This window comes from Zingiber officinale, chromosome 4B (genome assembly GCF_018446385.1).
Source record: "Zingiber officinale cultivar Zhangliang chromosome 4B, Zo_v1.1, whole genome shotgun sequence".
In the NCBI taxonomy this organism is placed as follows: domain Eukaryota; kingdom Viridiplantae; phylum Streptophyta; class Magnoliopsida; order Zingiberales; family Zingiberaceae; genus Zingiber; species Zingiber officinale.
In genome coordinates, this window is record NC_055993.1 from 10,310,308 (window position 1) to 10,369,401 (window position 59,094).

Genomic DNA, 59,094 nt, shown 5'->3' on the forward strand with positions numbered 1-59,094 from the left:
TTTTTTTGACTTTTGGTAAAAATGCTAAATGTTATTTTTTTTTTTAAAATATAGAGGAATAAAACGTTAGGGGATAGAAAACATAGAGAATTAAAAGGTATTTATCATGAAAAATAAGAGGATTTTTTTAAGATTAAAAATAAAAATAGTAGACGGCTTTTGATTTTTAGTGGTTTGTGGAGGAACTGAATTTCGTTTCACGTTTCACGTGGTTTTGTAGGAGCCGCTGTGAAAGAGGACAAGAGACGACGACGAAGGCTCAGTGACTGTAAAAAGGAGGTTCGCATTCCTTGGCACGCAGCGATTACTGTGAGTGAAATGGTGGCACACAACGACGCAGATTTGCTTGTTCTATGTGCGATTCAATGGCCACCACATCCTTCGCCTCCACCTCTGTTGCCATCAATAGCCGCTGTTGCTGTTGTACCACTTGCACACCCATCGGTTTCCTTTGTGTTTCCACTCCGCCGCCCCCGCCGCCCCCTCACCAATTTCTGCTGCAGAGTCTCCTAGACCCGCATACTTGATCCAACAAAAGTGCCGCATCGCTGGATTCAAAGGTCGGTTCCCTAATCCCCTCTATTGTAAGTGGATGATCGATGGATTACTCTTGTTGCAAAGATCAAAACTTTCTCTGTTTTTAATGAGATTTAAGACGCTTTTGGGGTTTTCATCTTTCGTATTTCCTCTTTTTGGTGGCTAATAATTTCTTTCCCCCCTTTTTGTTTGTGTGTGTTTATGTAGTTTTGCCTCTGTGCTGTTGTTGTAACCAGTCGTGGGATTTGTCTTATTTACTAGCTTTACAATCTGTTTCCTAACTAAAGCTATTTGGGAATGCATCTCTATAGCACTGTGGGCTTTTGGTATTGAAATATAACAAATTTGCTACGCAACTGTGGAATTTTGTTTCGAGATGAGTGAGCTTTCTAATTATGCAGCCTCAGACTTCTACCACAATCATGCTGCCTAAAAGTTCATGATCTCTTTCTTTAACTTTTACCAATGGACAAGAACTGTTAGTGCTGTTAAATTTTTTAAACATAAAACATTCTATTTCTACCATCTAACTTCAATTTTAACTGAAATTTCTATATTAACAGACTGGTGAAGCATACCAATCATAGTTTGGGTGCTTATCAAATAAACTATAGAATGGAAAGTGGAACGAGTAAAAGTAAGGTGAAGCGTCATGTGGGTAAATATGAGCTCGGACGCACAATTGGGGAAGGGACATTTGCAAAAGTTAGGTTTGCAAAGAACATTGAGACCGGGGAACCTGTTGCTATCAAGATCCTTGACAAAGAGAAGGTGTTGAAGCACAAGCTAGTAGAACAGGTATCTTCTAAATCATATTCACAATTTGAGATTCAAAATGCTGCATATATATAGTGGATAGGTTTTCATTTTTCTAAAGTTAATACAGCTGAACTGTGCTCGGAGGTGAAATACCAAACAACCAAAATACTAGTAATAAAATCTGCTAATGTAAAGTGCTAAGTTTTTTTTTTAATAAAAAGGATTTTGATTGGGCTGGTTGTGCACCCAATACTTCACTAACTACATGGAGGTATACAAGATGAGTACTCAACCCTTGCTACTTGCCTACACCTAAGATGAGGAAACCGATATTGACACCACTCTGATATTGAAACCATCTACCAACCTTGTCTTTGACTATCACTATACCATGTGCACATGTTACTAGATTTCATCACCAAACAGTTTTGCACAGGAGATTCGCCAATACACACAAGAGACCTCCACATATATAGCACATATTTAGATTTCCAAACAGAAGCTTAAAGTTACTACTAAAATAGCTTCCTAGCTGCCTTAACTGCTCTATATATGTGATCTTTGCACAAGCAGGTACTCTTGCGGACCACAATTCTATCAATTCAGCCCAGAACCAAAGCATCCTTGTCAAATTTGGATTGGTTAAATGGGAAATACTACTGCAACAAGTGAGCCAAACTATATATAGCCATGGATGCACAAAACAGTTATAGATTCTTTGCCTCCTTGTCAAGCACTGAACATCAACTTCCCAGCCCTTCGTCGAAGGAGAACTTTGAAGTCCAATTGAGAAGATTAAGCGAATCAACATCCAGCCCACACCTGCTGTTTATGCAGGAGAAAAACAAATGTGGACCAGTTTCATCCACATGACCTCCACACAGCACACAAGAATAATCTTCTGGTTGAACCCTTTTCTTTTTTAGATTTCACCTTGTGTTTAACTTGTCATGTAGAAGTAACCAAATTATTACCTTACCTGTAATTTGTGAGAAAGATTGCCAAACAAGCTCTGCCATCACCAGGAGCATGAGATAAGTTAATTTCAACGGGAAATTTATATTCATATCCCATCTCGAAATTACCTCTGAATCCATCTGCCGCCTTCAAAAGTGCTAAGTGGTATATCAATCTTTGACGTAATTTAACCTTACTCAAAGTTACCTCATTTTCTTATTGAACATGATAATAAACATGAGAACTTGAACACTGATATCTTCAGCTAACAATTGCAACACCTGTGAATTTAAAGTCTGGCCGACTATAGCTTTTTATTGGCAAGGAAGAATTAAAAATGAATATAGATCCTCAGCTGTTGGTGCAATTTAAGATAGATTAGTCTTATCTAAAACTTGAACCGATTATGTGTGTCTCATGTTTTTTTTATTCTCTACTCATATTTGTATTACTTTAAGACTATACCAATCCCTTTGTCTCCTAGTTATCTTTCTACTAATGTCAAGTTCTGCATATGCAGATTCAGCGGGAAATTTCCACTATGAAGTTAATAAAGCATCCTAATGTTGTTCGAATCTATGAGGTTGTCTTCTAAAGTCTTTCCATAATATCTGTTTTTTTTACTTATGAAGTAACATTATAAAATTATGTCTAAGATATTGTGTCTGCAATTATGCCATATGTATATGGTGTTCACTCTCAATTATGTCTATGGTTCATCCGTACTATTAAAGCTTGAGAGATTTATGGGAGTAGATTAGAAAGGAAGTCAGTACTGTGATTGTGATGTTATCCATGTACACTTCTTTTGTTTTAGTAATTAACATTTACATTTCCTATAAAAACAATCTTGAGAGAGTCCATTTCATCCCAAAATGTTAACTTATGTAGATCTCTTGATATCCACCAACGTTGGTACTATTGGTGCGATGATATTATTATGCCTTTGTTGATTTTCTTCTCTTTTGCATATCTAACACTGCTTAAACAAACGTGAGCTTGTTTTTATATAGATTTGAAAAATGTTTGAACTAGAAATTTATATTAGCATCTATTTTTGAAGTGTCATTACTAATTGATTTGTTAGCTAATGTTTGTTTCTCTAATTCAGGTGATGGGGAGCAAAACAAAAATTTTCATTGTACTTGAATTCGTTACAGGAGGAGAGCTGTTAGATAAAATAGTAAGACAGAACTTTGATACGTTTCTCTCTTTCAAATGGAAATGGAAAAAGCCAAACGAAACCATGATATGTATTTTATCTAAGTAGGCACTAAGGACTGTCTTCTTTGTAAAATACTTACAATGCACATGTACATGCACAGGTGTATATTTATCTGAACAATATCTGCTATATTGTCTTAATTTTTTTATCCGCTAATGTTTCTAAAACCCAACCATGAAGATAAACCATGGTAGGATGAGGGAGAGCGAGGCCCGGAAATATTTCCAACAACTAATTAATGCTGTTGATTATTGTCATAGCAGGGGAGTTTACCACCGTGATCTGAAGGTACATCATATACTGCTTGAGGTATCGTGATTTTATGATAATTCAAATGAACTATTACATTATTTTATCAATACTTTGCAAATTTTCAGCCAGAGAACTTGTTACTTGATGCTTATGGGAACTTGAAAATTTCAGACTTTGGCTTAAGTGCATTATCTCAGCAAGTCAGGGTAATCTAACAGTCATAAGTTAATTTTTTATAACTATTTTCTGATTTTAAATAGATGCAATATTTGAATCATGTAATCATTGTCTGTATATAATAATTGTTTTTTAAAAAATTGGGTGGATGTAAATTGTAAGGGCATACAGATGTTATAATCTATTTCATAGAACATTAATTTGATCCTTCAACTTCACAGAATTGTGAGTATGAAGTGTTAAATCTTGTAAATCCTAAGCCGCATGAATTCTAAAAGCATACAAGAACTTAGATATAGGAAATACAAAACAAGGATCTAGTTTCATCAATCTACGGCATAAAAATAAATACATAACTAAAATTTACGAAGAACATGAATGCAACGGAATTGCCATTATTCTTCATGTAGTACTCTTGAACCCGAAATCCTGCCGAAGAAGAAGGGGACTGGTCTTCCAGAGGAATTAGGTTGACGGCTTCGAAATCTCTTCACCAATGGGAGCAAAGAGAATGGTCAAACTCATATATACTATGAACCCGCATCCGTTATCAACCCATCAATAATAACGGAGCGGCTAGAGGGTTCTACACATCTAAATCCCACATCCATTAATAAAAACCCAATAGCTATTAATTAGATCACCAACGGGTTTGCTTCTTAACGACATAAATCCGCATGTTAACAAATTACATGTGAGTCCACCAAAAAGAAGCTAAAATCCAACAAATGGCTTAAGTGCATTATCTCAGCAAGCCAGGGTAATCTAACAGTTACAAGTTAATTTTTGATAACTATTTTCTGATTTTAAATAGATGCAATATTTGAATCATGTAATCATGGTCTGTATATATTAATTGTTTTTAAAAAATTTGGGCGGATGTAAATTGTAAGGGCATACACATGTTATAATCTATGTCATAGAACATTAATTTGATCCTTCAACTTCATGGAATTGTGAGAGTATGAAGATCTACTGTATGTCTGTATGTACATTCAGAATGGAAATGAGCTATTCTATCAATAAGTGTAAGCCCTCAATCATGAATTCAAAATGATATATTGCTTACCTAAAATGAAGAAACACTCCATTGATCACTAATCAAGTGAAGACTAACATAAAATTATTAATTTTAGTAGATAAATTATTTCACAGTTTTGATGGTATTTAGCATGCATTCTGTATGAATAGGAGTGAAACAATGGCATCGAAGTTTTTTGCATTCTGTCCTTTTGTTAGACAATCAGGGGTCTAGTTTTTGCATGAACTATTTTGTGTTTCATTATTCTTCTTTGGTGAGTTGTATTCATCTGCAATAGGCTACACCTAATATGTTGGTAGATCCTTTTGGATTCAGTTTTTATCCTACTTTTAAATTTGAAGTTGCAATGGTGTTAATTCCAGGGTGATGGCCTGCTTCATACTGCCTGTGGTACTCCAAACTATGTCGCTCCAGAGGTGCAGACAACTTTGACTTTCTTATTTGTTGCTATTGTGCCCTAGTTTTAAGGAGAAATACTGTATATAACCAGTTAAATTCATTAGGTTCTAAATGATAGAGGTTATGATGGAGCAACTGCAGATTTATGGTCTTGTGGGGTCATTCTATTTGTACTGCTAGCAGGGTACTTGCCTTTTGAGGATTCTAATCTTATATCCTTGTACAATAAAGTAAGCTTTTCATTACTGCATTCAAGTATTGTATTCCTTTGCATGGTTGTGGATTCTGATCTTCCTGCAGATTTCTGCTGCTGAATTTACATTCCCAACCTGGTTTTCTTTGGAAGCCAAGATCTTATTGACAAGAATCCTAGATCCAAATCCAATGACAGTAAGTCATCTTTCTCAACCCTGTACTTTAGGTTATAGTGGCTCTTGAGTAAACTAAGCATTCAAAGTATAGGAAGCTATGAAGGATTGCTTATTGTTGAACCTCTTTTGAACTAACAAATTTGTAATACTTTTATATGTTTCTTTAAACAGAACAGACTTTGTCGACTTTTTAGTTAGCTTAGCTGACAACTATTTTTGACAACATTATATGTGGCTTGAATGACAGCGTATAACAGTTTCTGAGATATTGAAGAATGAATGGTTCAAGAAAGGCTATAAACCCCCTGTGTTTGAGGAGACATATGAAGCAAATTTGGATGATGTGCACGCTGTTTTCATGGATTCTGAAGTAAAAAAAAATTGGCAACAGTTCTAGCATAATGTTCATTCTTTCTCAGTCAAAGTCAGATATGACATTTATGTTTTTACAAAATATGGTTGGGTCTTTATTACAGGAACACCATGTAAAAGAAAAAGAAGAGAAACCAACAATGATGAATGCCTTTGAACTGATCTCCATGTCGAAGGGGCTAGATCTTGGCAATTTGTTCGATGCAGAACAGGTTTTGATATGGAATTTGTTTCGTTGGTGTTGCATAACTTTCATTCAACTTATGACTGTGTCCTGTTTTTGTTGTATTTGAAAGCTTAATAAGGCTTATGCTGTTTGATCCAATTTACACTGTATCAAGTTGCCCACATTTACTTGCACTAGACATTTTTATCTCAATTGTAGCTTTGCGTTATTACAGGAATTCAAAAGGGTAACAAGGTTCACATCGACATGCCCAGCCAATGACATTGTCAGTAAGATTGAGGAAGCCGCAAAGCCACTTGGATTTGATGTTCAGAAAAAGAATTACAAGGTCTTATAGTTAGAAATTTGAAATGGCATACTTGTAATCTTCTACATGAACCTTTTAGAACCAGTGTTCATCACTGAAGAAAATGACCTTGAAATATGACCATTCTTTTTATTGTTCAGATGAAGCTGGAAAATGCAAAAGCCGGGAGGAAAGGAAATCTCAAAGTTGCTACTGAGGTACAATTGTCACATGAATATAATTTCTTTTCCCCTCTCTTCCTGAAGAACATTCAAATTCTTTTTGTTAACTGTGTTCCATGGAAATTTAGGTATTTCAAGTGGCTCCATCACTCCATATGGTAGAGGTACGAAAAGCTAAAGGCGACACTCTGGAATTCCACAAGGTATTAAATGAAACCCAAACTACTCATTTGGTTAGCCAAAAAATTATTTTGCCCATATAATTACTCTAATAATATGAATTTTTCACTGCAGTTCTATAAGAATCTGTCTAACAGCCTCAAGGAGGTAGTTTGGATATCTGAGGAGGCAGCACAACAGGAAGAGCAAGATGCTTGAAGCCTCAATAACTCCATATAATTCAGATGAATCTCATTCTAGAGTGCTTGTTATATGAATTTTCTCTATTTTGCTTCTATGTTTGCCCATTTTATTTGACATCGGAGTGAGTTGTGATTCCTTTATTCTGTTTTTTTTTTGGATAAAATCCTTTATTCTGTTAAGCCACTGATCATATTTGTTTGTTTTCTGTTCCAATTTTATCAGATGTCCATGAATCTATAAGGTATTTGCTAAATTGGAACTGTTTTTCTTGTTTGAATCCTGTAATCCTGGTCACAATAAAGGAAGAGGAAAAAAAAAATCATGCAACCTTCTCATTATAGATTTTAATTAATAGTTTAGAATCAGATTTTATGCAGTTTATCATAAAATTTATATCGTTTATGACAAAATTTTTTTTATTAATGATAAATCAATTGCTCATTATGCATTATTAAAATTCCCAAAAATATTAATTATTTTCTTCTTGATTATAATGATAAATGCCATGTTATTAATTTTTAGTTAAATTATATGTAATGAATATTAAATAATTTGATTCGGTAAAATAAATATTAGAGTAATTGTGCCTAGAGTATAAATAAAGGACACATCACTACAAGAAAATTATTTAATCAAAGATTGAATTTTAATATTTTAATTCCGTCGTTAATTAATAATCGATAAATTAAAAAAATATAGCTATCCATAATTTTGATAGATAATCTGCCTTGTAGTGCCATAGGCTTTCTTAGTAAAACAAAAAAGTTCTTGTCATTATTCCTTCTTGATATCTTGCTCCAACTATTCTCCCTCTTCCACATAAGTTGACTAATTAATGGTCCAACAAAATATATGTTACAATTTATATGATTGTTAAAATGCCCATTTATATTTATAAAACGAAAACTTTATTTTAAATATGATTAGTAATTCCTGAACTGGTTTACTATTTGCATATATTTAAATATTGACAAAAAAAACACTATGTTTTAGGTATCATTAATTAAATTTCCTTTGGGATCTAATTTTAAATATAATTCACACATTTATAAGTAATCTGTTGTAGAACTAAAACTACATAGGAAAATAAATTGCACCCCTGCACTTCTCTATCTATTGTTGCACCAGATTTTAAACCAACTGCCTTGGTATATATATATATATATATATATATATATATATATATGCGCGGTGGTAAAAAAGGCATACCAAAGATGAGTCAAAGGTAGGAAATGTAGTTGACGTCAAGACCGTCAAAGGAAGGAAATCAATGGGCCACCGAAGTTGGCCGAGCGGGTGGCAACGGGTCGAGCGGCTCGGAGGCCCATCCGAGCGGATTACTCATCCGAGCAGAACAAAGGACATCAGATGCTCACAACAAACCAAATGAATGCTAGTCCAACTGTATCGCCTGTTCGGCCGGGCAATGGATGACCTATTGAGTCGTACGATCTTGGAGGCTAGCTCGACCGGACCGCCTGTCAGGTCGGGCAATGGACGACCTACTGAACGGAACAACCGTGGAGGAGAACAGATTTGAGCGACCAGGGGGAGTCCTGGCCGAACGGCTCCCCCGCTTAGCTAAACAGTGGGACCCCTCGCTCAGTTCATCGTATCCTTTTGGGAATTAGTGTCGATGACAACAGGGCATAGGTTGTTGGCAAAGTGTACGACGGAAGCTTCTACTGTCATAACAGGGATTTGCACACCCTGTTAAGATATGATGTCAGAGGTACTTTTCTGATATATCTTTTCATAAGACAGTTGGAAAAACGTGTATGTGCTTGAAAAAGCGTGTACGTCCCCTACCGGAGCATTATATAAAGGGGGAGTCCATGCACCGGTGGAGATATGTGATATACGTTATTTGCACTAGAGCTCTGGTTGTTGCTACAATTTCTTGCCGTCTTTCCTATTATTCCGGTGATTGACTTAAGCGTTGAAGGATCAATGTCAGGACTCCTTTTCTAGCCCGACACTGACGTTTTTTATTACAGAGTAGAGCATAACGAAATCTTCACCGAGTCAGCTTGCGTGAATATGTTGCAGCTTTGCTACAGTAAGTTCATCAGTTAGAGTAATCATCTTGCAACAGGAAGAGATAAATTAACTGGTTCAAGGCACCCAGGAATACAACATTCCTATCGAACAGTAGATAATTTTTTTAATAATGACTAACAAATACCAACTTAGCATTCAAAACATGTATAAATTTATGAATGTGAAACCGACATTTCCAGTAACATGTGCCTCTTTAAATAAGGTCTAAATTGAAAATCTAAATGATAGGCATAGTGGTTAGATTTGGTAGACAATTCAATAACGCAGTATATAACAAGTCCATGTTATCTGAAGGGACATGCATCATAAATTATCTTTCCACTATGTCTCATGTGTTTGTTAATGGATAATTTGATCATTTAATCATGAAAATGCTAATAATAATCAGTATTTACTGGCCATTTCCACTTGAGCTAAAAGCACAAATATTTGTTAATAATACAAAGTCTACAACTATTAACAATGCAAGTAAGAAATACATTTGTTATGCTCCTTGATAAATATCATTAAATTACAATGCTTCTTCTCAGAAATGCTTCTTCAAGGTCTTGGGATGATTGATTTTTGATTGGTTGACATAAGTAAAACAATGTCCTAACAGGCATTCAGCACAAGGAGCTAACAACTAACAAGATTCATCCTCATCTAAGAAAAATAAGAATTAAATCTATAGACTCCTACAACATCAAATTGAAAGCATATGCATCTCATTGATTCAAATTTGAAAGCTTACTATTTTCTTACACCAGCATCCCACACAGATTTATGCAAGTGCTAAATCAATAAAAATATTAAAAATTATCAACATAATAAAGGATGAAGGCCATTCTACTTGCTAAATGCCAAAAATCAAGAAAGCATTAAGAATTCGAAACCATCTATTTTATACCATAATAAGAGCCATTCACATTGAAAAAAAGACTCTTCTACTAGTTTACATGAATCTAGCAAAATACAATATAGTTACATGATTAAAGAGGCTACCTTTCCAAGAGAAGTAGCTCCCTCCGCTAACACTTTATGAAACAATTTTAATAGGAGCCCTAACAATAATTGAGAATACAAGGTTGTAAATAAAATTTCATGTTGAAACACACATGAGAAATCTAAATACCTTCAGCTTAACACCAACAAAATTCACTAAATACCTTCAACCTTTCATGTCTCAATTATTTGTAAGTGAAATAACATATACAACCCCAACCTTATCATCCTTGTCCTGACCACATTTTGTTATTGTTATCCCCTTTTTAGCACAATAGCTTTTGAAAGAGAAAGAAAAAGAAAATTGCTTAAAAATAAATTTAACACTCATCCACTTATCAACAACATTTGTACAAGAAAATTTTCTTTTATACTACATATGGGAAATACTTGGATGCCCTATAAGTCCTCAAACCAAGGTGACCCAGGCAGTCGAGTTCGGCCGAACGGAGGAGTACTTAGTCAAGCGGCTATCCCGCTCGATTGAGCGGCTATCCTGCTCGGCCGAGCAGATGGATCACTGACGTATCCTTCGAGGAGATAGCGTCGCTGATACAAGACTTGGTCAATGAACAGATTGTACGTCGGAAGCTTCTACTGTCTTGTCAGGGATATGCATGCCCTGTTAAGGTATGGTGTCAGAAGCACTTTCCTGACATGTCCTTTCATAGGACAAATTGGAGAACATACCCATGATCAATTGTAGAACATGCTCGCGTCACGAGAGAAGTGTGCACATTGCATACCAGGGTACTATATAAAGGGGTCCATACACCAACGGAGGTACACATTATTCACTATTCACAAAGGTAGATCCGCTACCTTAGCGACCCCCTAGTGCCGACCCCACGGATATGGAGGGAGGTTCATGCAGGTACACAGGCCATAGGCGCATGGCGGGGTAAACCCCAGGTCGTCAGTTCATGAGAATCGACCCCTGGCCATTACGCCAGAGATACCATGCGCCCACCGTCTGCGCTACGCCCTGGGGGCACATTATTCACTATTCACGCCTGTGTCTATTGTTGCTCCACTTTTTTCCTCTTTCCGGTGACTGACTTTAAGCGTTGGAGGGGTAACGTCGGGACCCCTTCCCTGGCCTGACACTGACATTTCTCGTGTTACAGAGCGGGGAGAGTCTACATCCAATCAACGCGACAACTACATCCCCAGCTTGCCATCTCCACGATTTTTGGACAAGATCAAATATCAAAACATGTGGTTCTGATACCAATGAAAACTAAAGTCGAGAATATCAAATCACAAAATTAGTTTTTTGCGATTCCAATAATCTCTACTTCACAAGATCATGGTGGTTCTACTTATTTAACACGAATAATTAATCACAACACACAAAGAATTAGAGATTATCCTTGAAACCTCCAAACCTTCTCCGGTGTTTTTTCAAACTCAAATGTAGGATTATTATGTGTGTGTGGTCACAACTTTTTACCCAACTACGTTATTTATAAAGTAGCCTAGAAGGTAAGATAATTCAAAATAAAGATATGTAATTTATCTCTTTTTCGTAAATTAAAGAATTATCAAATTGTATGATATCATATTAAGATAATTTATCTCTTATCATATTAAGAACATTTTGATATAAACTTTCCATATATAATGACATAATTATTCAATTAATTTATTCCTATAAATTTCATAATTTAGCTGAGTTTATATTTGAGCTGTCAAAAGACCTGATCTACTCAATTAAATTAAGCTCTAATAAATTAATTTAATTGAACCAACTCATGATTAATCAAGATATTTTATTAATCTTATTTTACTCCATGAATAAGATATCAATTTAATTAAAATTACTGAAACTTAAAATCAATAATTCATTATTGAAGTGTCTGTTAGTGAAATAAATAAATAGTATTAATTTCAAAATTAATTTGAAAATATTCAGCAAACATAGTTAGGGATACGAAAATCAAATTCATTCACCACTAATATATCGGTAAATTTTTAGTATTTTTTTTAATAACGCGCAATTATTTACACATTCTAAAGTAGCGATAAAATTGCCAAGAAATAATGTTCTTTCGTTAAGAACATGGAAACGAAGCACCACTAATAATTTTTCAGGAAAACAAGTGGATTTTCAGCATCATATTCTGGAAGCCTTCAACTCCTCTATTAATTTCGTGGCCGAGGGACGCAACGCCACGGCACCGAAATCCTCCTCGGCATACTTCTTGTAGGCAGCTTTCCATTTGCTCTCACGAGCCATGGCATGGGAGTTCACCAGCATCTCCGTGCAGTCCCTAAATCAAAGTTAAACCCAAGTTTAGATGTTGTTAACTCTGATTTACGAAACTCTCTTATAAATTACTTACAGTAATTGGTCTTCAGAAAAGCCAGTGTGCCTCTTCAGTCTCTCGCTCCAAACAGGACTCTTGTTTAGTGTGCATTGGGCAGCATAAACCGCAGAGGACGCGACCAGCGACGGGCAAAACATGATCATGGAGTAGTTCATCAAAGCCAACTCAGCGAAGAAGAACACCATGTGTTCCATCTCCTTGTCGCAAGCCGCAGCCTTGATAAACCTCACGAGAAACACATACGGGGTTGGCACAGTCAAGTTCCATTCGAGCTTGTTCAGAATTCTCTTCTCCATGCCAAGGACTTGCTCTCTGCTGTATGACCTGTCTGTCATCCAAAGGAAGTCGTTGACCTACAACATACGTCAAAACTTCAGCTTCAAAAGTCGTTGACCTGCAAAACTGTGAGATGCTAATAATACCTCTGGTGCCCAAATCTCCTCATACTTGCTGGCAATGAGCATGGCAGATACCCCCACGAGCTGGAATTCTTTAAACAGAGTTTGGAATTCCATTGAAAGGTATCGGTCGATTATGTTAAATGTTAAGTAGAGAGTTTCAGGGGCCAACTGTAATTTATGGTTCACTTCTATTAGCCAGTCAGCAAGAATTGTTCTCATCTTTGCATTGATCTCAACCTGTGAGTCCATGTAGTCATGGGGTTTGCTTGCATGCTGCATTAGTCGCCCAAGATCAGTTTTAGCACACAGATCCGATTAGATAGTCATTAATTATCAAGACTCAGCATTGGAGTACCTCAGAAGATTTATAGAACTTGTAGATGTCTTCGACGTAGTCCACAACTGCCAATTGGTTCTCAGCATCTGCTGCATCAATCTCATCAACCAAATCCTTTGGCTTAGAAGAGATTCCACAAGCAAACTTGCTTCGAGCAGCGAGCACAGAAGAATATGCATTAACTTTTTTCCTGGAAGACCTTTTATGGGAAGATGCAGGGTGTGTTTGGAGATCGACTAAGGGCGCTGTCACTACTATCTTCTCTTCAATCTTACTTGCAGCAACATTCTTGTTAGGGTCTGTCACTAGTACTGTTTTATCCTTCTTCTTAGTCTTCTTCTCTTCAGGTTTTCTTGTGACCTTGTTCAGAGGCGGTTTTGCTGCTGCAACTTTGTCAGCTGCCCCATCAGATACAACAACCACAGGTCTCTGTCGTCACAAAGGCACATTTTGAGATTAGTTATCAGCAGCTAACAGTGTGGATGAGAACACCAATTAGGGAACAAGCAAGACACCTTATTAGCTTCGGCAGCAGCCGCAGCAGATTTTGCATTTGCCAGAAGTTGAGCACCAAAGCTTCTGTAAAATAAGAAATGGAAATAAGAAAAAGGGGGCAAAAAGTGAAGCTTTTACAGAAGTGGCTTACCGTGTGATTGGGCGATTGATTTGAAGTTGCTGTTTCCTGATAAGATGATGAATTATAAGGATAATCACGGAGTGGAAATGAAAGGGCACGCCAAGTTGGTTGATTTCTGCACTTACCCTTCTGGAACTCGGGGATTAACAACATTGCCGATATCTCCTAGGGCACGGCGGTTCTTTGCAGCGGCCGCAGCGACAGTCTTCTGCTTGCCCACCGCCGGCGGCACTACCCCAGCTATCGATTTGCGTCAAAACAACACATTTTAGGTGACTCGTTGTCGACAAAACAGAAATCAAAACCAAGAACGGGATTCGAAGAAACACCGCGAAGATTGATTATCCATCTAACATCAAGAAGTCGGAAGAAAGGTTGGATTTTGACACGAATGGTTAAGAACAGATCACGGAATGGAATAAAAATGATTACCTCTCTGTCCATGGGAGACCAGGGCCTGCTGACGCCGGGTGGCCATTACTTCTTCTCCGCTACCTCCGTCGGACGCTCAACTCAAACAACCCCGGTACGATCGCCGGCGAGAGGGAGGGAGGGAAACAAGGCGTGGTCAACAGGTGAAGATGCGAGGGGTTTAAAGGAAGGGCAACGAAGATGTAAAAAAAAGAGGCAACCCTTCGCGAGCTTCCAACGGGCGTTCCAACGGTACAATTTTCGTGAATGCGGAAAGGAGTGATCTCCATATCCTGTTGCCTGTACGAGTCCAGAGAGGGTTCTCTCCACCTGGTTTTGCGCTGTGGCACGATTCGAGTCCAAAAAAGTATCCGTTGGGTCGGTCTTCAATTATACAACTAGAAAAAAAAAAGTCTAAAAAATAGTTTCAAAAATAAAATTTCTCTTGTGCTTCTGAAAGACCTTTGTCTTCATTTTGATTGGGCTCGACTCTGTTCTTTGGGGCAAGTACCAGGATATTAATCCAATTTTATTTATCGCAAAACAGTCATAAAGATACAATTTAGAAAATCAAAGAGCGGATTATGAATTATCAGAAACCAAAGAAGATTGTCTCTCCATCTTCTTCTTGGGAGTCTGATTATGATCCCTTTTCACTTGATGAGCACTTCCAAAAATCCTTGAATAAAATCGAGGAGACCAACCAGCCAATCCTTCTTTCTCTTCTCTCTTTGATTCGATGAGAGTGCTGTCCTCATCTATGGGTGAATCCCATAGATGGATCCCTTCCACTTCTTTATTATGATCAGTAGATGTTGAATTATTGCTCTTCGGTGATCTTTTATGCAAACTATTGGATATCGAATCGCTCGAGTAATCGTAATGCTCCTCCTGTATGAATGATTCATCGAGGCCGCCCAGAGTGGGACTGTCGCTAGAATACGATCCGAATGATGATCTAGATGTCCTCGATGAGCAAGAAGAGATTGGAGAGACGACGACTTGATTACCAAATCCTTGTATTTCCCTTGAGATCCGGAGAGCTTTTTCGCGAGCTTCTTTGAGTTGATCTTTGTCACTCAGTAGCTTCAGTATGCTCTTGGATTTGCTCCTCATGCATGCACCCCAGTCAAAGCTAAACATGATGAAAACAATATTGAAAAAAAAAACTTATTATATGTCAATTGATAGCCGAGCTCTGATCATGCATGTAATTTACCCCTTTTCATCCACGTAAGTGAAGTCTTCAAGATCGTGAATGGTGTTAAGATCGCAATGGAACTCTTCAAACATGCCTTCGGGACCATGAGTCAACAAGAATTCTAAGACGATTAGTGTTTTATACGCCTGCCTCCATTCCTTCCAGTCCATTGTGTAGAATCTACAAAGCAAAGTTTATATCACAATTCACAAACTATTCTGTTTAAAAAAGAGTAGAGCAATTAAAAAGAACAAACCTCTTATGGAGAACATCAACTATTCTTCTGTAGTCATCCATGTCATGAGCTGCCTCAGAAATCCTGGTCATCAACTTAGCATCAGGACCCCAAGGATCACTGTTTGTCGCTTCTTCGGCCAATCTACAAGCACCGATGACAAATCATAATTACAGACAAATTATGAAGAAGAAAAAATTTCCTCTAACAAATTAAAAATTAATGAACACATATATATTTTTCATTTTAGTTGAAATATAAGTAGTTCATGTTGTCGGGCTCACATCTCTGCTTCTGTTACATCAGTGAGGGCCAAGCGAGCCGATTTATACTTGTCTTGAATATAATAGGAAGCCTTCTTCTTGATCTCACTAAGAAGCATTGCGCCCCTAAAGAAATGAAGGTGTTGAGTACTCTAGCTACAACTAACCCAGTCGATAAAAATCTTGATTCTCGTAGTAGAGATCCTCTAAGATATATAAGCGACTTGTTGAGACTGCAGAGAGGTACGTACGGGCTCACTTACATGGGAGAGATGGAAAATGCCATGGAAAAGTAAAAACAAGAAGTGAAGTGACGACACGAGTTCTTAAGTGGGAAAGTGGAAGGATGAAGATGGCATCAATTAAACATAAGAAGGCCGAGTAAGTTTCCTTGATTTGTGGATTAGCATGAGGTGTTCAGGCTGTGAGGATCTTGGTTTTAGGCGAAGTTCATGCATAACCAATGGAAGCATTCAAAGGTGGTGGTCAGGATATATATGTGTGTGTATATATGTATATCTATACGATATTATGATGGGTACTTATATCGGGACAAAAACTAATACCTGTCAAGATGCCTGTTAATATATAGTCAGCAAATCATTTTATCAGTGCAATTAAGACAGATTGATCATGGTGCCGATAGGTATGTGATATTATTGCCCTATTCATCAGCTCACATTGTCCAAATGAGGACCTAATGAATTAAGTATGGGCCATGGCAAGCATAATCATACTTGTATTCGACAGGACCTAAAGCCAATAATAAAAAAGGATGCTTCTGTTGTAGTAAATAATGGTCAAATTCAATTTGCAAATAATAAATATAATAAATATGTAAATAAATCAAAAATAACATATTACAATAATAAAAAAATTAATAAATATTTGAAATAATTATATATATCAACATTGCTTTTTAGCGGTTTTAGAGACAAAATATATTTATCAAATGATCCGGTTCGAAATCGATGAAAATAATGAGTTGGGACGTGGCTCTATTATTAATTCGATAAAGATTCTATGTTGTCCTGTAAAACTAGAAGCGTTAGTGCCGGACTAGAGAAGAGGTTTTCGTCGTTGGTCCTCCGACGCTCAAATCAATGCTCGATCTGAGAGAAGAAAGTAGCAAACTGTAGCAAATGACGTATGAAAATAAGAAGCATCGCGTACCTCCGCCTCTACATAGAGACCCCTTTTATAGTATCATTATTACGTTATATACGCATCTTAAAGCATTAGCACGTTTCTCAAAGCTTTCCTAAGAAATGATAGGTCATAAAGTGTTCCTAACATCTTTCCTTAAATGAGCCTACAATCGATGTGACTTGTAGATTAGAAGTTTCTAAAAGACGATTTGCCAATAAGATATTCTTTGTCATTTTCGACACAAACTTCCAAAAGAGTACGATGTGATAGGTATCTAGGTTCTGTTATAAGCCGACCAACAACCACTCGGCTAAGAGCTTGGCAGCTCTGTCTTCCAGAATGTAGCTACCGACTCGTTCTTCACTCGACCCTTGATGTTATCAAAGAGGTGCACTGTGTCCGATCAGCCCTATGCCCGATCAGACCTTAGGTCCAATCGGCTAGAACAGTGGGCTCGGTGAATCAGTACTCAACTCTAAATTCCATCTATGAGTCGCAAAGGACGGCCATTCGATTGAGTGGTATAGCTGGCCTTCACATCCGATCGGCGTTGCGAAGAAAAAATATTAAGACTCGATTGGTGTTGCACCAATTCAAAGTCGTTTGCAACAAAAAAAATTATCCAAAAAGGTAATTATACCAATCTGGACTATACCGAAAAAGCTCAAAATCCGAAAGAGAGGAAAAAAAATCACCCTTTGCCTTGCCTGATTGGTGGTTGCACCAATTCAGAGTGGTACCCAATCTAATACTACTTGTTATATCGGGTCACACGTAAGAGGGGGGGGGGGGGGGGAATCATGTGATTTTCAAAAATTGGTCTTTTCAGTTTTCAAATCAAAATATGAACACCGCGGAGAATAAGTGACAAAACCATATGAATACAAGCAGTTTACTTAGTTTGGAGCCTTCGGCGACTCCTACTCCAAGACCCAGATCCCGCGGACCAATCGATGGGTAATCCACTAAAATAACTCTTATGGTACCTCTACAAGAAGAAATCAAGTACAAGGAAAGTTGGAACAAGTGAAACACACTACACTTGTTCTTTTGCAATAATTAAGTACAAGGAAATAATTTCGTTACCAACACTTAGATGTGAGAGAGCTCATGTGTCGATTTATCGACTAAGATAAAAAATCCTCGGAGTAGTAGTCGGGCGTAGGAGCTTCACAGCAGAGTCGTAGCAAGAGCTCAGAGCAGTCGGAAAGCCGTTTAGATGCGTAGAAGCTTGTATGAATGTTGTTTTAAAGCTTTGAGCGAGCATCCTTATAAAGAGCATGGAAGGTGCCTTCTATAGCCATTGAAAGTGCCTCCAACCCGAGAAATCTGATCCCGAACTGTTGGTTGCTACTCGAAAAGCCTAGAGGTTCCACTGTACAAAATTTTGTACAAAGGTCTGAACCTTTTCCTAGCTACCATGTGTTCTTTTAAATTCAATTTTGGATCGCCTGTGAAACTTAACACGTTTGATCCAAAACTTAATCTATTTGTTCTTTTAGGTTTTGACTTGGATCTCCTGCGGAACTTAACACGTTCGACCCAAGTCACCTTAAGTTATTAATTCCATTAAATATTAATTTCCATAATCGGTTCCCAGTACTGACGTGGCGAGGCACATGACCTTCTTGGATATGGGAGCAACCACCACCGACTAGACAAAACTTTTTATAGAAATCTAATATTTAATTTCCTAAAATAACTTTAGGTTAACCGAAGAGAACAATCAAATCACAAGGAAAAGAAAAAACAAAAGAACACAACATCGAAAAACATATTCGAAATTCTAGAACGTAAGCCTCTTGTATTTGGTATTATTTCCATAAATAACTAGTATGATGCGGAAAGAAAAATTACTAGTTATACCTTGTAGAAAAACCTCTTGATCTTCTACCGTATTCCTCTTCTAACCTCGGACGTTGTGTGGGCAACGATCTTCCAAGATGAGAAACCACCAACCACCTTCTTCTCCTCCTAGCTAGGTTCAGCCACAAAAGAAGCTTAACCAAGGATGAAGAACAAAACACCAACCAAGCTCCAAGAGATGCTAGCTTTCTCTCCTCCTTCTTCTTCTTCTTCTCCAAGTAGTATCCGGCCGCCACAAGAGCTCCAAGCCTTTGAGAGATTCGGCCACCACAAAGAGGGAGAGAGGAAGAGGATGGCTGGCCACTCCAAGGAATAAAAGAGGGAGAGAAATAATAGAGGTTTTGTCTCATGAAGGCACCCTCACCCCTTCTTTTATATTCCTTGGCCTAGGCAAATTAGGAAATTTAATTACAATAAAATTTCCTTAATTCCTTTGACATGATTTAATTGAGAAAAATAAAATAAAATTTCCCCAATTAATCTCTAATGGCCGACCACATCAAAAGAGATAAATTAGACAAGTTTTAATCAACAATTAAAACTTCCTAATTTGTTTCCGGAAATTTTAAAATTAAAATTTCTCTTTAAAAATCTCTTCATGGTTGATAAAAGGAAAATTCTATAATTTTAATTTTATCAACATGTGAATAATTTTAAAGAGAAAATAAAATATCTCACCAATCTACAAATAAGGAAAGAGATCTAATCTCTTTCTTTAATCTTTTGTAGATCTTTTACAAGAAAGATATTTTAATTTTAATTCTCTTTAATAAATTATTTCTTCCACATAATAAAAATTAAAATTAAAATTCCTTTTTAATTTAATTTGGTCGGCCCCCACTAGCTTGGGTTCAAGCTAGGGCCACCCATTTTATACCTAGGCCGGCCCTAGCTTGGTTCCCAAGCTAGCTTGGCCGGCCCCCTATTGGTGGGTATAGAAGGTGGGTATAGGTGGGTATAGTACTCTATAAATAAGAGGCTACGATAGGGACCGAGAGGAGGAATTGGTTTTGGTCTCCCGATAATATTAAGCATCTCGTGTTCGCCCCGAACACACAACTTAATTTTATCAATAATAATTCATTCCACTAGAGAACTATTATTGAACTACCGCACCAATCCCAAATTACATTTTTGGGCTCCTTCTTATTATGAGTGTGTTAGTCTCCCTGTGTTTAAGATATCGAATGTCCACTAATTAAGTGAGTTGCTGACAACTCATTTAATTAATATCTAAGTCCAAGAGTAATACCACTCAACCTTATTGTCATGTCGGACTAAGTCCACCTGCAGGGTTTAACATGACGATCCTTATGAGCTCCTCTTGGGGACATTATCAACCTAGTATCTCTAGGACACAGTTTCCTTCTATAATCAACAACACACACTATAAGTAATATCATTTCCCAACTTATCGGGCTTATTGATTCATCGAACTAAATCTCACCCATTGATAAATTAAAGAAATAAATATCAAATATATATGCTTGTTATTATATTAGGATTAAGAGCACACACTTCCATAATAACCGAGGTCTTTGTTCCTTTATAAAGTCAGTATAAAAGAAACGACCTCAAATGGTCCTACTCAATACACTCTGAGTATACTAGTGTAATTATATAGTTAAGATAAACTAATACCTAATTACACTACGACCTTCTAATGGTTTGTTCCTTTCCATTTTGGTCGTGACCTACTGTTTATAATTTATAAGGTATTGATAACATCATCTTCTGCATGTGACACCACATACTATGTTATCTACAATATAAATTAAATGAACAACTACAAACAAATGTAGATAATTTGACCAAATGTGATTCTTTATTTATAATGAATGTTTACAAAGTTTAGACTTTCAGTATACACTCCAACAATCTCCCACTTATACTAATAACTAAGCTGTCATATCTTCTACCATACATCTGATTCCCATTCCCTCCACATGGCGATCGAAAGCTTTCGCCGGAAGGGCCTTAGTGAAAGGATCTGCCAAGTTATCCACTGATGCAATCTTGGCGATGACAACTTCTCCTCGCTTCACGATATCTCGTATCAGGTGGTACTTGCGCTCTATATGTTTACTTGCCTTATGAGCTCGTGGTTCCTTCGAGTTTGCAACTGCACCGCTATTATCACAATAAATTGTGATGATTTTGGGCAAACCAGGAATCACATCTAAGTCCATTAGAAAGTTCCTGAGCCATACTGCTTCTTTAGCTCGGAGGCCGCTACATACTCGACTTCCATGGTTGAGTCCGAAACGTATTCGCTTAACACTCCTCCATGAAATGGCTCCACCTCCTAAAGTAAACACATAGCCGATGTAGACTTACTATTGCGATTGGAAATCGAATCCGTTTAACCCACGTGGAGCAAATCATCTGCTTGATAAACTAGCATATAATCTCTAGTCCTTCTCGGTACTTTAATATATGCTTTACCGCATTCCAATGTCCTTGTCCAGGTTACTCGATATCTGCAATATGCCCTACAAAATGGATATCGTGTCTCGTACATAGCATTGCATATATTAGGCTTCCTACAGCCGAAGCATAAGGAACTGCTTTCATGTCCTCTATCTCTTTTGATGTCTTCGGAGACATCTCTTTAGATAGAGCTATTCCATGCCTAAAAGGTAAGAAACCTTTCTTGGAATCTTGCATGCTAAAACGAGCAAGGATTGTATCTATATATGAAGTTTGGGACAGACACAACATTCTTTTCTTACGATCCCTTATAACTTTGATCCCAAGAATGTGTGCACAATCTCCTAAGTCCTTCATATCAAATTGTTTGGACAACCATACCCTTACGTCTGATAATACCTTGACATTGTTGCCAATTAACAAAATATCATCTACGTATAGTACAAGAAATACCACCACGTTTCCGTTACACTTCTTGTATACACAAGACTCATCCGGATACTGAATAAATCCATATGACTAGATTACTTCATTAAATCGGATGTTCCAAGACCTTGAAGCTTGCTTCAGTCCATAAATGGACCGATTGAGCTTGCATACTAGATGCTCTTTGCCTTTTTCAACGAACCCTTCTGGTTGCTTCATATGGATGTTCTCTTCAAGACTTCCATTAAGGAAAGCTGTCTTGACATCCATTTGCCAAATCTCATAATCCATATGAGCAGCAATGGATAAGAGTATCTGGATAGACTTAAGCATGGCTACCGGTGAAAAAGTTTCCTCATAATCGATTCCCTCTTTCTAAGTGTACCCTTTCGCAACAAGCCTAGCTTTGAAGGTTTCTACCTTCCCGTTTGTCCCTCTTTTCCTTTTGTAGATCCATTTGCATCCAACGGCTTTTACACCATCAGGTGGTTCTACAAGCTCCCAGACCTTATTAGAGTACATAGACTCTATTTCAGAATTCATCGCCTTTTGCCAAGATGCTGCATCTATATCTTGGAGTGCTTCGTCATATGTCCGGGGATCAGGTTCATGTTTACCCGGGATCAAGTCCGAAGACTCTCCCAAAAACATGAATCTTTCAGGCTACCTTATAACCCTCCCACTACGACGAGGCACTGTCTGTGGTTGTGTATCATGTGTGACACGTGTTGCAGTCTCTTGTGGTACTTCATCTTGTACTGTTGGTACTGAAGTAGACGTGTCCTCTCTTAGTTCTTCTAAAACAACTTTACTACTGGGCTTGTGATCCATTATATAGTCTTCTTCTAAAAACTGGGCATTGGTGCTAACAATGACCTTCTGGTCTTTAGGACTATAAAATAAACCACCTTTCGTTCCTTTGGGATATCCTACAAACACGCGAACTTCTGTACGGGATTCTAACTTATCAGCATCTGGTTTCAGCACATGTGCTGGACTACCCCAAATCCGAATATGTCTTAGACTGAGTTTTCGCCCATTCCACAATTCTATGGGAGTAGAAGAAACTGATTTAGAAGGTACTAAGTTCAGAACGTATACTGCTGTTTCCAGAGCATATCCCCAAAACGAATTTGGTAATTCTGAATAACTCATCATCGATCTAACCATCTCCATAAGAGTCCTGTTCCTTCGTTCTGCTACACCATTCTGTTGGGGTGTTCCAGGTGCAGACAATTGGGATTGAATCCCGGCCTCTGATAAGTAATTCCTAAACTCTCCTAAGAGGTATTCGCCACCACGATCAGACCGTAGTGTCTTGATACTTTTACCTAGTCGTTTCTCCACATCAGCCTTGTATTCTTTGAACTTATCAAAGCACTCGGACTTACGGCGCATTAGGTAAATGTATCCGTATCTTGAATAATCGTCTATAAAAAAGACAAAATATTCAAAACCACCTCTTGCCTGGACAGACATAGGACCACACAAATCAGAATGAACCAACTCTAACACTTCTTTGGCTCTATACCCCTTGGCCTTGAACGGTCTCTTGGTCATTTTACCTTCTAAGCAAGATTCACAAGTTGGAAAATTTTCCAACTCTAATGAACTCAAAAGTCCATCGGCTATAAGCCTCTGAATCCTACTTAAGTTAATATGACCAAGCCTTAGATGCCAAAGATATGCTTGGTTCATTTCCGAAGGTTCTTTTCTCTTATTAGAGTTAGAAGATGAGTTATAAATTTCCATGTTTTACTTTGTGGAAGAAATTAGATTTAAAGTATACAAATTGTCAACTAATGCACCAGAATAGATACTCACTTTATTTCTTTTAATAACTACATCGTTACTGAAAGAAACTGAATATCCATCTAAGAATATTTTAGAAACTGAAATTAAATTTTTCTAAAATTGGGTACATAAAGACAATTTCTTAAAACCAAATTTATATTTCTACTAAAAGATAAGTAGACGTCTCCCACTGCAACAGCCGCCACCTTAGTAGCATTGCCCATGTAGACGGTAATCTCTCCTTCAGTTAGTCGTCGGGTTTCCTGGAACCCCTGCAGGGAATTGCAGACATGATCAGTGGCTCCCGTATCTACACACCTGGTAGATAACACCGCTAAACATGTTTCAACAACTAGAGCATGAGATATACCTTTGTTGTTCGATTCCTACGAGGACAGCCCGCCTTCCAATGCCCTGACTGCTTGCAGATGAAGCACTTGCCTTTCGGCTTCTTCACTCCAGCTTTAAATCCTGACTCGAGATTTATTCACTTTTTCTGAGCCACTTATTTCTTCTTCTTCTTTCCTCTCGGTTTAGAAGTAGAACCATTTTCAAGATAGTGAATTTGAGAATTGTGACGAAATAATCCTTCTGCTGCTGTCAATAGTTCCCCTAATGAATAAATCCTCTTATTCATATTATAGTTCAAACGGAACTGCTCAAAACTTCTGGAGCGTTGGAGAATCATATCGATCTGGGTTTCCCATCAATTTCTCCTCCAAGGATTTGTATCTTGTTCGATAAGCCATCATCTTTAGGATATGATCCTCACAGGAGTACCCTCTGCATGGTGGTCGCCATTATCTTTCTCATGGCTTCTTGCCTAGAAGCCCTATCCGATGACCAAAGAGTTCTTTGAGATTGTTCATAATATCATAGGTAGTTTGATGCTGATATTGCAATACATTTGACATTGAAGCCAAAATGTAACACCGCGCCATCTCATCTGCTTTTACCCATTTCCTATGATATTTAATCTCCTCTTTGGTAGATTCACCAGTAGGTGCTTCAGGGCACTACTCAGTCAGTACAAATTTACAGCTTTCAGCAGTAAGAACAATGTCTAGGTTTCTTTTCCAATCTATGTAATTAGGTCCAGTAAGTCTATTATGTTGAAGTATGATGGACAGTGGGTTGAAAGTCATCCTAAGAATCACAAATAACTTTTGGTCAGAACTCTAAATTTAGAATAATATTGATTCCTCAAACAATACTATTTTAAATTAACCAACACCTCATAACACCGTAAATTTTGTATGCCACGTTAGTGTGGACGTATACAAATTCAATATTTGTAAAAGGAGGGTTTTAACCCATTAATTTTATTATCTTGTCAACCTAACTTTTTGACAAATAAAATTAATAGTTGGTATCATTTGGTCACACAAATAATAGCAGTGACTACGATAGGAAGGATACTATTAGATGTGTCTAAGTGTATACCATTACTTGACACTAAGTCCATTAATAAGATTATGCCCCTTTCATTGGGGAAGATCACACGCTCTTAATTAACTTCCTATAGTCATCCAAAAATGGAAGTATGTTCTAGTGATCCACAAACAAGCTCATCCGTTATGGAGGAAGGTACTCAGAGCCAACGCGCAAGCTTGTTTGCATCACTTACAAACCAGTAATGGAGACCATGAGATTTACTTAAAAATCCCTCTCCCACTTAGTTATTTATAAATGAGGAATTTTAACTATGCTAGCCTACTAAACTTGTAAACTAACATGCACACACAGCACAATATAAAAGCAATAGAAAATCTAATTTTCAACTATTATGGCTTTTATCTCTAGTTGTCCTCCGTGTGTTGTCATCCCAAGCTGCTGCCATATTTGGCCACCGCTACCGGGTCTAGCTGTCGCATCCATCTTGTTCCGCTGCACCTCTGGTCCTTAGAAGGTTCCACGCTTTGCAAGATTCGATCCACGACATAAATAGAATTTTACATTTTTGATCCTATATTCCATAAAAGGAATGTACATGTATCTAGATCAAAAATAAAATCCTAATAAAACTAAATACACCTTATTTGAATACAATCATGCACACACAGATAAATGCCCTTGACATGTCCAAGGGTCCAATCACACACATAATAACTAAAAGCCATAATAGTTGGATCCTGCATCCACAAAGTTAGCACATCCTACTATTAACCTGCCTAAATTATGTATGACATGTGCATAATTAACCTAATACCAAATACACAGAGGCAAAACCCTAGCTCTGATACCAATTGTTGGTTGCTACTCGGAAAGCCTAGAGGTTCCACTATACAAAATTTTGTACAAAGGTCTGAACCTTTTCCTACCTACCATGTGTTCTTTTAAATTAAATTTTGGATCGCCTGCGGAACTTAACACGTTTGATCCAAAACTTAATCTATTTGTTCTTTTAGGTTTTGACTTGGATCTCCTGCGGAACTTATCACGTTCGACCCAAGTCACCTTAAGTTATTAATTCCATTAAATATTAATTTCCATAATCGGTTCCCAGTACTGACGTGGCGAGGCACATGACCTTCTTGGATATGGGAGCAACCACCACCGACTAGACAAAACCTTTTATAAAAATCTAATATTTAATTTCCTAAAATAACTTTAGGTTAACCGAAGAGAACAATCAAATCACAAAGAAAAGAAAAAACAAAAGAACACAACATCAAAAAACATATTCGAAATTCTAGAACGTAAGCCTCTTGTATTTGGTATTATTTCCATAAATAACTAGTATGATGCGGAAAGAAAAATTACTAGTTATACCTTGTAGAAAAACCTCTTGATCTTCTACCGTATTTCTCTTCTAACCTCGGACATTGTGTGGGCAACGATCTTCCAAGATGAGAAACCACCAACCACCTTCTTCTCCTCCTAGCTAGGTTCGGCCACAAAAGAAGCTTAACCAAGGATGAAGAACAAAACACCAACCAAGCTCCAAGAGATGCTAGCTTTCTCTCCTTCTTCTTCTTCTTCTTCTCCAAGTAGTATCCGACCGCCACAAGAGCTCCAAGCCTTTGAGAGATTCGGCCACCACAAAGAGGGAGAGAGGAAGAGGATGGCCGGCCACTCCAAGGAATAAAAGAGGGAGAGAAATAATAGAGGTTTTGTCTCATGAAGGCACCCTCACCCTTTCTTTTATATTCCTTGGCCTAGGCAAATTAGGAAATTTAATTACAATAAAATTTCCTTAATTCCCTTGACATGATTTAATTGAGAAAAATAAAATAAAATTTCCCCAATTAATCTCTAATGGCCGGCCACATCAAAAGAGATAAATTAGACAAGTTTTAATCAACAATTAAAACTTCCTAATTTGTTTCCAAAAATTTTAAAATTAAAATTTCTCTTTAAAAATCTCTTCATGGTTGATAAAAGGAAATTTCTATAATTTTAATTTTATCAACATGTGAATAATTTTAAAGAGAAAATAAAATATCTCACCAATCTACAAATAAGGAAAGAGATCTAATCTCTTTCTTTAATCTTTTGTAGATCTTTTACAAGAAAGATATTTTAATTTTAATTCTCTTTAATAAATTATTTCTTCCACATAATAAAAATTAAAATTAAAATTCCTTTTTAATTTAATTTGGTCGGCCCCCACTAGCTTGGGTTCAAGCTAGGGTCGGCCACCCCAATTTATACCTAGGCCGGCCCTAGCTTGGTTCCCAAGCTAGCTTGGCCGGCCCCCTATTGGTGGGTATAGAAGGTGGGTATAGTGGGTATAGTACTCTATAAATAAGAGGCTACGATAGGGACCGAGAGGAGGAATTGGTTTTGGTCTCCCGATAAAATTAAGCATCCCGTGTTCGCCCCGAACACACAACTTAATTTTATCAATAATAATTCATTCCACTAGAGAACTATTATTGAACTACCGCACCAATCCCAAATTACATTTTTGGGCTCCTTCTTATTATGAGTGTGTTAGTCTCCCTGTGTTTAAGATATCGAATGTCCACTAATTAAGTGAGTTGCTGACAACTCATTTAATTAATATCTAAGTCCAAGAGTAGTACCACTCAACCTTATTGTCATGTCGAACTAAGTCCACCCGCAGGGTTTAACATGACGATCCTTATGAGCTCCTCTTGGGGGCATTATCAACCTAGTATTTCTAGGACACAGTTTCCTTCTATAATCAACAACACACACTATAAGTAATATCATTTCCCAACTTATCGGGCTTATTGATTCATCGAACTAAATCTCACCCATTGATAAATTAAAGAAATAAATATCAAATATATGTGCTTGTTATTATATTAGGATTAAGAGCACACACTTCCATAATAACCGAGGTCTTTGTTCCTTTATAAAGTCAGTATAAAAGAAACGACCTCAAATGGTCCTACTTAATACACTCTGAGTGTACTAGTGTAATTATATAGTTAAGATAAACTAATACCTAATTACACTACGACCTTCTAATGGTTTGTTCCTTTCCATTTTGGTCGTGAGCTACTGTTTATAATTTATAAGGTACTGATAACATCATCTTCTGCATGTGACACCACATACTATGTTATCTACAATATAAATTAAATGAACAACTACAAACAAATGTAGACAATTTGACCAAATGTGATTCTTTATTTATAATGAATGTTTACAAAGCTTAGGCTTTCAGTATACACTCCAACACGAACAACCCTGCTTCTATCCGCGACGAGGTCTGAATTCTATCCTGTAGAAGGTGCCTTCAAGCTATTGAAGGCGCCTTCCATGAACAGTGCAAAGACGCCTTCTATAGTCATTGAAGACACCTTCGGGTACTGTTCATTTGAAGGATTTTTGCTCCTTTTTACCTGCAAGTTACGTTAGTCCAAAACTAAAACATTTAACCTGCAAAACTAAGCTAACACAGTGAAAAATAAGAAGTAGTAATTAGTTTCTGTCCTTCTAGGACTAGGAACTAGTCAAGGTCTCAGATTATGGATCCAAAATGGACCTAACCTGGACCGACTCCTATTGTCTCTCAACCGGGACGCGTCCTCACAAAGTCACTCTCCTCCAGTGACTTACCTTTACTTACCATCTTGCAGTTGGTTTGACTAGTCTTTTGACCCACTAAGTCTTCATGCCAATTGTCCGGTCCGCACCTAACTGGATTTCTGCTGGTTGTCCGATCTCACGGACCTAACCAGACTTTCTGCCATATATCCGGTCGGCCCATTGACCTATCTGGACTTCTCACCAACTATCTAGTTCCGTGGACCTAGCTGGATTTCAGCCTGGTGTCCAGTCCTTTGGACTTATCAATTATTGCACACTCGGTAAAGCAATTAGATCACAAAAAATAGCTAACTTAACTCACTTATCATTCATCAAAACCTGAGTAAGACCGTTAGTACAAATCGCACCAACAAGCCTGTCCATTTTATGCTACCCTAGTAGGGATCTGCCATTTGGCAAACCCTACTCCCATATTACGTTAGACACTATGTACATATATTTCTTTAGAGAGGAGAGATTACCTACAGCCACTGACTTTAGGTCACTTTCACTCAGGGTACAGGACTATATTTTATATTGAGTTCTGACCACCTGCATTCTGTCGATCACATCTCGCGACATTGCGATGATGCGACCATCTCATTCATTCTTCCTGTATACACTATGCCAGCGCCTTGACATCGACATTACATTACACATATTTCACAATGTCATTCATGCGTCTAGTCTCATCACTAGGTTACAAGTTCACATGTCATATTGTCACATTCTGACATACATGTTCTCATCCATAGGGGTAGATATGACACAGGGTATGCCCACTCCCCTTAGCGCATATGACGAGATTAGTCAACATTAGTTTACATTAGTGCATATAGACATTACCGCTCAGGGAGGACTAGTTTGGAGAGCTGGACCATAACCAGATATACTAGGCGAGGCCGAGGACGATTTCCCACTTATCATTCCGGACGAGGGAGAGGAGTTGCTAGCCTTTACGATCGAGGATTTTTATGAACATCCTATGAATCCTACCCAGCCCTCGACCTCGCTATCTATCGAGGACCGACTGGCTCGACTCGAGGAGTCCTCCACACAACTTCGGCAGTCAGCCTCAGATGGATTTAGCACTATTCGGGGAGAGATGACTACCGGCTTCTCTGCTCTCCGGGAGGAGATGACCACTGGCTTTCAGTAGATCCTACGGACTGTGCAAGCACCTGAACAACCTCCACCACCTTCAGCTGATGATGATCAGCTCTAACTTTATTCATTATACAGTGCACATTTTAGATTTTGTAAATATTTGGACATAGAATATTTGCCACTCTTTACCTCTAGTGCTTATTTACCTTGGGATGTGCTTCATAGAATAGGCCTGCTACTTTTCAAATAATTTCTTAAAATAGTTTACAACTTCTAAGAAAATTTCTTACTTAAATTTTAAAATTCTCATTTCCTTAGACTTTCAAAATTAGTTTTTGCCTTAGCCCAGGTCAAATCTATAGAAAACATGATCTTATAGATCTAGGACTTGAACATCTCACGAACACACTAGGTTTACCTTGATTGTATATTTACCAACCTATAACGGCGTGAGATGTGTAGACCCTTTGCCTAGACTTAAGATGCTTATACTAGTGCATCAACACAAGTCTGGGTGTAAAATATCAAACAATACAGTGATCAAGTTAAGTAATCCAATTTTAGTTAAACACTAACTGGATACTAATACTTAACTTGACTAACCAAGTGAACACTGTTATCTTCTGATAGTTAGTTAGTAACTACTGGTTAGCCACTTAAGGACAATGTATAGATGTCTACTATTTTTAAATCATATCAGGACCAGGGGAAGGATATTTGAATAATCTTTTGAAATATCTACTTAGAAAGTTTTGAAACCAATTTTTAGAATATTGTGAAAAATTATTTTTGGGAAACCTTCTTTAGGTTGTGCAATATTTTTTTGAATTTTTCAAATTACTTTGGAAATATTTCTTCAGTAACTCCTTCTTTAAAAGTACTTTGAAAGTTTATTTTAAAACACTATTTTGTTACAAGTACTTTGGAAATTTTTTATTTGAAAATTCTTCTTTAAAATTATTTTGAAAATTTTAGAAAAATTTTATTTTGAAACACTCTTTGCAAAAATAAGTTTTTTATTTGCAAATATGTACACTGTATTTTTAGATATTTTAATGTACAAAATATTTTGAAATTCCTTATTTTGAAAGCTTAATTCAATTTTTTTGGGGTATATTTTAGCTTTCAAAACATACCCCATGTTAAAACATTTTTTTAAATTTTTTTTTGAAAAGGGTTATAACATTCTCTAACTCCTTCCCTGAAAATCCTGAAAGTCTCGTGTTGTCAAAATTTTATTACTTTTCCTGATTGCTTTGCTTAACATTTTTTTTATTGTTCACTTATTTATCTACTCATATTTTTTTTTATGAATGTCAAAGGGGAGGGTTCCAGTTTAAGTTAGAAACAAAAAGAAGGAAATCAATATAACTTAACCCAGAAATGATCAAGAGGACAAAACTAATGTTCTTATTATTATTTCTCATGAAATCATTTTTTCTTACCTATTTGTCATATATTTTTCCTAACTTAACCCAAGTTGTCATTGCATAAAAAAGGGGGAGATTGTTAGTGCAATTTTCACTAACGGTCTAACTCAGGTTTGATGAATGACAAGTGAGTTAAGTTAGTGTTTTGTGATCTAATTACTTTACCGAATATGCAGGAACTGACAAGTCCAAAGAACCGGACACCAGGTTGAAATCCAGCTAGGTCTATGGGACCGAATAGCTGGTTCAAAGTCTAGATAGGTCGACCAGATATTTGGGAGAAAGTCCAATTGGGTCCGAGGGACCGGACAATCGGCAGAAATCTAGTTGGGTATGTGGATCGGACAACTGGCATGAAGACCTGGTGGGTCAGAAGACTAGTCAACTAACTGCAAGATGGTAAGTAAAGGTAAGTCACTATAGGAGAGTAACTTTGTGAGGACTTGTCTCGGTTGAGGGACAATAAACGTCGGTCCAGATTAGGTCCATTTTGGATCCCTAATCTGAGACCTTGACTAGTTCCTGATCCTGGGAGGACAGGAGCTAATTACTACTATTTATTTTCACTGTGTCAATCTTGTTTTACAGGTTAGATGTTTTAGTTTTGGACTAATACAACTTGCAGGGCAAAAGGAGCAAAAAGCCTTCCAAAGAATAAAAGTTGACAAGTTCAGCGATAAAGTCTAGATTAGGTCCATTTTGGATCCCTAATATGAGACCTTGACTAGTTCCTAATCCTGGGAGGACAAGAGCTAATTACTACTATTTATTTTCACTGTGTCAATCTTGCTTTACAGGTTAGATGTTTTAGTTTTAGACTAATACAACTTGTAGGGCAAAAGGAGCAAAAAGCCTTCCAAATAATAAAAGTTGACAGATTCAGTGATAAAGCTTCAGCAGAATTCGGGATCAGATTTGAACCATTGGAGGTGCCTTCAACGCCTATGGAAGGTGCCTTCCATGGCCTTTATAAGCCAGTCTCGACTAAGCTTCTCACAACAACTACCATACGAGATACTACATGTCTATTTGAGGTTCCGATTGCTCTGGCATCCTGCTGTGACTCTGCTGCGAAGGTGTTGCCCCCGACTATTGCTCCGAGGACTTCTGATTGCGACCACATCGACACCGACACTCGAGCGCTCTCACTTCAATTCATGTATGTTGGTAATGAAAGTTCTTTTGTAATTAATTATTACAAAAGAACAAGTGTAGGGTGTTGAACTTGTTCTAACTTTTTTTGTACTCGATTCCCTCTTCCAGAGGTACCAGAAAAGGTATTTTAGTGGATTACCCATCAATAGGTTCACAGGACCTGGGTCTTGGAGTAGGAGTCGCTGAAGGCTCCGAACCAAGTAAAATCGACCGTAGTTTCTTGTGTTCTTATTCTTCTTAATTTTCCGTTGCGTACTTATCTTTTAAATTTCAAAAAGAAACAAGTTTTCAAAACCACGTGATTCACCTCCCCCCCTCTCATGTGCAACTCAATCCAACACACTCGACGAGTGCGGGCCTTGGAGTAGGAGTCTTCAAAGGCTCCGAACCAAGTAAATCTTGGTTTGTTAGCATTATTTTTATTCTTTCGATGCGTATTTTGATTTAATTCATTCATAATTTTTCAACGAACACTATGTTGGTGTAGGTAGCATTAGACGATCGAGCATGTTTTTTGATAATGGCAAAGGGTTCAAAGTTAAGTTATCTTATGATCTAATAAGTGTTGAACCAAGTGTGCAGAAAAGTCTTAAGTGTACTTAGGCAAAAGTCCTAATGATTCTAGGCAGGTGAAAAACCCTAGGGGGTGGTAACCCTAGATCCTAGGGGATGGTAACCCTAGGCGGAAGGTTTTGGCGGGTCGAGCACTTTGGGTGAAACCCTAGAGTCGAGGACTCTAGGTGAAAATCCTGGTGGTCGTGAAGCAGGTGGAAGATTAGACGGGTCGACAATCGGACGCACAACAAAAAACTCTTGAAGACTCAGACGCTGAGCAAAAGTCTAGTCGGTTTGGAAGACCGGTCTGACAATAGGTAAACTCTCCTGAGAGGAGTAGGTAAGGGTGCGTTCCCCGAAGAGGGAACAGTAGGTGTTAGTTCGACCTAGAGTTTCAGCGAAACTCAAAGTCAGAACCAGACAGTTTAGAGACTATCAAAATAATTTATTATTTCATATTTTATTATGCTAATTCTATTTTGCAAGGTATATTTTGTATTTAGACTAATATGCCTTGCAGGAAGTGGAAATCACAAAAGAGCCTCGGGTGAACAGTGTTCAAGGTGCCTTCTATGGAGATTGAAAGCGCCTCCAGTGAAAAGTGTTCAAGACACCTTCCATGGAGCTTGAAGGTGCCTTCGGAGCGATAAAATTCATAGAACGCGGATGTTATCGATGACCGAAGTTGCTGAGATACGAATCAAGTTGGAGGCGCCTTCCATGGAGGCTGAAGGCACCTTTAATAGCCTATTTAAGGTAGGCTCGAGTAAATCCTTGACAACAATTGATCATCACAATCTTTCTACTGCGCGCTGCTCAAAAGATGATCCGACAAAGTTGTAACACAACTCTGACAATCGGAATCCCAAAATTCTTTATTCATAGTTGTCAATATACATTCAATTATTGCACTTATGCAATTGTACTTGTACTTTCTAGATTGATAGTGAATTGCCCAAAGTAAACACTCAACGAGTATGGGTCTTGGAGTAGGAGTCGTCACAGGCTCCGAGCCAAGTAAAAGAAACTTGTTAACGATTGCTTTGGCTTTGTTCTTTTCCGCTGCATTATTACTCTGTGTTTTCCATAAAATGTGAAAAAGCCACGAGCGTTATTCACCCCCCTCTAGCGCTTTTTGATCCTACAATTGGTATTAAAAAGAGGCCACTCTGAATCGGTACAACTACCATTTGAGCATTTTTTTCGTAGCGTTTTTCGATCCTACAACACCTTTTATTTTTTCCCTCCAAATTTTTTAAAAAATCCATTCTCAAAGTTTCTATCACGCCCCAGGTAGTCCCTGTCAGAAGAAATTTCGGCAGCATCTCCCCTATATGGGTGACAATATAAGACTTCACTACACGCCCTCAGGGCCACACCTACCTCGGCCAACACGGTCGGAACAATAAAAATAAAATAAATCTAGAGGGGAAGAAGAAGACTCGATCGCTGACCCTTGGAGTCCTGATAGCCCTTCCACTCCGGTGATCAGTGGTGGCTTCGACTTGATCCGATGGCGCCGAAGCAAACTAGGGCATAGGCGGCGCGAGGAAGATGAGGATCGGGTGAGGAGATGTCGCGGAAGGCTAGGGCACGGTGAGAGATCGGTTGGGGAATCTCGGTGGCTGGCACAGAGGAGATCGGAGAGGGGAGGCGGTGCATCCTGATCTCAGCGACGGAGACAGGGAAGAAGAAGGGAAAGAAGAAGAAGAAGATGATGATGCAAAATCCTCGGTCACGACTTTAATCGCGAGGAAGTAGAAACTGTCGCGTGCGGCGCCGGTTGGGAAAAGGAGCGGTTAGGGAGGAGATTGGGAGAGGAGAAGGCGCGGGGAAAAGAGAGGGGTTAGGGCATGACGACGGGAGAGGAGAAAAAATAAAAGAAAAAGAAAAATAAAATAAAAGAAAAAGTAAAAAATTCAACTTTTCCTCATTTAAATGGGGTAGCCTAAACAGGCTTTTCTGTGACCCAATATTTATCCCCGTAACCTACACTATATGGTCTCCGAAAAATTCCTAGAAAATTTCTGAAAATTCTTAAAAATTCTCTTATAGTGATTTGTCCATTTTCGATACTTTACATTCTCCCCCACTAAAAAAAAATTTGGTTCCCAAATTTCGTTATTTATCAACAGCAAGTACTAGCAAAAGCTAAAAAGTATCAATGCTGAACGAAAATATAACTTACATACCTCAAGTAAAAAGGTGGGGGTATCAAGCTCGGATCGTATCCTCGAGCTCCCAGGTAGCCTCCTCATCCGAATGATTCTGCCATCCGACTTTAACCAGTCGGATAGTCTTGTTCCGCAACTGACGCTCTTTCCAGTCCAGGATCCGTATTGGAACCTCCTCATAAGTAATGTTAGGCTGAATGAGAACTGAGATATCTGTCAACACATGGGCTAGGTCGGATATGTATCTTCTCAGTATAGACACATGGAATACGTCGTGAACACCTGCCAGGGACAGTGGTAGTGCCAGCCGGTAAGCTACCGCTCCAATCCTCTCCAAGATTTGGAAAGGTCCAATGTATCACGGAGTTAGCTTACCTCTGAGGCCAAATCTCTTCACCCCTTTCGTGGGTGAGACTCGCAGAAAAGCATGGTCACCAGTAGAGAACTCCAGGGGTCTCCGTCTCCGATCAACATAACTCTTCTGACAGTCCTGCGCCTCTGACATCCTCCGTCTAATAGTACAGACCAACTCTGCCTCCTGCTGAGTTCTATGAGGCCCTAGTAGTTGGGCCTCCCCAACCTCCTCCTAGAGGGTGGGTATTCGACAAGGCCTACCATACAATACTCAAACGGTGCCATCTGGATAGCCGAATGAAAGCTGTTGTTGTAGGCGAACTCTACCAATGACAAATGGTCCTCCCAACGGCCTTTGAAATCCAATACACAAGACCTCAGCAAGTCTTCCAGAGTCTGAACGGTCCGCTCTGGCTGTCCATCAGTCTGCGGATGGAAAGTTGTACTGAATCGTAGCTGGGTGCCCAAGGCCTGCTGCAAACTCTGCCAGAATCGGGACATGAACCGAGGGTCTCTATCTGAAATAATACTCAAAGGAACTCCATGTAACCTGATGATCTCTTGGCAATATAGATCTGTCAATCGATCCAGGGAAACAGTCTTCTGGATCGCTAAGAAGTGCGTTGATTTGGTTAATCGATCAACGATTACCCAAATCGCGTCATGGCCTCGTCGTGTCCTAGGCAAACCCACCACAAAATCCATGGTAATGTGCTCCCATTTCCACTCAGGATTAGGAATCTGCTGAAGTAATCCGGTGATAATGAGTATTTTTGTGTATTATTTTAGCTCTTATACTTAGCATTTTATACCTTCTCGCATACTTAATATTGTGTTTATATCATGATTTGCGAATAGGGATTCATTTTGGACTTAATTGTAAATTTCCTGCAATTTATAGAATTTAATTTCATATTTTATGTGATTTTGTAGGAAATTCAAAGAGCCATGGATTAGGGTCGAACCGGATCAAATTTGGCTTGATTTGGAGGCTAAATGAGGAAGATCAAGCTGAATTAATGTGGACCGTTGATCAAGATCCAGTGAGATCCTGCCCCTTCAGTCAGATCAAGTGATCCATCCCTTCATCCTCATTTAAATTGATCTGGACCGTCCATAAAGATCATCCTCATCCAAGTTCAATTCATCTCCAATTTGAATCAAAAGAAGAATCCAATCAAACCCAATCCAAAAGCTTCAAATCAAACCCAATCACAAAGCCCAAACTGAAGCCCAATTTCATAACCCAATTTCCTTTTTCTTATTGGATCCGGATATAAGCCCTAATGGACCCAAACCCGAAACCCGAAACCCGAAACTTACCTTTTCTCCTCATCCGCACGGCACAGAGGAGTTTCCTCTTCGCTCGCGCGTTTCTTCTGGGGCGCAAGGCTAGGGCATCGGCTCATTCCCACACCGCCCCTTTCCTTCCTTCTTCCTTTTCTCCGGCCGACGGCCTCTCTTCCTCTCTTCCTCTCTTCCTCGCGCAAGCCCTAACAATATTTTCGAATTTTTGCAACCACAAAAAAAATAGAAACAAGAAAAGAGAAAAAAATAGAAAAACAATCCTAAGGTTACCAAACACCGCTACTTGTTCCCCGGCAACGGCGCCAATTTGATTACCGCCCAATTTTTTCGCGAATTGGGCATCAAATGATGTAATACCAAACCCCTCCTAAGCTAATGTAGCATAGGAATGACTCGGGTCGTCCGCCAACGAAAGCAACGATAGGATGGTAAACTTAGGATCGTGTGTTATTTCTATTTTTGTGGGGTTTTTAATATGGAATTGGGGTTTGGGTTTTAATTCTAATCTTAACAAATTAAAAGCAAGACAAGTAAGAAATTACTCTAATGCGGAATGAAATCTAACTAGATGCCAATAATTAATCCACAACGCATTGTCACTCTACGTTATGGGTTAATCATCAATACGATTAATCTAGAGAATGAAATAGCGAAACATCAAATGAAATCTAATCTAAATAATGAAAAACAATGCAAATAAAGAAAACTATATCTATCTTAACTAACCATTGAAGATTTTCCTACATCGCATTGTCACACTACGATACAAGATTATCTATCAATGGACATAACATGAAGTAAAGCATTAAAGAAACTAAGAATATAATGAAAGCCTAAATTAATCTATCCTAATTGCATTAAATCAAATCTAGGACCTAACGAAATTTAAAGAACAAGACAAAACAAAAATTAAACAAACTAAAATGCATCAAATTAAACCTAACTCTTGGTTGAAGTAATTCATCGAACACATTGTAGGCGTGAAACTAATTAAACGTAATTAATGCAATTTAAACATGAAAGATCAAATTAGCTACAAGCATTCAACAATAAGCATCAACACAAGCAAATTGACAATAAACATAAGAAAAACTAAGCTAATCCAACCACATTCACACTTCAATTCTCAAATACCAACGGCTATCTCCGCCGTCACACGAAGACCCGACTCCGAACCCCGAAAGCCGGTGAACAGTAGCACTCTCTGCTGGTTGCTGCGACAACAAAGATGGTGAACGGATCTTCCACCGAAGAACCCCTTCGCTGGAAGTTGCTGGAAAATCTGGACTGCCGGACCTCCCTATGCTCTGCCGCCTTCTTCTTCCTCTACCCGTCCGAACCCCAGAAATCCAGAGAAGTCGGAAGGTGAAGGATCTCACCGGAGAACCCCTCCGATGAGGTGGATGGCCAGAATCGTCGCCGAAGTTCGCTGCTCCCTGCTCAGAATGTTGCTGCCGCTTGTTGCTGGAATCGAGAAGCTGAGTGGACTGTAGTTGGCCGGCCGGCGGCGAGGAAGAGAGGAAGAGAGGCCGCCGGCCGGAGAAAAGGAAGAAGGAAGGAAAGGGGCGGTGTGGGAATGAGCCGATGCCCTAGCCTTGCGCCCGAGAAGAAACGCGCGAGCGAAGAGGAAACTCCTCTGTGCCGTGCGGATGAGGAGAAAAGGTAAGTTTCAGGTTTCGGGTTTGGGTCCATTAGGGCTTAGATCCGGATCCAATAAGAAAAAGGAAATTGGGTTATGAAATTGGGCTTCAGTTTGGGCTTTGTGATTGGGTTTGATTTGAAGCTTTTAGATTGGGTTTGATTGGATTCTTCTTTTGATTCAAATTGGAGATGAATTGAACTTGGATGAGGATGATCTTTATGGACGGTCCAGATCAATTTAAATGAGGATGAAGGGATGGATCACTTGATCTGACTGAAGGGGCAGGATCTCACTGGATCTTGATCAACGGTCCACATTAATTCAGTTTGATCTTCCTCATTTAGCCTCCAAATCAAGCCAAATTTGATCCGGTTCGACCCTAATCCATGGCTCTTTGAATTTCCTACAAAATCACATAAAATATGAAATTAAATTCTATAAATTGCAGGAAATTTATAATTAAGTCCAAAATGAATCCCTATTCGCAAATCATGATATAAACACAATATTAAGTATGCGAGAAGGTATAAAATGCTAAGTATAAGAGCCAAAATAATACACAAAAATACTCATTATCATCCGGCAGGTCTCTGGTGCTCAGCCTTCACTGCTGACAGACAAGACATCTAGCTACGAATTCCGCGATGTCTTTCTTCATGTTGTTCCACCAGTAGGAACGCCTCAAATCTCGATACATGCGGGTCCCACCTGGGTGGATAGCAAATCGGGAGCGATGAGCCTCCTGAAGTAACTCCTCTCTGACCGGGTGAGATGGAGGTACGCATAATCATCCTCGAAAATATATAATACCCGCATCATCTTGGGCGAACTCCGTCTGCTGTCCGAAAGCTATCTGGCTGCCAATGAACTGAAAATGCTGATCACTGGCCTGGGCCTCTTGGATCCTCGTCCTGATCGATGACTGAGCAACCATAGTAACCAAAATACCTCGCTTTGTCTGTCTCTGCTCCTCAAGGCCCAACTCGGAGAAACCCTGAATCAAGTCCGTGACTAAAACTCTGTGACAAGCTAAAGTACCTCTGGACTTCCGGCTAAGCGCATCGACAACCACATTAGCTTTCCCTGAGTGATAGCTAATGGTACAGTCATAATCCTTCAGGAACTCCATCCATCTCCTCTGTCGAAGATTAAGTTCCTTCTGGGTGAAAACATATTTGAGACACTTATGATCCGTGAGAATCTCAAAGGTAATGTCGTACAGAAGATGCCGCCAAATCTTCAAAGCAAAGATGATGGCGGCTAGCTCCAGATCATGTACAGGGTAGTTCTTCTCATGCTCCTTCAACTGACGAAAAGCATAGGAGACTACTCTGTCGTGCTGTATCAGAACAGTGCCCAAACTCTGAAGAGATGTGTCAGTGTAAAGTACGAATTTATCCTCTCCAGCGGGCAAAACCAAAATTGGAGCCAACACTAATCTCCGCTTCAGCTCCTGGAAGCTGGTCTCGCAGGCCTCAGACTACGTGAACTTCACGCCTTTCCTGGTCAGGCGTGTCAATGGCATAGCTATACTGGAGAAACCCTCGATAAAACGTCTGTAATATCCTGCCAGTCCCAAGAAACTGTGGATCTCCTGTACTGATTTCAGCTGCTCCCAGCTAGTGACAAACTCTATTTTCTGAGGGTCTATTGAAATACCTCGGCTAAAGACCACGTAACCTAGAAAATCGACTGAAGATAGCCAGAAGGCACACTTGCTGAACTTTACATATAGCTAATGTCGTCGAAGAGTCTCCAAGACTGTGCGAAGATACTGTGCATGTTCCTCCTCGGAACGCGAGTAGACCAATATGTCATCGATGAAAATGATAACAAACTGATCAAGATACTCCAGGAAGACGTCGTTCATCAAATCCATAAATACCGCTGGAGTATTGGTAAGCCCAAATGGCATTACCAAAAACTCATAATGGTCGTATCTGGTATGGAATGTTGTCTTCTGAATATCAGATTCTTTGACTCTCAGCTAATGATATCCGGACCGTAGATCAATCTTAGAATACACTGATGTACCTCTGAGCTGATACAATAAATTCTCAATCCGAGGTAAGGGGTACTTATTGTTGGATCGAAGCGTTCGATAGTGGGGGGGGGGGGTGAATATCGATTAAAAATTTGAGAGTAAGTAGCGGAAAATAATTAAGCCAAAGCAGACACAAATATTTACTTGGTTCAGAGCCTTTGACGACTCCTACTCCAAGGCCCGCACATAAGGGTGCTTCCGATGGACAATTATTAATAATTCGAAATAATTGATTATAAGTTAAGTACATGAATTAATTAGTGAAAAACAAGCCGACAATAAATAAAAAAATAGAAACGAAAATATCACTTTTGTCGAAGAGCTTTCGCAGCGTCGCAGGAGCACAGAGGAGTAGATCTTTCGTTGTTGTAATGACTCCAGCCTTTACCCTCCTTATATAGGAGGTTCGGGGCGCCTGGAACCTCCAGGGCACCCTGAATATGATATAGCTGATCCAACCAAGGCGCTCCACGCGGTGAAATGACGTTGCGGATAGAAATTCACCTTCGGGCGCTCGGACCACTCTTCTCCAGAAAATCCTTCTTCTGCAAGAAAGAGTTAGTCTGAGGTTAAATGCAAATAGTATTATCTTGCAAAATAAAGTGTTAGCACAGTTTAAAGTTTAACAAACATACTATTAGCTAGATTCAGTCTCCTCGAGACTGGAATCTAGTCACGATCTCGACTTAGATATCCGAAATGGGTCTAAGTCGGATCAACGCCTAATGTTCCCTTCCTGGGAACGAGTCCTCACAGTCACTCCCCTCCAGTGACTTACCTTCTCTTACCTGCCAGACGTTTGGTCAGTCCTTCGACCAGTCTGGGCTTTGTTCCAACTATCCGATCAGCCCGTTAACTTAGCTGGACTTCGTGCCAAACGTCCGGTCAACCCATCGACCCGTTTGGATTTCATGCCAGCTATCCGATCGACCTGTCAACCTAGTTGGGCTTCGTGTCAGACATCAAGTCAGCCCATCGACCTATCTGGACTTCTCCTGCACACTCGGTCAGAGTGTTAGATAACAACGAAACTAACTTAACCTATTTTGTCATTCATTAAAACTTGAGTTAGACCATTCGTGCTAACCGCACCAACAATCTCCCCCTTTTTGATGCAATGACAACCTGGTTAAGTTAGTGAAAAATATGCAAGTAAAAACAATCATAAGGTTGTTAAGTTAGCTTTTAAATTTTTGTTGGTTGTTTAACTAACTTAAACCACCTAACCCTTCCCCTTTGACATTCATAAAAAAAAATTAACATAGAACAACTTGTAATAAAAAATGCAAGATAAAAAAATTTAGAAATGTAAGTCAGATCATCTTGGGGGGTAAGCTAAAAACATAGAAAGATAATTTAAGTTTTTAACTTTTATCTTTTTCAAAAAGTAGCTACGTTTAACTTTAGAAAGATAACTGTAATTTTAACTTAATCTTTCGAGAAGAGTGTTGCAATTTGGAAACATAATTTGCAAAGATAGTATTAAAAAAAAATATTAGGGTCAAGTTCAATTTACAAGTCAAGTTTTTAAAATTAAGTAAAATTTATTTTCAAATCTGAGTCTGTAACCTCCAATTTTCAAAAATATGTTTTTAAACCTAAGTAGAATATAAATTTTCAAAATGAAGAGTCCAATTTTCAAAACCAACTTTAAAAACTAAGTTTAGAAGGTATCATTTTCAAAATTAAATTTGAAAAGTTTAAAGTTTGAAAATAAAGCTAATTTTCAAAAATAATTTTAACTCTCAAAATTAAATTTGAAAAATCCAAAGAAATTAAAAAAATATTTTTCAAAGATTAATTATAAAATACGTATAAAAATAATTAACCTCCCTCTGAACCTATATTACAAAATCTATCTTACTAGTTAGCTACTCACTGACTATTAGAGGATAGCAGCTTTCACTTGGTTAGTCAAGTTAAGTCTAAACATCAGTTAGTGTTTGACTAAACTAAATGGCTTAACTTGATTAATATCTGTTTGGTATTTAACGCCCAGACTTATGTCGATGCACTGAAATAAGCATCTTAAGTCAAGGCGATTTACCTATGCATCTCACCCCTTTCTATGTTTGGCAATCACAAACAAGGGAATCCTAGGGTGTTGGTGAGATGCTCAAGTACTATCCCTAGGGGAACATGCTTTCTAAGGGATTATTCTAGTCTAAGGCTAAAACATATTTAAAACTCTAGAAATGGAAGATTTTAAAAAAATATAAAGATTTTATCCTAGAATTTGAAAATATTATTTTTGAAAATAGTTTTTACAATTTTAGCATCCTAGTCTATTAAACATATTCCTAGTTTTCTGCGTAGATTACTAAACTCACTTTCAGGGAGGGGTTTGGTAAATATGTCAGCTAAGTTAGATTTGGACTCAATGTACTTGAGTTCAATGTCTCCTTTAGTGACATGATCCCTGATAAAGTGGTGCCTAATTTCAATGTGTTTGGTTCTGGAATGATGCACATGATTTTTTGTTAAATTAATTGAGCTAATATTATCAATTAATACTTTTACATTTGTAATGTTTAAATTAAAGTCTTTTAGAGTGTGCATCATCCATAGTAGTTGGGCAACGCATTCACCTATGACTATGTATTCTGACTCAGTTGTAGACAGAGCAACACAGTGTTGCTTTCTACTAAATCAATTGACAAGTGATGGACCTAGTAGTTGACATCCGCCACTTGTGCTCTTGCGGTCTAATTTGCATCCAGCATAATCTGAGTCAGAATACCCTATTAGTTCAAAATTGTCAGTCCTAGGATACCAAATCCCTACATTTGTTATTCCTTTAAGGTATCTAAAGATTCTTTTAACTTGAGTCAAATGAGATTTTTTAGCACAGGTTTGGTATTTAGCACACATACTCACTGCAAATAAAATATCAGGCCGACTTACAGTTAAGTACAGTAGGCTACCTATGACACTCCTATAGTATTTTAAGTCGATTGGTTTTCCATTTGGGTCGTCGTCTAGAATAGTATTAACTACCATAGGTGTTTTTATTTCTTTAGTATTTTCCATCCCAGATTTTTTAAATAATTCTTTGGTATATTTTTGTTGATAAATATAATTTTTCTCATTTGTTTGTTTGATTTGCAATCCTAAAAAGTAAGTTAATTTTCTTACTAAACTCATTTTAAATTCTTGTTCCATTAAGTTTGTGAATTCCTCTAAAAATTCTGAATTAGTTGAGCAAAAAATTATATCTACATAGATTTGGGCTATAAATATGTCCTCTTTTATTATTTTAACCAATAGGGTCGGGTCAATTTGACCCTGGTTAAACCCTTTGGATATAAGGTAAGATGTTAACCTTTCATACCAGGCCCTGGGTGCTTGCTTAAGTCTGTATAAGACTTTCTTTAATTTAAACTCATAGTCAGGGTGCTCTAGACATTCAAACCCAGGTGGTTGGCCTACATAGACCTCCTCTTTGATCAGCCCATTTAGAAAGGCAGATTTAACATCCATTTGATACAGTCTGAACCCTTTATGGGTTGCATAACTGAGTAACATTCTAATTGATTCTAGTCTAGCTACTGGGGCATAAGTTTCATCATAGTCAAGTCCTTCAACTTGACTAAACCCCTTAGACTAGCCTAACCTTATTCCTGGTAGTTTCCCCAATTTCGCTTAGTTTATTTCTAAACACCCATTTTGTTTCTATTATTTTCTTATTTTTGGGTGGTGATACTAAGTCCCACACTTCAATACGTTCAAATTGAGCTAGTTCTTCTTGCATAGCTATGACCCAGTCTGGGTCAAGTAATGATTCAGCTATGGGTTTGGGTTCAATTTTTGAAATCAAAGAAATTTGACTTAGGTTCCTAAAAGATGACCTAGTCTGAACCCTTAAATCTGAATCACCAATTATTTGGTCAATAGGATGATTTGGGTTGACTCTTATAGTTCTAGGCGGTTGATTTTCTAAAGGTTCTTCTTCTTCTTCGTAATCATTGGTTCCTTCTTGATTACTATTTTCTTGAATAAATTCAATTGGTTGAGGTTGGGTTTGTTTTTTGGATTCCTCAAATTTTACATTAGTAGTTTCTTCAATTATTAATGTAACTTTATTATATATTATGTACCCCCTACTGTTTAGGGAGTATCCTACAAAAATTTCATCTTCTATTTTAGAGGTGAATTTTCCTAAGTGCTCTCTTGTGTTTAAGATGAAGGTTGGATACCCAAATACTTTAAAATATTTTATATTTGGTTGTTTATTATAATAAATGTCGAAAAAGGTTTTCTTGTGGGTTTTGTTTAGTGTTGTTCTATTTTGCACATAACAGGCTGTACTGACAGCTTCTGTCCAAAAGTACATGGGTAAATTGTATTCATTTAGCATAGTTCTAGAAGCTTCGAGTAACGTTCTATTTTTTCTTTCTACTATTCTATTTTGTTGGAGAGTTTTAGGATACGAGAATTCGTGATGATATCCATTTTCAAGATAGAATTTATTAAAGTTATGATTTTTAAATTCTCCCCCATTGTCACTCCTAATTCTTTTAATTTTGAGGTCTTTTTCATTTTCAACTTGTTTACAAAAGTTTATAAAGATTTCAAAAGTTTCATCCTTATTTTTTAAGAATTTTACCCAAGTGAACCTAGAATAGTCGTCTATTATTACTAGGCAATATAGACTATCATTTATTGACTTGCCCCCATGAGAGTCAAATAAGTCTAGGTGTAAAAGTTCTAGAATTGAATTGGTTTGTGTTTGATTAGTTGGTTTGTGAGTAGACTTTGTTTGTTTACCTTGTCGACAAGCATTACATATTGTTGAATCTAAGTTTGGTAATTTTGGTAAACCTCTAATTAATCCATTTAATTTACTTATATTTCTAAAATTAGTGTGTGACATTCTTCTATGTCATAACCAAGTTTCTTCTTTTTGTGTTAATAACACTTAATTGAAGATGTGGTTAAATTAATAGCATAGATGTTATCTTTTCTAAATCCTTTTAGACTTATCGTAGGATTATCTAGGTGTTTGATTAAGTATTCTGAAGATAGGAACCTAACCTTATACCTAGTGTCACATAATTGACTGATACTTAGGAGATTATACTTGAAAGTTTTAACAAGTAAAATATTTGTAATAATAAAGTCAATTTTAAGCTCAATATTACCTATGCCAATTACCTTGAGTTTGCCATTATTTCCAAGGGTAACTGTTCCTAAACTTTTGTAGGTAAGTTGAGTGAATTTGGTGTAATCTCCAGTTATATGTTTGGAGCAACAACTGTCCAAGATCCACTTGGTTTCCTACAATAAATAGGAATTGAGGGTCAGTCTAATTTTGTTTAGCTAAGAATAATAGTAAAATAATCATTATTATTATTATTATTATTATTATTATATGTGATTATTCATGTAACAAATTTATTTTAAAGAATTTTTAAAGTTTTTAAAATATTTTTTAAAGTGCTTGAAAGAATTTTTAAAGTTTTTAAAAGATTTTTTAAAATAATTTTTTAAAGTTTTTTTAAAAGAATTTTTAAAAGAATTTTTAAAGTTTTTAAAAGAATTTATAAAATGATTTTTAAGTTTTTAAAATAATTTTTAAAGTTTTTAAAATAATTTCTAAAGTTTTTTTTAAAATAATTTTTAAATTTTTTTTAAAAGAATTTCTAAAGTTTATAAAAGAATTTTTAAAGTTTTTAAAATAATTTTTAAAGTTTTTATTTCAAAGAATTTTTAAAATAATTTTTAATGTTTTTATTTAAAAGAATTTTCAAAATAATTTTTAAAGTTTTTAAAATAATTTTTAAAGTTTTTATTTAAAAGAATATTAAAAAAAAAATTAAAGTTTTTAAAAGAATTTTTAAAGTTTTTAAAATAATTTTTAAAGTTTTTAAAAGAATTTGTTATTTAATTTTAATTTAATTTAATTTAATTTAATTGATTTAATTTAAATTAATTTAATTTAAATTTATTTAAATTTATTTTAATTTAATTAATTTAATTTAATTTTAATTTAATTTTGATTTATTTTAATTTTAATTTATTTTAATTGAATTTTAATTGAATTTTAATTTTTTAATTTATTTAATTTAATTTTAATTTAATTTAGTCCTTAGTCATCTCACATAATCTACGTTTTCAATCAGAGAATCCTATAATTTTGTGAGATGAATTAGGTTCAGTTTTAGGGTTTGGTTTAACTTTGTGTTAGATTCAGGTTTAGCTTTGGGCCCAACAAATAGGCATTCTTTGGATAAACATATGGGCTATGGTTAGTTACTTGGACATCATTAGAGTAACAATGCCTTTGAGGTTTTCCAAATAGTCCTATCCACTAAACTTAATACAACACCTTGGTCTAACTGGTTAGGTCCATAAAGGGTAGCTCCAGTTAATTTCACTTAGCCAAATACACCAGGTCGTAGTCATATCTTCCTAGACATGCATAGACTAAACTTCCCTAACGTACTATCATCCAAAACTTCACCAGTACCATAGGTCAAGTTAAACTTGGTCCCTTTCTAATTAGTCTTAATTACCCTGCTGGGTAAGTTAGTTTGGGTTATCCTGTCGGGTAGGTTAGTTTTGGATGTGCCAGCTATTCTGAATCCTCCCACTGAATTATTGGCCTTTATTTTTTATTTTTAGTTCTTGGTTTATGTTTGTTCTTTTTATAGTTATAATTGACTTGGTGATATTCTAAGTCTTGGTGGAGTTTAAAATATTTAGATTTTGAATTTGTTGATCTGAGTTTGTATTTTAGTTGTTGAGTTAATTTATTTGATTTTACATAATATATTTTTTCTTTGGGTATGTAGTATTGGTTATGTCCTACTTGCGTGGTTAAGCACGCTTTCGGAACACAAGCTTTACTTGATTGTTTGTGTTGGGTTATTAACGATTTAAATGTTTTATTCGAACTTGACTTGTAGCCAAGCCCGGTTTTGTTTTAGATTGCCTTTTGATTATTTAAAATTAGATCTAAATTCTTAGATCTTGTTGTAAATTTTTCTAAGAGATCTTTTAAATTATTAACTTCTATTTTTAAATTTTCCTCCTCAAGTGTTGGGTCTTGAGTTGGATTTGAATTTTTTATTTATTCCTTGAGGTTTTGATTTTCCTCAAGGAGCAATTTATTTTCATTTTCTAATGTAATTAATTTACTATTCAAACATGCAATAATTTTAAAAAAAATTCTATTCAAATTAAAGTTTACCTCTTCGGGGCCTTCGGAAACGAGTGCGGACTCGTGGCTCGATTCGGGTTCGGACCTGTCTTCCAATTCTTCGTCTGATTCTTCTTCGAGGGCCATCAGCGCGAGGTAACTTTGGTGCTTCTGATCTTCGGCCTCCGATTCGTCCGAGGAAGAGTCGTCCCAAGTTGCTTTGAGAGCCTTCTTCTTGGATGTCTTTGTCTTGTCACTTTTTAGTTTCGGGTACTCGTTCTTGTAGTGACCCTTCTTGTTGCATTCGAAGCAGGTCACGTTTCTCGGTTCGTTTGGGGAGTTGATCTTTTGCAGGTCCTTCTTGCTGAAGCTTTTTTTTCCTGGTGAACATTTTCCTTACCAGATTCACCAGGTATTCTTCGTCTTCAGAGTCTTGGTCAGACTCATCCTCAACCTCAGGCTTGTTTTTCGTCCTTTCCTTAAATGAACCTGCAAACAAAGCTACACCTTTCTCGGCCCTGACGTTAGTTTGCTCATGCAATTCTAATTCGCAAAACAATTCATCTAATTTTAGTTTAGATAAATTTTTAGAAATTTTGTAGGCATCCACGATAGATGCCTATCAATTATTGCATGGAAAAGCGTTTAAAGCATACCTTATTAGATCCCGGTTCTCCATTTGATGGCTTATTGCGTGGAGTCCGTTGAGGATGTGCTTGATCCTTGCGTGAAGCTGACTCACCGTTTCTCCTTCCTGTATTTTAATGTTAAATAATCTATTTAACAAAAGATCGCGCTTCGTTACCTTGGCATCGCTTGTCCCTTCATGTAGTTCGATCAGTTTGTCCCACAATTCCTTTGCATTCTGGTGTGGTCCTACCCGGTTCAATTCTTCCTTTGTCAGTCCGCATTGAAGTGTGTTGAGTGCTTTGAAATTCGTTGACACTTTCTTCTTCATGTCCGGGGTCCACTGTTCCGGGTCCAGTGGAATTCTGGAGTTATCGACTGGTGCTTTGTGGCCTCTTGTGACGTTGAACCATTGGTCGAAATCCGTCTTTCGGTATACCTCCATCCGCTTCTTCCAGTACGGAAAATCATCCCCGTTGAACAGGGGAGGACGTACTATGCTGAAGCCTTCAATTTGAGACATCTCGCACATAAGAAAATAGACAAAAAAAAAATCCCAAGACTATGTCTTGGATTAGTAGTGCGGGATAAGATAGAAATAATTTAAGAACTGAATTGGTGTTGCACCAATTCAAATTGATTGCGATGAAAGAAAAGTTTCCTAAAAGGTAATAGTACTAGTTTGGAAAATTACAAAAATCTGAAAATAAAAAAAAAAGAGAAGAAACTAGTTTCACCCCTTGTCTGATTAGTGGTTGCACCAAATCAGAGCGGTACCTACTCTGATACCACTTGTTGGATTGAAGCGTTCGATAGAGGGAGGGGTGAATATCTATTAAAAATTCGAGAGTAAGCAGCGGAAAATAATTAAGCCAAAGCAGACACAGAGATTTACTTGGTTCGGAGCCTTTGACGACTCCTACTCCAAGGCCCGCACACAAGGGTGCTTCCGATGGGTAATCACTAATAATTCGAAATAATTGATTACAAGTTAAGTACAGGAATTAATTAGAGGAAAAACAAGCCGACAATAAATTAAAAAATAGAAACGGAAATATCACTTTTGTCGGAGAGCTTTCGCAGCGTCGCAGGAGCACAGAGGAGTAGATCTTTCGTTGTTGTAATGACTCCAGCCTTTACCCTCTTTATATAGGAGGTTCGGGGCACCTGGAACCTCCAGGGCGACCTGAATATGACATAGCCGAGCCAACCAAGGTGCTCCACGCGGTGAAATGACGTTGTAGATAGAAATTCACCTCCAAGCGCCCTAATCCCTCCCGGGCGCCCAGACCTCTGGGCGCCCAGATCCCTTCCAGGCGCTCGGACCACTCTTCTCCAGAAAATCCTTTTTCTGCAAGAAAGGGTTAGTCCGAGGCAAAATGCAAATAGTATTATCCTGTAAAATAAAGTGTTAGCACAGTTTAAAGTTTAACAAGCATAGTATTAGTAAGAATCTGTCTCCTCGAGACCGGAATCTAGTCACGATCTCGACTTAGATATCTGAAATGGGTCTAAGTCGGATCGACGCCTAATGTTCCCTTCCCAGGAACACGCCCTCACAGTCACTCCCCTCCAGTGACTTCCCTTCTCTTACCTGCCAGACGTCCGGTCAGCCCTTCGACCAGTCTGGGCTTTGTGCCAGCTATCCGGTCAGCCCGTTGACCTAGCTGGACTTCGTTCCAAACGTCCGGTCAGCCCATCGACCCATTTGGACTTCGTGCTAGCTATCCGGTCGGTCCGTCGACCTAGCTGAGCTTCGTGCCAGACATCAGGTCAGCCCGTCAACCTGTCTAGACTTCTCCTGCACACTTGGTTAGAGTGTTAGATAATAACGAAACTAACTTAACCTATTTTGTCATTCATCAAAACTTGAGTTAGACCGTTAGTGCTAACCGCACCAACACTTATTTCTGACGGTTATTGCATTCAGCTGTCTATAATCTATGCACAACCTTAGAATATCATCCTTTTTCTTGACAAATAATACCAAAGAACCCCACGAAGAAGCACTAGGGCGTATAAATCCCCTGTCTAAAAGCTCTTGGAGTTGAACCTTTAGTTCGTTCAACTCTTTTGGTGTCATACGGTAAGGAGCTTTCGATGTCGGCGCGATTCCCGAAATCAACTCAATAGCAAACTCCACTTGCCTTCAGGGAGGCAAACCTGGTAGCTCCTTTGAAAATACATCCAAATACTCTCGGACTACTGGAACGTCGGGGAGTTGAGAACTACTACCATCTTTACTATTAATCAAAGATAACAGAAAACCCTGACAATCATGTGACAGCAGCTTTTGAGCCTGAATCGTCGAAATAGTTGATATGTCATCGTCTCTGATGCCAGTGAAATCCCACGAGGGTTGGTTCGGAGATTTGAATGTGACCACCCTCGTCTGGCAATCACTTGTGGCATGATATACTTGCAATCAATCCATGCCAAGAATAATATCAAACTCGACCATTTCCAGTACTAAAAGATCTACCGTAAGTATCATGTAGCCAAAGTCTAACGGGCAACCTTTGACCTCCTGGGTGACGTCCAAAGTATCATCGGACGGTAGAGAAACGGTCAGTCGCTGCGGTCTAAAAGCAGGTAATCTACCAATCTCCCTCATAAAGGTACAGGATATAAAAGAATGCGAGCTACCAGTATTTATCAGCATATCAGCAGATAAGGCATAAATGAAAATCGTACCGCAGAAAATGGATCCGTCATCCCGCTACGCATCCTCTCTGGTGACCGCATTAATCTGTCCAGTCTCTGGCGGAGGTGGAGGTGGTAGCGCTGCCAGCAGCGGTTGCATCTGGGTAGGAGCCAACCACTGAGGCGGTGCTGGATACGGGGCCAGAGGTGGAAGTGAGAGCTGCGACTGATACTGTACTGGCGGTTGTGACTGTGTCTGGTACTGAACCAGAGGCTGGGACTACAGATACTGGACTAGGGGCTGAGGCTGCAGCTGATATGGCGATCCCACAACAGAACTCTGTGGTACTATGAGGGCACTGGGTGCTCTTGTCCATGCATGCCATAAGAAGTAGCTACAGGGGGAGCTATCCTCTGCTGGCGATGCGAAGTTTGGGCTCTATGCCCTCCTCCCTGAGTCCCTGTCTGACTGAGCTGAACTCCATGAACAGAAACTCCGGAAGCAATATGTTGAGCCTTCAATGAACAATCTCAGCTCATGTGCCCAGGTAGTTTGCAATAATAACAAACTAACTGTCCCGGGGTGCAGGCTGATGTGGTGTGCTCTCTGGACCCACACCGGGCGCAATGGATGTCACTGGCGGGTTGTTTCCGGGTATGCTGAGGAGGCCGGAAACATCCTGATGAAGACCGCCTCGACTTCTGAGGCTGACCATGTGCCCCAGAAGTACCCTGACCTATCTGACTGCGACCACTCTGCTGTTGTGTAGCCTGTGGCTGCTGGATCTGTCCAGATGTCCGCTCTGTCTGTTTCTTTTTCTTGTCCGGGTATGCTCTCTGGTGAGCTGACTTTATCATCAGGGCTCTGTCCAATGCCTCTATGTAAGAAGAATTATCAAAATCGACAATCTTTACTTGCAGATGTCCATCCAGTCCCTGGACAAACTGTAGCATGTGGGATATGTCCTCAGCAACTAATTCTGGACAAAACATGTCCAACCAATTTAACTCAGCATTGTACTATGTCACAGTGCGGTTGTTCTGCCGCAGACTCAGAAAATCCTGTCGGCGAGTCATCTAATATTCTCTTGGGTAATACCGACTCTCAAAAGCCTCTCTGAAATTTGCCCAGGTAATATTTTGCTCGCCTATAATGGAACACTGCGTATCCCACCAAGTGTCGGCCTCATCCCGTAGATGGGAAGCAGCCAGCTCCGCTTTCTCCCACTCGGAGCAAGCCATGTAGAAGAAGGTCCGCTCCATGGTCTCTATCTAGGACTGGGCCACACTCGGATCAATCTCTCCGTGGAATAGTGTGAATCGACTCTTCATCGACTCTGCCAATGCTGGAATCCTGGCTCGTGCCGTGACAATATCAGTGAGGTGGGTAGGGATCGACGCGAAAACTGGCGGAATCACTAGAGCTGGTGCTACAGGTGGTACCGCTGGATAGCCCGAGAGAGGTACTCCCGGTGCTGCTGCATAAGCTGGAGCACATACCACTGGTGGTACTGCAGGGTCGATATGAGTGGTCGCGGCTAGGGGTACGGTAGTGTTGGTTGCTACTCGGAAAGCCTAATGGTTCCACTGTACAAAAATTTTGTACAAAGGTCTGAACCTTTTCCTAGCTACCATGTGTTCTTTTAAATTAAACTTGGATCGCCTGCGGAACTTAACACGTTTGATCCAAAGTTTAATCTATTTGTTCTTTTAGGTTTAGACTTGGATCTCCTGCGGAACTTAACACGTTCGATCCAAATCACCTAGGTTATTAATTCCATTAAATATTAATTTCCAAAATTGGCTTCCAGGACTACATGGCGAGGCACATGGCCTTCTTGGATATGGGAACAACCACCACCGCTTAGACAAAGCCTTTTAAGGAAAGCTAATATTTAATTTCCTTAAATAACTTTAGGTCAACCGAAAAGAACAATCAAATCACAAGGAAAAGAAAAAACAAAGAACACAACATCGAAAACAAATTCGAAATATTAGAATCGCATGCCTCTTGTATTTGGTATTTTTTACATAAAGATGAAACTAGTATGATGCGAAAATAAAATACTAGTATACCTTTTCTTTTGCAAGCAAAAACCTCTAGGTCTTCTACCGTATTCCTCTTCTAACGTCGGACGTTGTGTGGGCAACGATCTTCCGAGATGAGAAATCACCAAAGCACCTTCTTCTCCTCCTCGCAAGGTTCGGCCACAATCAAGAGCACCTCCAAGGATGAAGAGAAAACACCAACCAAACTCCAAGGGATGAAAGCTTTCTCTCCTTCTTCTCCAAGCTAGAAACCGGCCACAAATTATTCTCCAAGGAAGAAGAGAAGTTCGGCCACAAGATGGAGAAAAGAGAAAAGAAGATGGCCGGCCACACCAAGGAAGAAAAGAGGGAGAAGAATAATAGAAGTTGTGTGTCATGAAGGCACCCCAACCCCCTCTTTTATAATCCTTAGCTTTGGTAAATTACGAAATTTAATTACAATAAAATTTCCTTAACTTTCCTTGACATGAATTAATTAAGAAAAATAAAATAAAATTTCCCAATTAGACATATCATGGCCGGCCACATCAATAAGAGCAAACAAGGCAATTTCAATCAACAATTAAAATTCCTTATTTGTCTTCGGAAATTTTAAAAAATAAAATTTCCCTTTAAAATCCCTTCATGGTTGATAATAAGATATTTCTATAATTTTAATTTTTCAACATGTGAATAATTTACAAAGAAGAAAAATAAAATATCTTTCCAATCTACAAATAAGGAAAGAGATCTAATCTTTTTCTTTAATCTTTTGTAGATCCTTTTACAAGAGATATTTTAATTTTTAATCTCTCCAATAAATTATATCTTTAACATAAGAAAAATTTTAAATTAAAATTCTTTTTAATTTAATGGGGGCTGGCCACCTAAGCTTGGGTTCAAGCTAGGGCCGGCCACCCATGAACCAAGGCTTGGTCGGCCCTAGCTTAATCCACAAGCTAGCTTGGCCGACCCCTATATCATGGGTATAAAGGTGGGTATAGGTGGGTATAGTACTCTATAAATAAGAGGCTACGATAGGGACCAAGAGGAGGAATTAGTTTTGGTCTCCTGATAAAATTAAGCATCCCGTGTTCGCCCCGAACGCACAACTTAATTTTATCAATAATAATTCATTCCACTATAGAACTATTATTGAACTACCGAACCAATCCCAAATTACATTTTTGGACTCCTTATTATGAGTGTGTTAGTCTCCCTGTGTTTAAGATGTCGAATGTCCACTAATTAAGTGAATTACTGACAACTCATTTAATTAATATCTTAATCCAAGAATAGTACCACTCAACCTTATCGTCATGTCGGACTAAGTCCACCTGCAGGGTTTAACATGACAATCTTTATGAGCTCATCTTGGGGACATTATCAACCTAGATTACTAAGACACAGTTTCCTTCTATAATCAACAACACACACTATAAGTGATATCATTTCTCAACTTATCGGGCTTATTAATTTATCGAACTAAATCTCACTCATTGATAAATTAAAGAAATAAATATCAAATATATGTGCTTGTTATTATATTAGGATTAAGAGCACACACTTCCATAATAACTGAGGTCTTTGTTCCTTTATAAAGTCAGTATAAAAGAAAACGACCTCTAATGGTCCTACTCAATACACTCTAAGTGTACTAGTGTAATTATATAGTTAAGATAAACTAATTTCTAATTACACTACGACCTTCCAATGGTTTGTTCCTTTCCATTTTGGTCGTGAGCTGCTGTTTATAATTTATAAGGTACTGATAACATCATCTTCTGTATGTGACACCACATACTATGTTATCTACAATATAAATTAATTGAACAACTACAAACGAATGTAGATAATTTGACCAAATGTGATTCTTTATTCAAAATAAATGTTTACAAAAGTTTAGGCTTTCAGTATACACTCTAACAGGTAGGTGATGGTACCAGAAATGGAGCAATCGATACCGCTGGTGCGGGTGCTAGGTACACTGTAGGCACTGGGGGTGCGGGTGCCGCTGGTGCCGGGTACACGGTAGGTCCATGTGGCGGTGGTGCCGGGTACGCCGCAGCCTCTGCTGGTGGAGGTATAGAGTTTGCCACGGGTGGTACAGTGTATAATGTATGAGTGGGTACCTCTAACGAAGCCATCGAAGTCTGAGAGCCCAACGCACCCGCAGTATCTTGAATCTATCCCTGACTAACATGCTCAACCCTAGTAGGGATCTCTGGCGAGTCCGTTGTTAGATATTCCAAAGTCCTCTTATGTGGTCGTCCAGCACCACGTCTCACAGATACTGCCCGTGTAGATCTCCTCATATCTGTTAAGTTATAACTCAGATATTACTACAAGTAACAAAAATTATAAAATTACCTTTTTACCTATTTAACGTCTAGAGATGTTCCGTCGCTGTCTAGTCCCCAATTTTGACCTCAAAATTCTAGACGAGAAAATCGACGGAAACTCGTACAAATCAGAAACGGAATTCTGAAACATGAACATAAAGGAAATCCATACAAATCCCAAAATACCCAGATTGACTCACAAAATCTGGCTCTGATACCAAAAATATTATCACGCCTCAAGTAGTCCCTACAAGAAGAAATTTCAACAGCATCTCTCCTATACGGGTGACAATATGAGACTTCACTACACGCCCTCAGGGCCACACCTACCTCGGCCAACACGGCCGAAACAAGAACAATAAACATAAATGCACAACCACGCAATATATATATATATATATATATATATATATATATATATATATATATATATATATATATATATATATATATATATATATATCAACCTCTAGCCGTCAACACAATACAAAAACCATAAATATACATCCAACTTACCTCTTCTGTCGTCCAGGCAGGCACGTAGTAGAACATATCGAATAAATCCCTTTGACAAACAAAAAGACTAAACAAAATCCATGATGCAAAACCAATACAAGTCCGAAACATAAACTAGATAGTATAATAGGAAAACAAAAGACCAAATGAACATCCTTGCGATCTGGAGGGGGACTAGCGACTAGAACTCCTGGCGGCCTCAACCTGAAATAGTATAAATCAACGGGGTGAGTCAACTCCTCAACAGGTAACTACTGACATGCATAGTAAGAAATAACAACTAATAATAAATATGCGTACAGACTCCTGGATAGATCATATGGAAAATGCAAAACTGTAAGGAGAAGGAGTATCTGTACTAACCAGGACCTGGGGATAGGGATAACAAGGTCATCAGACCGAGAGTATCATAAATCCTGTATGCATGTCAAACATATGCATCCACCAAATATGCAGCATATAAAGTGCAGCAAACACAAGTAATAAATGTAGTCAGTGCATATGATGCAATATGTCCTGGTCACCCCTGACGCCAGTCAGCCGTCTCACACATGATGGTGAGACCGAGTGAGTAGGGTTGTGATAACCGTGCACTCTGCCATCATTGCTCCTGAGTGACTGAGTGGACGGGATGCTGTTAGAGTACACCTATCCTCCTTACCCCAAATCAAAAGTGGGGGAGTTCAATGCTCTCATCTCCCTGAGATAATCCAGAAGAGGGATCCCTGTCCTACTACCACGCCGCGACACACTACCCATGAGTGGACCAACGGAGCCCTTGACAGAGCAACCTGCTACAACACACCCTGCCTGATAAAAACCACTAACCCATGAGTGGTTGTGTGTCAAGATCCATGAAACTGGCGATGTGCTCAACAATAATGAAGCCAACTATCACACAACATGCAATCATGCGAGATGATGCATGAGACTAAGCATGGAAATATCCTGATCCTATCCATCTCTACAAAATGTGTACCAAAAGATATATGGATCAAATAGAATGTCCTAGGTATACAGGTCAGGTATGGTAAAATAAATCAATATCCTGAACATAATAAGGCATGGTATGTCATTACCTTAAGGACATAAATAAACAAAGGAACATGAATGCAAAAGCAGGTAATAAATACAACATGCTCAGGTACTAGATAATGACATACCAATCCAGAAATGAACATAAATATTACTACTTGTTAAATATTACTATGCATATCAAACGATAATATCTAAAAGATAAGTCAAAGTACCCACCTCAAAAATGGAGATCGAGTTAAATAACCTCTGTGTCGAAGTGCTCGTCCCAAATCAATGTCCTGTAATGAGCACATTTAATTTAGCTACATATATATCACATAGCGAAAGTAATTTCGTAATTACCAAAATCCTATTTCGTTCATTTATTCTCGGTTAACTAACAATTCGGATCTAACCACAGCTTAGATTAGACCCGACACTTTAACCCTAATTAAATATAACACAACGTTCAACTAGGGTTAATTATTCTATCATACGGGTTAAACCTAACGAACCAGATGAATAGCATCTAACCATGTAAATCCAAATTCACTACAAAATGTATCACAATCCTACACTTTACCTCAAATCACAGCCGCTGTTTGCTGCTGATGAAAGGTCGTTTGCTGTTGGAATGAGGGGTTGCCGGCTGCTGCAATTCAAGGTAAGTAGCTGCTGGACAAATACTCCTCAAAGCGAAAACCACCTTGCTGGATTCTTCCCTACTGGTCGTAATTCAACAATGAGATCAAGAGTGGAGATCACGGATCAGGTCAAGGAATGGAAATCACTAGTCCAACCATAACCTAATTCCAACCAAAACTATTCATCTTACCTCTTCCTCTCCAATTGCTGATGACGATCAAGGATTCTGGAGAAGGAAACTTCCAGTTACCAGTAATGTGTTGGTTGGAAACCAGCAGATCCTGAAACCAAAAATCCATAATCAACCCACCTAAAGATCAGATATCCAAATTAGAGGTTAGGGTCGAATACCTACCTCAAAGACCACTGCGAGTGCACCGAGTCAGGGGAAAAAATAAAATAAATCCAGAGGGGAAGAAGAAGACTCAATCGCTGACCCTCGGAGTCTTGATAGCCCTTCCACTCCGGCGATCAGTGGTGGCTCCGACTTGATCCGATGGCGCTGAAGCAAACTAGGGCACAGACAGCGCGAGGAAGATGAGGATCGGGTGAGGAGATGCCACGGAAGGCTAGGGCACGGTGAGAGATCGGTTGGGGAATCTCAATGGCTGGCACAGAGGAGATCGGAGAGGGGCGTTGGCGCGTCCTGATCTCAATGACGGAGACAGGAAGAAGAAGGAAAAGAAGAAGAAGAAGAAGATGATGCAAAATCCTCGGCCACGGCTTTAATCACGAGGAAGTAGAAACTGTCGCGTGCGGCGCCGGTTGGGAAAAGGAGCGATTAGGGAGGAGATCGGGAGAGGAGAAGGCGCGGGGAAAAGAGAGGGGTTAGGGCATGACGACGGGAGAGGAGAAAAGTAAAAGAAAAAGAAAAGAAAAGAAAAAGAAAAAAATTCAACTTTTCCTCGTTTAAATGGGGTAGCCTAAACAGATTTTTCCATGACCCAATATTTATCCCCGTAACGTACACCATACGGTCTCCGAAAAATTTCCAAAAAATTTCTAAAAATTCTCTTATGGTGATTCACCCATTTTCGGTATTTTTACAGTTTCACCATTAGTTAAAATTGGTAAAATATCGCATTTAACAAAATTTATCATAATATTTTTTTAATATTATTTTATTATTTTTTTCTCGAAATTTGTAAAACACTCTTATTTTATCTTCTCCAGCACTACTAATCCAAAACTAAGTCTTGAAACAAGTTTTATCATTTTGGCCTTTGCAAGAGACTTTTATTAAATGACCCACCAAGAAGGCTACAACACAGCTCGCCCGCCTCTTTTCTCCGGCGAGGATTTTGGCTACTGGAAGAGCCGAATGGAGTACCACCTCAAGAAGCAAAGTCGAGATGTGGATAATCATCCAAACATGCCTCATACTCCCTCTCGACGGCACTGTAAAACTGTTGGGTGCTACTCGGAATTCCGTTCTGCTTCCCCTATACAAAAATTTGTACAAGCACAGAACTTTCCTAATAACCTATATGTTCCTTATGAGTTAAACTTGAATTGGAAACGGAACTTAACATTTTTACTTCAAGTTCAACTCATGTGTTCTTGAGTAGTTAAAACTTGGATTGCAAATGATACTTAACATTATTAATCCAAGTTCATCCTATGTTACAGAAGTTGATTAAATATCTATTTCAAGGATTGGCTTCCAGGTTAAACATGGTGAGGCACTCGGCCTTCTTGGGTATGGGTTCATCCACCACTTCCTAGACA

General features: G+C 38.3%; 3 protein-coding genes across 5 annotated transcripts; 1 reads left to right on the forward strand and 2 right to left on the reverse strand.

The window, feature by feature from the left end:
• Positions 1–256: 256 nt before the first annotated feature.
• On the forward strand, positions 257–7,362 carry LOC121974685 (CBL-interacting protein kinase 32-like). Of its 3 annotated transcripts, none has more exons than XM_042525846.1 (15): positions 257–560; positions 1,101–1,335; positions 2,774–2,836; positions 3,365–3,436; positions 3,659–3,787; positions 3,856–3,936; positions 5,312–5,365; positions 5,453–5,578; positions 5,649–5,738; positions 5,967–6,089; positions 6,196–6,303; positions 6,493–6,606; positions 6,726–6,782; positions 6,875–6,949; positions 7,041–7,362. In XM_042525846.1, exons 2-15 carry the CDS (start codon positions 1,153–1,155, stop codon positions 7,122–7,124), a joined length of 1,359 nt encoding a protein of 452 aa, XP_042381780.1. In that variant the 5' UTR covers positions 257–560; positions 1,101–1,152; the 3' UTR covers positions 7,125–7,362. The 3 variants fall into 3 exon arrangements, with proteins under 3 accessions (XP_042381780.1, XP_042381782.1, XP_042381781.1); XM_042525847.1 differs by having other exon boundaries at positions 260–560; positions 3,659–3,766; XM_042525848.1 differs by lacking the exon at positions 1,101–1,335.
• A 4,753-nt stretch (positions 7,363–12,115) lies between these two features.
• Positions 12,116–14,467, reverse strand: LOC121974684 (G2/mitotic-specific cyclin S13-7-like). The gene is made up of 8 exons (XM_042525845.1): positions 14,292–14,467; positions 13,985–14,099; positions 13,869–13,904; positions 13,738–13,801; positions 13,241–13,651; positions 12,907–13,158; positions 12,500–12,837; positions 12,116–12,427 (listed from the first exon to the last, which is right to left on the reverse strand). Exons 1-8 carry the CDS (start codon positions 14,335–14,337, stop codon positions 12,271–12,273), a joined length of 1,419 nt encoding a protein of 472 aa, XP_042381779.1. The 5' UTR covers positions 14,338–14,467; the 3' UTR covers positions 12,116–12,270.
• Positions 14,468–14,786: 319 nt separating this feature from the next.
• On the reverse strand, positions 14,787–16,088 carry LOC121977384 (epsin-3-like). The gene is made up of 4 exons (XM_042529968.1): positions 15,991–16,088; positions 15,728–15,850; positions 15,490–15,651; positions 14,787–15,405 (listed from the first exon to the last, which is right to left on the reverse strand). Exons 1-4 carry the CDS (start codon positions 16,086–16,088, stop codon positions 14,853–14,855), a joined length of 936 nt encoding a protein of 311 aa, XP_042385902.1. The 3' UTR covers positions 14,787–14,852.
• Positions 16,089–59,094: the final 43,006 nt, after the last annotated feature.

Coding starts and splice junctions, on each gene's coding strand:
- LOC121974684 (XM_042525845.1), bottom strand. CDS start 14,337: ATGGCCACCCGGCGTCAGCAGGCCCTGGTCTCCCATGGACAGAGAG. Junction 13,905..13,984: donor AATCCCCGAGTTCCAGAAGG/GTAAGTGCAGAA, acceptor TCATCTTATCAG/GAAACAGCAACTTCAAATCA. Junction 12,838..12,906: donor AGGAGATTTGGGCACCAGAG/GTATTATTAGCA, acceptor CGTATGTTGTAG/GTCAACGACTTCCTTTGGAT.
- LOC121974685 (XM_042525846.1), top strand. CDS start 1,153: ATGGAAAGTGGAACGAGTAAAAGTAAGGTGAAGCGTCATGTGGGTAAA. Junction 6,304..6,492: donor ATTTGTTCGATGCAGAACAG/GTTTTGATATGG, acceptor GCGTTATTACAG/GAATTCAAAAGGGTAACAAG. Junction 6,607..6,725: donor TTCAGAAAAAGAATTACAAG/GTCTTATAGTTA, acceptor TTTATTGTTCAG/ATGAAGCTGGAAAATGCAAA.
- LOC121977384 (XM_042529968.1), bottom strand. CDS start 16,088: ATGCTTCTTAGTGAGATCAAGAAGAAGGCTTCCTATTATATTCAAGAC. Junction 15,851..15,990: donor GATGTAACAGAAGCAGAGAT/GTGAGCCCGACA, acceptor CGGTGCTTGTAG/ATTGGCCGAAGAAGCGACAA. Junction 15,652..15,727: donor GTTGATGTTCTCCATAAGAG/GTTTGTTCTTTT, acceptor TTTGCTTTGTAG/ATTCTACACAATGGACTGGA.